The following is a 72,089-nucleotide window of genomic DNA, read 5'->3' as shown; positions in this document are numbered from 1 at the left end:
TTTCATATTGACAGATCCTCAGAGTTGATTTACCACTCACAAATACCAAAGTTTTACTTCTTTCGTTTGTTTTGGGGAAGCAATTCTGTTCTAGAAGGCCCCAGAAGACCAACCCTTATGCCTCAGTGCTAAGAACTAAATACAATGTCTGCTACTAAACCACTCCTGACAAGGGTCCAGGGGAAGAGAGAATGGAATTGTGATAGCTGAGACAAAACTTGATTAATTCCCTGGAGCTGGGTATCAGCCCTGGCCATGTTGGAGTTCTGTTAACAAGGAAAATAGGGATGGGTAGAGCTGCCTGCTGGGCATAACAATGTTTGCTACACAAGCCAATGAAAACTGTGGATGAAAACAGCAGACACTCACATCTAATTAGTTTATATGGTGGGAAAAAGTCTAAAGACACATTTACTTAGTTAAAAAAAAGAGATTTCCACTTGAATAGGGGTGGCCTTAAATAATTATTCTCTGTCAGATTTATGATAATCATTGTGCCTCCTCCCTTTTATTTTTATTGAAAATAGGTTTTTTTTTCATACATTATATAGTTTCCCTTCCCTAAACGCCTCCCAGAACTTCTCCACTTCCTCTCCCACCCAAATCCACACCCTTTCTTTCTCTCTCTGTCTTTAGAATACAAACAGGCATCAAAAACAACAATAAAATAAAATAAGATGAAGAACAAATGAAAGCAAAGGATCCAGGGAAAAGCCCAAGAAGTGCAGACAGATGCAGAGACACACATGTACACATACACACACAGAGAAATCCCATGAAGACACAAAACCACAGACTATAATGTATAGGTAAAGGATCTGGAAGCTTTTAAAAAAAGCCCTGACAGAGTATTATTAGATAAGGAATCTCCAAATGTGTCACCAGTTTGTTTTGTCTTATCCGTCTACCTCAGCTGTCTCATCCAAGCAATGGGAACATTTACTTACTTCATGGGGTTATTTTGAAAATTAAGTGTGTTATTTTTATGTTTTTTCAGATGTCACCTTTGCACACAGTTTGTCTGGAATTATGGGTATATATTTTAAATATATTAGTTGAGTCATGCCTTTTTTATTTTCAGGAAAAAGTCAATGTTTAAAGAAATGTTCCTATGGCATGCATCTGTTCTTTCATTCATATATAACTACATGGATAAAATTATTTAATAAATTGTAATAAGCAGCTACAGTGTGTTATTTTAAGATGGAACTTATTGAAAGTAGAATCATTTTCTTAAGAGTCAGGCAGAAATCACACTGTACTATCCAATGATGATAAGAGGGATGTAATATGTTCCATTACACTCGTGAAGAAAAACAAATTGACAAGTCCTTGGTCAACATCAACAAATACAGACAAATGAAATCCCCATCTAGTAAAATTGGTGGCTGCCGTAATACCATTTAACATTCATAGATTTATATTGGGGTATTACCTGAGTATCTCAATTCTTTCAAATATCCACTAGCACTTTACTATAAGAGACAAGCTTTTAAGGATTAAAGATTGAAAAGATCCTTTCCATGCAGGGACATAAGTCTTAGAAAAGCAAATATAAACTCCAAAAAACCTGACAAAATAAAAATAACCAGGGGCAATACAAATCAAGCTGCTAAGTAAACCTCTTCAAATAGTTCAAGGATAAGTTTCTGTAGGATGAGAAATTTCTTAGTGGGGATGAGTTAGTCTCTGAAGGTCAGATTTAATGATTGCAATGAAGTCTTGGATAAGGCACAAAGGATATTCAATGACTGAAGGCATTCTGTGTAATATCATGGGGATGGGGCTTGCCATTATTCCAATGATGTTGATGTGGACATTGCTATTAAATGTAGTTCCCTGATTAAAGTTGATTTGCCAAGCAAGTTAATGCTCATGGATAAAGGAAGTAACTCTGACTAAGTGTACTGGGACTGGATCCTACAGAGCATTCCAAGCTATGTAGGAATCTTCTCATTTACTTACAGATGAAATGATGCTAAAGAAGGTAATTGGAAAATGAATCAAGGCACGAGAAACAGTGAAGTTCTTGATAAGAAGTAGTTTTTAAATCAAATTTGTATAAACTGATGGGAACCTGAGCTGTAGCAAAGAGTAACTGTCTTGGTCAGGGTTTCTATTGCTGTGAAGAGACAGTATGACCATGGCAACACTTATAAGGAAAAACATTTAATTGGAGTGGCTCACTTATAGCTTCAGAGGTTTAGTCCATTATCATCAGGGTGGGGATCATGATGGCTTGCAGGCAGACAAAGTTCTGTCTACATCTTAATCAGAGGCAGCAGGAAGTGGACTCAGACACTGGGTGATATATTGAGCATAGAAAACCTCAGAGCCTAACCCCACAGTGACACTCTTCCTTGAACAGGGCCATACCTACTCTGACAAAGCTACACCTCCATAGTGCCACTTCTTATGGCTTATGGGGCCACTTCCATTTAAACCGCCACTCTAACCATGTATTAGGGCAGAAGGAATTAATTGGAAAATACTGAGTAGGATGTGCTGATGGTCCCTAGCACCGCCTCTGTGGATTTCTGCATCAGCCCCATTCTTTGCTCTCCACACTGGTGTTGACTGAGTCCACAGCTCATACTTATGTTGAAACTTTAATTCTACCTGCTGTAGTTTTTTAAAATGTAATAACTTGAAATGCTGTCTTTTTTTTTTTTTTTTTTTTTTTTTTTTTTTTTTTTTTTTTTTTTCGAGACAGGTTTCTCTGTGTAGCTTTGCGCCTTTCTGAACTCACTTGGTACCAGGCTGCTCGAACTACAGAGATCCACCTGCCTCTGCCTCCCGAGTGCTGGGATTAAAGGTGTGCGCCACCACCGCCCGGCTGAAATGCTGTCTTTTATTTTATGTAGAAAGTCGGGTACCTGTGGATTCAAATGGAGACATTGGCCATCTTTGCACTTCTGACTGAAGAGATTGAACAATATATATTTTACATACTTCAAATATAATCATCTTCTACTAGAAGAATATTTAGAAATTCTCTGACCTAACCAATGCCCACATTTTTTTTGGGGTAAAAGTGATAGATTATAAAACATGAACAAATGAATGGGATAGAAATGAAAAGAGACCTGAACAATTGAAACCCACAATTTTTTTTTCATTTTTTATTTATTTTTTTCCTTTTATTTTATTTTACAATACCATTCAGTTCTACATATCAGCCGCGGATTCCCTTGTTCTCCCCCCTCCTGTCCCCTCCCCTTCCCCCCAGCCTATCCCCCATTCCCACCTTCTCTAGGGCAAAGCTTCCCGAAGACTGAGATCGACCTGGTAGACTCAGTCCAGGCAGGTCCAGTCCACTCCTCCCAGACTGAGCCAAGCGTTCCTGCATAAGCCCCAGGTTTCAAACAGCCAGCTCATGCAATGAGCACAGGACCTGGTACCACTGCCTTGATGCCTCCCAAACAGATCAAGCCAATCAACTGTCTCACCTATTCAGAGGGCCTGATCCAGTTGGGGGCCCCTCCAAGAAAGACACGAGGATCGCCCAATGACGGAGAAATGGCTGAAACCCACAAATCTTAACGAGAAGCAAGAATACCAAAGGATATGTGGGGAATATCTTTACAATTAGAATAACTTAGAACACATATACTATAGCAATGAGGCTTGGTGTGTTCTCATAGCATGAAGTGTGTGTGGCTGGGAGGCTCTGGGATTCGAAGTGGAGATGAGTTCAGAGAAGTTGTGGGACCACTACTTGTACAGTCTTGTGGGATATTGGGAAGAGCTCCTGGATGGAGAGTTACTGCACGCTTTTCATCTTGGAAGGTGTATAAAGCAAAGTTCCATTGCTATGAAGAGATACCATGGCCAAGGCAACACTTATGGAAGAAACCATTCAACTTGGGGATTGTTTAAGTTCCAGAGATTTAGTCCATAATCATCAGGCTGGGAGCATGATGGCATGCATGCCACTGGAACAGTAGCTGAGAGCGACATCCTGATTCACAGAGAGTCGACATAGAGAGAGACACTAAGCCTGGCATGGACTCGAAACCTCAAAGCCTGCTCCCAGTGACACATCTCCTCCAACAAGGCCACACATCCCAATCCTTTTAATCCTTTCAGATAGTGCCACTCCTCGGTGACCAAGCTGTCAAATAGATGCACCTATGGGAGCCAATTTTATTTAAACCACAACAGAAAGGAGTCATTATTTAGCTCATATTTTAAGACTTACTTTTCACTCAGCTTCCATATGACAAATTGACTATGCAGAGACTGGAGTAGAAGCAAGAAGAACTGGACAAGCAATATTAAGTCAGAAAAATGGGTTAGTTATGTTATGATGAAAAGTGGTGAGGATTCATTGACTATGCTTTAAAGCTGGAATCAATTGAATATGAATGAAGGAAAAGTGAAAAGTAAAGAGAACTCTGGAAATTTGGCTGCAATAACTGGAAAAATGGACTTGTTACTAATGGAGATTGAGAAGCTCTGGGGAGATAGAGTATGTTTTCGATTTTACTCTTACACATGCTAAGTTTGAAAGGTCATTGCATCCGGGTGACAATTATGAGCAGCTAGGCAAATGCATGTGTCTGGAATCTGGAAGAGCAGCTACTCTAGATTGGCTACAAATTTGCGTTTGGTACTTAGGATTCTGGGATTACGTATAGGTCCAGGGAATGTGAGAGTAGATGGAAACTGAACTAAAGATGTAACGTCTCAAAATCACAGAAAAAGGAGATACCAAGAGTCTGCTGTTAGTTTGACAGGAGGAAACTTAAGATCCTGCAATGGCTCAAAGTCAAGGATATGGTCAGCTCTTGGCCAAAGAGTGGAATGAAAATGGTTATACAGAAGTAGTCTCTCAGCCTCTAAAATTGTTCTGGTAGATATTTCTTTTTTGCATTCCTCAATGTAAAATTCATTTGAAACCATGTTATAGGCCATGGGAGTAGGACCTGCTAAAAATTATGTCTTTGAAAATATTATACAGGGTTCCTGTAGAAATAATAAGAATCACAATGTACTATTTACTTATTCATACACTGTTACATAAAATTTCAAAAAAGAATTATAGACTTATCAGGGAAGAGATGCTTAATAGTGTTAGCTAAATGAAATGTCAGGAACAAAAGTGTGACAGAAAGTCAATTTCACTTAAAAGAGTTTTTATCAAACTTGGGTTTGGATCTAACCATAGTGAGAACAAATAGAATCAGGGGCAAGTATAAGAAACATTTCTCTGGATAACAATAAAAACTGTTTCTTTCTCTGAATCCACAGAGAAAATTGCCTCCTGGGTTTTCATGAAAGAGCTATGCTGATTGTGGTGGACAGTATAATCGATAACATCCTTTTGATATCTAGCAGGAGTTTCTCTAACTTACTTCTTGTTATTTCTCTCCTTTTGAGATCATAATATCATAGAGAAATGTCTTTGTCTTTAAATATTTCTGTGAAGAACAAAATCAGGTTCATTATTATTATCTATGTAGATCCAGGATAGCACAGAGTGTCTGAATTTTTCCCCATTTTCTTTCTTGTCCCCTATATTTCTACTTCACTTATCAATGTGTCTAAATAGTGGGTTTGTCTATATACGTTTTCATGGTAATGGAGACAATGAAGATATTTAGTAAAGCTAACTCTGGACTTTTGTGTATTGTTACAAGAAAAAGGAAAGGTTGACAACTCAGAATAGGATGTTTCTAGTAAGGGAGTGGTGGCCTCACGTGTGTGTGATATAGTGAAATCATACAAAGTCTCTTGAATTCAATGAGACCAGTTACATTACTCAAAACACACTTCCCACCGTCTTCTGGATCTTTACTAAGACCAGAACAATTCTGGTACCATGTTGAAGATGAAAATTAAACATGTTATCCATTCAGCCATTGAATTACATTTTGATATTCAGTGATGTTTTGAAAGACTGAGTCAAACTGACATCATACAACTGCATATAAATTTTGCGTTGCCTTGTGTCTTTGAACTACTCCTGGGTTAGAGAAAGCAAAGATACCCAGAAGGAATTAGCTATAGCTTGACTTTCAAAGGCAAATAATATTGCTGATAGTTAAAAAAACCAACTTGCAAAGTAACTATCATGTTTTTACTCTCTTAACTAGAGAGTGGTTTCAACTAAAACAACTTTACGAAGCAATAGGAATAAGAGAAGTCATCAAATTAAATCAGTCCAATAGGGTGATGTATCATTATTGAAAAGCCCACATTTAACTAGTGATAAAACTGCAAATTAGTTTGCAGACTATGGATTGTGTATTTCATGGTTCAGGTGTGCATATGCTTATGTATGTGTATATTTACATACTTATTTTTGTGTGTATATGCATATATATATGTAGTATATACCTGATGTATTCTGCAGGGAGTGGAGACTCACCTTCTGAGAAGTGTTGTCTATGTCTTTCTATGGAGAAGGAATGATGGATGATATGGATGGATGCATGTGGACAATAGAGGTCATTTCATCAGAATGAGTGAACAGTGTTTTATTACCTTTGCCTCATGTCTTTTCTTTTACACCATGGCTCCCACAATTCAACTTCTTCTCTTTTTCTGTAATCTACTTCTCTGGCTTTCCTCAATGGTACACTTTATCTCTCACTTAACTAGCTCCAAGATTCTAGTACAGATTTCAGTGAGTCAAGTTGATCAGGCATGATGGTTGTGAAAAAAAAAAATCAGGGGTGATTTTTTAAAGTGTGTAATATGGATGCTGGGAATACTCCTGCATAGTCATTGAGAACACATAGCTTTCCAGTTGCTTCCACTGAACTGACAGCTGGATCACGTTTATTTTTGTGGTGCAGTTCAACGATGTTTCAGCTCCCTCCCTATGCTGTACTTACGTAATTACTTTTTATTTTCTTTTTCAGATGAGGTTCTGCTATGCATCCCTGGTGGCTTGGAAATTGCTATTACAGTTCGGGTTTGGCATGAACTCTTGATCTTTCTCTTCAGCCTCATGAGTGCAGGGATTACAAACATGCACCATCATGCCTTGCTGCATTAATAAATGGGACCTCCTATTTTTGGACATATATATTCAAGGTTTTAAATTATTCTTTTTTTTTGCAGGGGGATCTAAACCTTCAATGAGATATTTAGCTTGGTTTCATTACAAATCTCATCTTTCCAACACTGTGAAATCTAAACACCTGATGAGAATGGATTGTACATTTTAATCACCAATGACAATAAGTGACTAAATATAAGTCCATTAAGTGCATAAAATAATTTAAAATATAAAGATAATTTCATAATGTGGCTTGCAGGTAAAATGAAATCAGTTATTTCAAGAAGATTCTGCAAATTCAATGTAGGTTTATACAAAGACTGTGTTTGCTGAGTATGAAAGGTCAGAGTCTGCTGTTGGACTGACAGAGAAACTGAACAATGTTACAACATGCCCAAATGCAAACTATAGGAGGTCCTTAAATGACCCAGGAAAAAGGGGTAAGCTTCAACAGCAAGGGTGTTATTTCTTCAGAGTCAGCCTTACATTCAAAAGAACATATAATTTTTGTTCATCTTATTATTGAAAGATGTGAAGAAAATATTAGAATGTGTCTTTGAAAAATGTTTGTATTAGATATATTCATTGCCTTTTAGATTTCAGCTATTTCATATAATATTTTATTTCTTGTAATAATTCTTAATATCTGTCATACTAATCTGAAATTGGATTCAATGAGGATTATTGATAGCTGGAAGGTCAGCCTCCAGGTACCCAGGGTATGCAAAAAAAAAAAAAGTCCAAAAGGCTACAAGGGCCTAGGAAAAATTCTTATCTATCTGAGGGCTAGACATTTTTCTATCCAAGGGAAAAATAAGGAAACACACATGCTTTCTGATGGTAACTTTTACTTCATCTTAAAAAATTTCTTTCTCTGAAAATCTCTCTGTCTCCACACAGCTATACCTCTTTACATACAGCTATTTTTTCTCTATTCTGTTACATTCCTTCACACACTTCTGCATTATTCATTCACTCCTGACTCATTCACTCTCTCACTCACTCATTCTCTCTTAAATCTCCCTATTCTAAATCTTTGGTTCCAGTTCTCTCTAGCTCCAGTTCTCTTTAGTTCCAAATCTCTCTGTCTCTACACAGCTATAGCTCTCACTCAGCTCTCTCTCTCTCTCTGTCTCTCTGTCTCTCTGTCTCTCTCTCTCTCTCTCTCTCTCTCTCACCTCTGCCCAGCTCTTTTCACAGTTCTTTTACATGGCTCCTCTGACAGCCAAACTCTGGACAATTATATGTTACATTTTCAGGGTCTGACCCATTCTCATAACACATGATATGCCATACAGTTTTTATCAGTCTAGGAGGGTTGCACTGACTGGCCAGTGAGTAACACTTGGACACGCACATAACTCTAAGTTGGTGAGAGTTTCCAGACATAAACAGTTGGCTGAACCTAGAGCCTATAACATGAACTGAGGCTGGGACTATGTGCAAAAAGTATATTATTACAGGGGGTTATGTCTACCAAAGTTGCTTCATGCCTGACCTCGTTTTACAACACTGGGATCTTTGGATTTGTGTATTTTCTTCAGGGGCAGCTTAGTCTATTTTGAATTCATTCTGAAATCTAAAATTAGCTGTCTTTGTGACTGAGAATACTGTTATGTTCCCGTGTCAGTTAAGAAAATATTCTGGCATTATTTCTATTCATCAGAATTACTTTACAAGTAGAAATCATCTTCCTGAACATCCACAGTTATATGTGTGCCCAAAGATTTAAAACACACTATCAATGGCCTGTGGAAAGAACCCCACAGCTGTTCTTTTTTAGGAAGACATAGTGGTGGAATCTGAGAAAGTTACAGACAGAAAACAACTAGTTTCCTCAGCCAGTGACTTTGTCTAGTGCGGCTCCCCAACAGGTTCACCTGGTGGGTCCACCTGTTGAATACTAGTTGCCGCCTGCTGTATACTCCCACGGCCTCCTGCAGAGCATCCATATGTGTAAAGTTATAAGGTGATTTTAATGTGTCTTCTCACTTAAAGAACTTTGTCATTTGAGAAATGCTTCTCTAAGGTTACATGACGAAATACTTCTAAGCCAGAAGCCATGAGAAACTAGTGTTCACAACATGGATGTGTATTTTTATATCTCTATTGATTCCACAGACATTTATGTAGTGTTTTCTCTTACAGGGAATCATGACACCTCCTCCAAAGCATTTCATCCTCTGCTAATGTTTATTATCTGACTTGCAGATGGAGCTGTGTATAATTCTCTGATGTGATTATCAGTCCATTACTCCAGTGGTGTGTTTGGAAGCACTACCTTAATGCATAGGAAAAGTGGCTGGGTTATATACTGTAATCTTTACAAAGTTCCATCTACATGCAAATAACTGGGCAATGTTAATACTCCTTTAATTCAGCACCAACTTTTAAAGAATATTTCACACCATGTAACAGTTCTTGAGGAATTGCATCATAGTCTTCACCTATTAATTCTTATTATCTAATTTTATCAGTGAAAAGAGTGCATGACAACACAGGTGAAGCTTTTATAATATAAATCTGAATTTTGTAAATATTTTATCTTTCATCAAATATTTGCAATTTCAGTGAATGTCATTGTTAAATGATGAAGTCATTCAATTACTCTACAGGAGAAACCAACTTTATTTATATGAAAATATTTTTTTCATTCTTATATATTCTGAAATAAGACCATATCTGAGTATATAGCTAATATATATTTTACTAAAACATCCCTGTGCTTATTAAGCTCCATGGCTTAGGATGCAATATTTAGAAACAGTGTGGGAAAATAATTTTGAAACTGTTTCTTCATGATAACATCCATTTTGGCATATTTTTAAATTGCTAAACACCTTTTATTTTAGAGTAGATTTAGGCTTCCAGCTAAACCGTGCAGAATGTATTAAGATTTCTCTTATACCATCCATCCCCACAAATGTAAATCTTCCTCTGTGATCAAAATCTCCATTAAGGTAGTACATTTCTTTATAACCAATGAGCTATATTGGCGCATCATTGTTATCCAAAGTCCATCGTGTACAGTAGAGTTTACCTTTGATTTTACACATTTTTATGAATTAACATGTGTGTGCATAATGAACGTACGTTTGTAGGTATCATACACAGTGGCTCTGTTTGCCTGAATTGCCCACGTATTCTGTCCTTCTGTGCCTTTTCACCCTAGGTAAATGCTGACCTTCCAATGGTCGCTATAGCTTTGTCTTTTCCAGGATGCCATCTTGTGGAAACCATATACCATAGAGCCACTTTTACACTTAATTTTTTTTCACTTAGTAATGTGCATTCAGGCTTCTTTTATGTCTTTTTAGGGATGGACAAACTCATTTCTTTTTTAGTGTTAAATCCTATTACTTATTCTGGATGTAACATATTTTATTTATTTATTTATTTATTTATTTATTTATTTATTTATTTATTTATTTTTTGTTTTATATAACGAACATATAAGCATCAATGAAAAGAAATCAGAAAAACTCTCTTATTTGTTACTGTGTCCTCGGGGCCCTAGTAGAGAACAGGTACTAAAATTTTTTTTTCCTGATTGAAATGGAAATTAAAGATGCTGCGAGGAGGTTAGCAGAAAGGGAGGGAAGGCGAAGTGGCCTCTCCTGCAGGTGTTCATTGATTTGGGAGCTGCCGGAAGAGGAAGAAGCTGCAGCGCAGTTGAGCTAACACCTGGACTGCAAAGAGCGCTCTACACTTCTGTCTTGTGAATGACATAAACCTTTGAAGGCCTGAGAGGATATTTCATCTGTGTCAAATTTTAGAATCCTTGGATACCATATAAATTCTGAGCACGTATCAGTAGCCCCCAACACCGATAAGGTTATATGCTTATTCATGCATTTATGTCAATATTGTCACAGACCTGGGAAGTCAACAGTCATTTACTGAACCCCTACAATGTTTGAGGCACTACCGAAGAAGAGCTGAAAGCAGAAAACTATGGTACCTGTGATTTATTGACCGAGTTCTCCTTAGGAAGCACCTTTGGTCAAGAACGTAGAACACAGAAGAAGAAAGAGGGACATTGCAAGAGTCTGGCATGGGATGGGAATGTTCTCTAGTGGAGTTTGGTTAGTGTTTGATGGTGTAAGTGGGAAACTTGAAGGATGAGTAACTCTGGAGTAGTAACTCCACAACAGGCAAGGTGGCTGTCTTGTTCTGTTCTCAAACCACTGAATCATTATCTAGGCTTTTACCCAGAGAGAATGTGCCCAGGAAAGGGCTACCTGTCATAGGAAATTTAGGGGAAAGGGTTGTCAGCGGGTTAAGTGATCTACTCTATGTCCAGTGTAGCATTAAAATGAGACTCCTTGGGCTAGTAATGGTCTTTGAAAATACTTAGACCAAAATGATTTGCCAAAATGCTGTTAAAAGAATAGAAATGATAGCAGCAGATCTGAACTTGGCCTCTTTTGACAAGGGCTGTATTTCCCGCAAGACAATAAAGTTATAAATGATTTAACTGGATAGAGATGGAATTTCTCTATTGATTTATATCAAAACTTATGGCACCTCATACTCTATCACTAGTTGCTTCAGCTCTGATTACAGCTCCTGTCAGGTCACTGCTCGTTGTGTGCCTGAGGTTGGAATGCCTGGAAGTGACAGTTCAAAGTGAGAACTCCTCTTAAATCAAAAGCAGGATCAAGTTCAATCTCTCTAACAATGGGCTCTTGAAATGCCCAGAACAGCAGGAGTTTCAGGAGTTAAATTTCTCAGGATATTTCCTTGTGGATGCTTCCTCTTAGTAAGGGGTGCAACGTGCTCATGAAATTCCCTGTGTAGTGCTTAAGTACATTGAAATAGCTTGTAGTACTTGGCGTCTCTAGGTAAAATGCAGCCAGAAAAAAAAATGTTCCTTCAGAAATCATTTCAATTTTAAGTCTCTAAATCTATTTCCTTTTAACGATCCAAAGATTTAAAAGTCCTTTTAGTATGTGCTGAAATGCACTGGCTGTCCCATAAGCAGTTAAAAGCAGCATAAATGTAATACCATTACGGAACATACATCACAAATGTCACAGTATGTTTGTATTGTACCAAGAGTAGATACCAGTTATATTTAAATGATTCATGAATGTTACCATAATATTGATTATCTAGACCTTAGGGAGAACTCCAGTCATCATGATCTAACTATATATCATTGCTTGTTATTTTGCCCCATCAAGCTGATTTTATTTCTTACAGCCATAAACAGAACTTGTCCAACCTTATAACCTGCTCAAAGCACTTATATTTCACAGAGGGTCCACGGCCTATATTATTTACAATTGTGTATGTGAATGCAGTGCCCAGGGAGACTAGGGGAAAGTTTAGGAGTTAGAGTTATAGGTGACTATGGGCTGCCTGATGTGGGTGCTGGGAAATGAACTCAGGACCCCTTAAAAATCACCAAGTATCCTTAACCAATGTGCCATCTCTCTAGCCCTTCTTTCTTTAAAGTAATTTATTCTTTGATAATTTCTTACAATGCATTTTGATCACATCTACACGGAAACCTTTCCAGCTTCTCCTGGACACCGTTTCACCACAGTGTGCCCCCCTCACCCCCCGCCAGTTCTTATAGTCTTTCTACCCACCTCTGATGTTGTTCTCTGAGCCCTGGAGGATTAGGTGTGATGTATGAGGACCGAACACTAAATAGACACTTATTTACTGCACTTGGAGCAGCGGAGTCTCTAATTAACCACCATCCACTGCAAAAAGAAGCTTCTGGGATAAGAGTTGAGGGCTAGAAGGCAGAGTCACACTAAGCCCTTTAGCAAAATAATACTAGTAGGTTCTTCTATAGGCTGATGGCCTCTCTAGGCAATGCCCCACCTCCAGGTTCACAGTACCAGGCATGTGTTTATGTCTGTGGGGTGGACCTTGAGTTGGACAGAAAGTCACTGGTTACTGTGGGGAGTGAAACTGACCAAGATATTTTCAGAGGCCCTGATGAAAGGAGAAAGAAACAGTTTGGCATCCTTCTTCAGAATCAGACTTGGCAAGGCCTGTGTGAGTCAGGATTGGGGCTTCTGGGGCCCGAACTCTTTCCCCACTGGGCTGTGGTTATCTGTGCTTAGACAGCTGTGTCTGATGCATCCCGCAGTCTCTTTGACAACATTGTCTAACGTAGCTCCCTGATGACCTTGCTTATGTTCCCCCTATAAAAAGCACACATGATATGCTGTTCTTCTCGCTTGGCATAAAAGGCATCAGCTTATGTGAGACCTTCTGGTCACTGCCATTGCTTCTGTCTTCTTTATTTCCTGTCCCCAGCCCTCCCACTTGACACCCTTACTCCTGAGGGTTCAGGTTGGGTCACCACAATAACATTCAGGCTACTGATGTACTAGTCTTTCGACTCCTTACTTCTTCTGCAGCCTCCCCTTTGCCCTGTCCCAACAGGCCATTCTTGACTGGTCTATTTTTATGGAATCTTTGTAGAAGATATTGGGCTTTCTATGTTTAATCCTTGAGTGCATGTATGCATGTGTGTATATTGCTGTGTGTGTGTGTGTGTGTGTGTGTGTGTGTGTGTGTGCGCGCACATTCATCACAGCACACATGTGGAGGTGATGGGAGAAACTCGTGTCAGTTATTGTCTACCATGTTGGAGACATGCTCTCTTGTTTGCATATGTGTACAACAGACTAGCTGGACCATGAGCTTCCTGAGATTCACTTATTTCCATCTTCTGTATCACTAAAGGTGCACTATAACACAGATGCATAGTACCACACCCAAACATATGTGTGTCCTGGGGAGACACTCCTAAGTCCCTCCTACCTGTGTGGCAAATGCTTTGCCCTCTGAATCATCTACCTAGCCCTGGGATACTGGGTATTTTTCTTTGGTTTGTTTCATTAGTGACTTAGGAGAGTGGAGAGTCACATACTGTCCTGGTTAGGTCTTATAGATAAGTATAAAATAAATTCATTATATATTTTAAAATAAAATATCTCTAATATATACCTTAAGTATAACCATTTTGTTAGTTACTTCTCTTTCTACAAAAGAAAACAGTATGGATAGTCTGTGGGAAATTCCTAGTATAAGGTTGATACTTGGTTTTCTATTTGTTATAATTCAAACCAAAAAGACAAAAGTTAGAATTCTAGAAAACTCGTAAATGCTAACATGACCTTTTATTATTTTTACTGGTATATAATCACATATGGCTGATTTTTGTTTGCTCTATCTCTCAATAACAAAATCCCATAAAAGTCAAAACTAACAACAATATAAAAATCAGACAGACAGAAATAAAATGTTCAAGCAAAATAAAACAAAAAATCCATATAAAAAAATAAAAACATGGAGTTAATTTGGTATTGGCAACTACTACTTACTGGGCATGAGGTCATCCATGGAGAGTATATGTCCAGTAATATTCCATTGGAGAAATCTGATTTCACCTTTGTCAGTAGGTGTCAATTGCAAATAGCTTCTTCGTTAGGAATGGGACACCCTGTGTCCTCCCCCTGCTCACAGTTCTGAGGCCCTGCCTGGCTTAAACCTGTGCCAGCCTTGTGTGTATTGCCAGTCTCAGAGAATGAATATGTGCACAGTCCAACTGTATCTAGAAGACATATTTTCTTGGAGTCATCTATCACTTCTTATTCTTACAATCTTCCCATCTCCTCTCCACATAAATCTCTGAGCCTTGGGGACAGAATTTTGATGAAGAAATCTTATTAAAGATCTCTCACTCTGTATATTGTCCATTGAAGATCTCTGCTAATTCCTATCCACTACAAGAAAAAGCTTCTCTGATGAAGGCTGAGCCATGCTTTGATTTATGGATATAGCAATACTGCATCAGGAATCATTTTATTGTTATGTTCTTTTAGCAGAATAATAGTAGTAGGTTTTCCGTTAGACCCATGGCCTATCTATTATCAGGAACTGGCCATGTTGGCAGTGTCAGGTATGGGTTCTGTTTCATGGACTGGGTCTTAAATCCAAACAAAAAGTGGTTAGTTACACCCATAAAATTTGTACCACTATTTCACCAGTATATCTTTCAGGCAAGTCTTTGTTGTAGGTTATAGGCTTGTATTGGTGATATCGATGATTGCCTTTCTACTCTGGTAGCATGGAGAGTACCTTCCAGAATCACGAATACTAGTCAGTAGGGGTGAAATGTCTAGCTGGCACCAGCTTGATGTCTCTGTGATTATATAAATAAGTGTTGTCTTCAGCAATAGGGCCTTACCATTGGGTTGTGGACCACAATCAATAGTCTTGGCAATGTGTGTGATGTTTAAGAGTTCCACTGGATCCCTTTGGCCAATGACTGAAGAAGATATAACCTATTCCTGCAACTGGAGCTTCTGTATAACATGTCTGGTTGTGGCATTGCCCTCCCCATTATTTGGTGGGTCAATTTAGATTTCATGTGTGTGTGTGTGTGTGTGTGTGTGTGTGTGTGTGTGTGTGTGTTTTCTTCAAAGCACCTTAATGTTAGTTGTTTCTTCCCATATTCTATCCATTATTCTTTTCTTTCATCCTCCTCCTCATTTAATCCTATGTGAGTTTCCCCTGAACTCAATGGCACAAGGAAGGACTTTTTGAATGGGACACCAGATAGCACAGGCATTACGTCCAACAGTTAGTAAATAAATGGGACCTCATGAAGCTCAAACGGTTCCATATGGCAAGGGACACTGTTATTTTGGCAAAGTGGCAGCCTATGGAATGGGAAAAGATCTTTACCAAATATACATCTGATAGAGCTTTTGTATTTAGAATATATAAAGTACTAAAAAGAACTTTAAATATCAATATAACAAATAGCTAAACTAAAAATGAGGTACAGGCTGGCTTTGAAATCGTGATCTTTCTGCCTCCGCCTCCTTCAGCATATCCTACCAGCATGTACCACTACCAAAGAGAGAGAAGAGGGATTCTATGAGCAAGGAACATCAAGATCATGATGGAAACCTAGAGAGACAACCAAATTAAATTAGTGGGAACGCAGGAAATTTAGACCAACACCTGTGGAGCCTCCATGGGACTGGACTAGGCCCTCTGCATAAGCAAGACAATTGTGCAGCTTGATCTGCCTAAGGGCCCCCTGACAGTGGGATCAAGATCCATCCCTGGTGCATGAGCAGGCGTTTTGGAGCCCACTACCTATGGTGGGACACCTTGTACAGCCTTGAGTCATGGGGAGGACCTTGGACCTGTCTCTACTGAATGGACCAGGCTATGCTGACTCCCCATGGGAGGCCTTACATTCTTGTAGGAGGGAATCGGGGGTAGGCTGGGGGTGGGAGGCTGGAGGGACAGGAGGAGGGAAGAGGGGAAAAATAAATAAAAAAATAAAAATGGGGTACAGAACTTAGTAGTAATAACTGAGAAACAAAGGAATGCATAGCAACCTTAGCCACTAGGGAAACACTGATTAAAACTACTTTGAGATTTTATCTTAACCCCTCGAGAATGGCCAAGATAAGTAAAACAAACAATAGTTCATGCTTGTGAGGGTGTGGGGTAAGGGAAATGAACTAGTCCATTGCTAGTGAGTGTGCAAATTTGTACAGTCACTATGGAAATCGGTGAGGTGGTTCCTCAAGAAGATGGGAATCAATCTACCTCAAGATTCAGCTATACCATCTTGGGCATATACCCGAAGGATGCTTCATCCTACTACATGGACGCTTTCTCATCCATGTTCAGTCCTGTTTTATTCATAATAGCTAGAAATTATGGAAGCAGCTAGATGTCCATCAACTGATGAGCGAGTAGTGAAAGTGTGGCACACAATGAAATATTATCCAGATGTTACAACATGAAATTTTGAGGTTTGCAGGTAAGAGTATGGAGCTAGAAAAAAATCATCCAGAGTGCAGGCCCCAAACGACAAATATTATGGGTTTTCTCTTAGATGTGAATGTTAGCTTTTATGCTTTTGATATGTGTTCTACAATCTGAATAACCACAGAAGATAGGTAATAAGGCACCAGGAGAGAGGAAGTGATCTCCTTTTAAACATTGTAGTTATTTTTTCATTGTATATGCGTGGATTTCAGAGGACAACTTGTGGGAGTCAGTTCTGTTTTTTTTTTTTTACCACGTGAGCTTCAGGATTCAAACTCAGGTCATCAGGCTTGGCAGCAAGTGCCTTTATGTGATGAGCCATCTCATTGGCCCTTCATTTTTTTCTTTTGTACCACACAATAAGTAGTCAGATTCATTGCTTGATCTTGTTTCTACCTGAGTACATCTTTATGTTATCTCATATCCTTGTTTGTATCCTTTCACTGTCTCAAAGATGCTGCCACAATTCTGTGTTCTGTAGAATGACTATTTGATGCAAGATGACCTCATTAATAACATGATCCAGTGGCTTGGAAAGGGGTATTCTATAAACAGGCCATCTTTTAATACATTCTCTGTGTATAGTATTGCTCTTTGGCAGGAGTCAGCTTTCCATATATTTATTTATTACGGGGCTTCTATTCTCAGTATCATGAGATGGGCAGGCATGGTGCTTTCTTCCATTCTGGTGGTACTGCTCATCCTGCTGGGGAACAGCTTTGCTATTGGTCTTCTGTGTGTTTCCTTTGGTTCCATTGGCCTCTGTGCATTTCATCTGTCAAAATATTTCAGAATGTCTCTCTATCCCCATATTCATTTCTAATATTTAGTATTTAAAAATTTTAGTTTTGGGGCATAAAACACAGACAGTATGTAAAAAAACAAAACAACAACAGTATCACTTTGTCCCTATGTTTAGTAACACTATGGTTTCTTCTCTGCTTAATTTTCTTTGGTCCTTTCAATAAAGAGTTCAGGGAAATAGGGAATAGATGCAAGCATCAATGCTGTTTTTTAGAATAACCCTGTCATTTTTAATATCTGTATCATACTATCATTTGGTTACACTTACTATTTGTATCTTTTGTATAGTTTAATTTAGTTTCTTTTAGTATAAACTATTTTTTGTAAGATTTTGACAAAACACTTGTATTTTTCTAAAAAATTGACTATTTTTCTTTGCTAAGTTTCTCTGTAATTGTCATTGTGAGCACCCAGCAATTGCTTGCTTCTAGGAATTTTCTTGAAACCTGTTTGACAAATGAGACTCACAGTCTGTTAGTATATCCTCAATCATCCCCCTAAAGACAAACCATGTATATTAAGACAAGGGGTCAGTTGTCTGGAAGTGCTATTCAAATGCAAAGTAGCTCACCAGGGTTCTGAGAAATGGAAGGCTCTGTCACAGGGTATGGTTTTGAAATACAGTGCACAAGTTCATTGACCCTCTTCTGCCCTCTCCAACTGGGAGCCCTTTTTGATTCCCAAGTTGTTGCTTTTGGTGGAGAAACATAATGTGTCAGTATTTTTAAAAAGCCTGGGGATAGGCCACGTATAAAAGGAGAAACATTGATCCTCACCTGCAGAGTTTGTGATCAAAAGGTAACACAGGCAAAACTATTTTCTTGATTCAGATATGTACAGTTTCAATGGTTCAACAAAAATTCAGTATTGTACAGAATAGATTGACCTTCCATGTCAACCAGCTTTGAAGTGAAAGCGTATAAAATGTGTATTCCCTGAATTCCTCAGTGTTACAACTGTAGAATGTAATAAATTACTTTTCTGAGGACTCTTTATTCTCCAGCGCTCCTCAGATACTCATAATGTTCCAATTGTAAAACTTTTCAGGGACTTGTACCATCTTTTCTCACATCTCCCAAGGCTTGTGGTGTCACGTGACATGGGCCACTCCTTCGTTTGATCTATTACCTTCTGTAGATGGTAGCATATGCTTCCTCTCCTTACCACCAGCATGACAAAAGGAGAGAAGTTGGAGGCTTTCCCACTGCTTTGCTTATGTTCACCAATAGTTTGTTGTTCATACTGTCACCAATTGTGCCACTGTTGTCCTAGTTCTGTGTGATAAGGATTCACAACACGCCCCCACAGTTGGGCATGGTTGCGCATGCCTGGTGTAACCTAGTCACCTCTGCCTAGTCATTTCCAGGTCAAAATGTCTCACGTGACCAAGACACCCATGGCTTTGCATGGTTATGTAAAGTGTGCAGCACAACCATGTGATCGACGCGCATGTGTGGAATAGCCACATTGGGCCTGTGTGCACAGGCCTGGCATAGCCCGACTCCATCTTTGTTCACGTGTCTTTCCATAGGCCTGTGCACCTCTGTCTCTTTACCTTATCTTAATAAAACTCTTGTTAGTGGATTCTGTCGTGTTTTGTGACTTTTCTCGCAGGGTAAGAGCACCAAAAATAACCAACCCTGTGTTCTATGGATTTAGTTCTTGAATTATTTGTGTTTAAATGCTGTAGCATTATCACAAATGGAGATCATGGGACCAAGAACTGTTCGTAGGAAAACCAAATAACTGAACTGTGCTACCTTAACAAAGTGATCAGGAGTGAGGTAGTGTGCAAAACCTTTGCTTAATTGATTTTCAGACCCCTTATCACAGCTGGGAAAGGTTGGATCTGAGAGCGATGATGGACATCCTGCAGACTCTAAGGTATATGTTGTCCTTGCATGTGTTGGGGGCTGCACATGTAAGTGCAACATAGAACTATGTTTCTTGGGTCTGTGTAGCCCAAATTCCTGTTTACAGCACCATTTGTCGCCCACACCTTGCTCTAGCTCTGTTGGTACACTGTGAGACTGTTCATCACAACATACGATACACATTGAGACCCTTGGTTGACATTCAGCCCTCACTCCTTTCCCTCCTTTTGAATATTTTTTTCTTCTTGGCTTCTTTTTTTTCTTCTTAGAACCTTATGGCACTGACATGGTAAAAAAGACTCCTTTGACTTTAGAAATCACAAAAGACACAAAAGAAATGGCACAACCAAAAGCATTAGGGAGAATGCTTTTCTCCTGGGTATTATTTTTATACTTCTGATCACATTTGAATGGTAACTCAGTAGGGACAGGCTCAGAGTGTGATCCTGGGGAAAATAAAACTGGCTACTAACATTCATTGTATGCTTATTACCCGCTATGAATTTTCCAATCTTTTTCCATTTACTAAACTATTTAATCTTAACAAGAATTTAGCCTTTTCTCCATATGTGCTCTAGGGTAAAGAAGTTATTGAACATCTAATCCACTTACTTCTTGGTAGGAGCAATTGTAAGAAGCCAGAACTCAATGACTTCTTTTGCTGAGAACCTTTTGCCAGCTCACTTCCTCCCCTTAATGTTTAGTGTCAACTAGAAAGGTGTGGTGGTTTGAAAGAAAATGTCCCCTAAAGGGAATGTCACTAGTGGGAGGTGTAGCCTTGGAGTAGATATGACCTTTTGGAGGAAGTGTGCCACTATGTGGGTTGATTTTGAAGTATCTTATGCTCAAAAGGTACACCCAATGAGACAGACCACTTTCTCTTGTCTGTGGGTCAAGATGTAAGAACCCTCAGCTGTTTCTCCAGCACCATGTCTGCTTGCACACCTCCGGGTCCCACCATGATGATAATGAACTTAACCTTTGAACTGTAAGCTACCAAAATTAAATGTCTTCCTTTATAAGAGATGCCATGGTCATGGTGTCTCTCCACAACAATAGAAACCCTAAGATAAGAGGTAAGGTATGCCGGGCGGTGGTGGCGCACGCCTTTAATCCTAGCACTCGGGAGTCAGAGCCAGGTGGATCTCTGTGAGTTCGAGGCCAGCCTGGGCTACAAGTGAGTTCCAGGAAAGGCACAAAGCTACACAGAGAAACCCTGTCTTGAAAAACCAAAAAAAAAAAGAAAAGAAAAAAAAATGAGGTAAGGTACAAGCTAAAGATTCAGAATCTTGGTCAATAATCTCTACCTTAGAAATGTTCCTATATGAAGACTTCCAATTGTGTTGATAGGTGTCTACAAGGACATATTTAGTTCTTATTTGATTAATGTTTGCTTTTTCACACACAACTGTGAAATAAAGCTCTTAATTTGATAGAAATTTTTAGTTCCTGGTGCAAAAAATGGTAAAAGATATTTTAATTAAAGTGTTGTAACTCAGAAGAAGTTGGATTCCTAATTAGTACCCTTCTTTGTTTAACACTATTGATTATTTTTTTTTTTTTTTTTTTTTTTTTTTTTTTTTTTTTTTTTTTTTACTTTCTCACTTTTATTTATAGCAAATATCCCCCGATCTCTTCTGTCAAAGTTCTTTGAGACATTCCATCAGCCTTAGCCATCGAGAATAGAGTCATCTATTCCCATCCTTCGAATGCCCACAGATAGCATAGATTTTAAACTGCCATTAAACGCCTGTGACCTGTCAACTCGCCACGTTCATCTGATGATGCGTGTCCTTGCACAATAATGCGGTTGCTCGCGAGCATTCCGCGCACGTACAGGTCCACGAACTCGCCGGCGTCGTTCTGCATGTCGAGGCCGTGCCTGCTCGCTAGGCCAGCGGGAGCGCAGAAAGACACTATTGGAATTATTGAAAAATAACTTTTCTTTTCCAAAGATTTCTTGAGTTTATGTACCAGTGGAGATTATTTAATGACCACCAAAGTCTCAAAAATCCAGACCCTATCTCTCTAAATATTTCTCCTAAAAAACTACTGTGACTAGTAGATGCTAGTCTAAAAGTAATTATACTTTTCTCCAGCATTTACCTCATGCATCCTCCTGGATTTAAGAAGCAGACTGGACATGGAGGGTTTCAAATATGTTTATTAATAAGTTTTAGTAACAGAAATTTATCTTTATATGTCATTAAATCACCTGGATTATTAACAAGTACCTCCTTCAATCATAGGTACTAGAATAACTGTATATATATACCCTTGTTATCTACAGTTCTGTGTGGCTGAAATCACATGGAAATTCAGCTTTTCCTTTTCAAAATGGGCTTTGTAGCCAGAAAAACGGGTCTGGTTATTACTTCAAAGATAGATTTTTTTTGAGTAAAATGTCACATACTGGAGTTTATTTTTGCTCAGAATTCTTTTTGTTTCTGGGTTATACGCTGACATTAAAGGACCATTTGTTACACTGATGCAGTTGAAGCTTTATTGGCATTAGCTAATGATAAGCTTTGTTTGTTGCCTGGAGTGTAGTCTAGTCTCGGTCTCTGTACCCCCATCCTTCTTTGCTTGCCTACATTTAGAGAAACAGCTTCATTACTCATTGGGCAGAGCAAGAAAAATGTGGCTTTGCCCTTCAGAAATGGCATCATTCCAAGCCTATGGAAATTTAAAAGGAGTTAATGCAAACACATGGGTCTTCTAATTTCAGGAAGTGTTTATTTGGCTTCTTTCCTGGAGATGCTAAACCATGAAGGTACAGCAAGGTCAAGAAGAGGGTAATGGGCAATTATAAGTGTGTTCATAGCAACACTATTCATTATAGTTCTAAGTTGGAAATGACCCAAATGTCCAGCAGAATGGATACATTTTATACATTCATACAGTGGACTATAGTTCAGGGACAGAAATGAAAAAAAAATGGCTGGAGCTGAACGAATATGTAGGATAAGAAGATCCATATGAAGGAAATGTTTGTAGTAAGGTGTAGAAAGTAGCTGAAGTCTGAGATATTGGTACCCACTCGCTGATTATGAAGATGTTGGTGGCTTTTGGCAGTGGATAACACAGTTTTAGGGACTTCTTTTGTTGATTTGTTCACATTTTGAAAATCCAGCAAGCTTATGCAACTTCTTTCCTTTGTTACACTCCAGAGAAAATTCTTCTTACAAGTAAAAGAAAAAGGCTGATCCACAATTTTCTAAGTTATGATTAGATAAGAGATGTACATTTGGATGTTCTGTTGTGTAGTGGGATGACTACAGATTGTTATCATGTACTGCATATGTCACAAAAGCTCCAAGGAAGGGCTTTGATGTTTTTCCACAAAGGAATCATCAATGTTTGAAGAGATAGATTGGTTACCTTTCTTTGAACATCACACACTGTAATACGTAATGAACTCTCATATATTCCCCCTATATGCCCAGTGAGTATTAACTCTGTAAACATAAATGAATCAACAAAGTTTTAAATTTTTGTAAAGAAAATAACAAAAGGAGGTAGATAGGATGTAGAGAAGGAAAAATAGAGAACAAGGAAAGAGGGAGAGAAGAAAGAATATCATGGTGGTTAAAAGCTGATGTGCCAATTCAGTACCCCCTCCCCCCGTTTGTATACACAGTTGTGTGCGTGTATGTGCATTGAAGACAACTTAGCCCAGAATGCTGTACATGCCAGGCATGCTACCTCTTAATTAAAGTCATATTCCAGCATTACTGTCTTAACAAATATCCTATTTAACTTCTGTTTCCAACTGAGGTATCCCATGACTAAGCTCGCTTTGTTTTTGTTAAACTTCTTAAGAGAAAAGTCAGATTGAGCCTACATGGGTTAAACCAGTAAGGAATACTAATTGAGAGTCCATCTACAGTAGGAATAGACTACTAGGTTACCAATGTTACCGGCCTAGTCAGCACACATTTTACATAATTCCTGCTTTTTATTACTAACTAAATTACTTTACCCAAGTTTAATGGCACATGTATGCACTGATAGCTTTGTGTGTAGGAAGTCAGAGAACACCTGCAGGAATACATTTAATTTTCTTCTCTTTTATTCTAACTTTCTTTTTCTGCTTCATGATCCCCTATGGGATATCACTTTATACTCAGATGTCATCTCTCTGGAATTCTCCTGGCTATGCCGATTTCCCAGATATTCCTTATTTTTTGATGACACAATTTTGAGAAATACCAGTCTGGTACTTTGTAGGATGCTCAATACTGAGTGGATATGTTTTCTCAGGCTAAAACTGGGGTTTTAATTATTAGAAGGAATACCACAGAAGTGGGGAGGGGGGAATTATCATTCATTCTGTGAAACCCTGGTGCATGCTGCTCATAGGACATTTATTTGCCTGTCAAAGCTTATTCTAGAAACTGGCTAACATAGTGTTTGTCAGATTTCTCCAGTCTAAAGCTAATCAATTCACATTCTCTTTTATTTTAATAGAGAATAATCTGCTAAGACTAATCAATTCATATTCTCTTTCATTTTAATAGAGAGTAATCTGCTAATTAAATGGATCTTCTCAGTAAAATAAAAATTTTAATGAATAAAATACAGAGCTGTCTTTCTTTTTAGAAAACAGAAGTCATAAAGCCATAAATACTATCATCAGTAAGGCCTTTAACATAATGAAGTGTTTTTTTTTTCCGTGTGTGTGTGTGTGTGTGTGTGTGTGTGTGTGTGTGTGTGTGTGTGTGTGTGTGTGTATACTATTTTCCATGGTGTTTCATTTTTGAAAGTCTTTCTCTGAGGCAATTAGATGAGAAATTGCTAGTTGTCAAATTACATGATATTTTTAGAATGTTTTGGCATATGCTTTATTTATTTGGGCAATTATTGATTTATAGACACTTTAAAAATTATTCAAAACAAAAACAAACAAACAACCAAACAACAACAATAACAAAAACCCATGACTAATATGAATAGATTGTTGAAAGTCTCAGTGCTACTAGCCTAAAGTCAGATTACTGCATGTAAATGCATTAACTCTACAACAATGTCATTAGCTCTACAGTGTTAGATTAGTTATATTTTAGGGTGATTCAGCTGATGGAAAATGAGGAGTGGTCTTGGAAAGACAGAGCAAGCTCATGTTCTACCTCCTGAGAGAAGGTACATATTCCTGGTAAAACTGGAAAACTTAGAAAAAATTTCAAGTGTTGGGAACTGCTGACGTGAAAAACCAAAGTAATGGTGTACCGACTCAGATAAAAATGGACCAGAAAGTTTCCAAAGTTCAGCCAAAAGGTTTTGAGTGAAGCTGTACAGGTCGCAACACTAGACAATGAAGTCTATCATTATTTTCATAGTATTGTATAGTATTTCATAGTATTTGATCTTTTAAACATTGTTTCCAATTCATCTTTATTAAACAGTGTTTCTAATTTATCTTTTAGTTTTAGCACAGGATTCTTGATAATGAATATTTTAATTTATTTAAAATAAAATTTACATTGCATTTTAAATCTACAATAATACTTACATAGTAAAATACTTAAAAATATATATCCATTCCTAACATTTACAAATAATTTCTTAAAAACAGATAACTGATTAATTAATACAACTGTTCAGAATAAAGCTAAATACTAAAGGCTAACATAATCCAAAGCATTCTAAATTAATTGACAAATAAATGGCTAGTGAAATAATCTTTCATTTCTGCTAATAACACACTATACTCATATTGCTTTATTATAACAAGGATTATAGTTAAGTTGACATTGCAGGGATTGATTCTCTAATTTTTATCAATAGATAAAGATCAATTTATTGCTTGGCAACAATCTTGCTTGCACAAGCAAAGTGTCCAGAGTTAAGCATGTCCTACTTGCGGTTACCCAATTATAAAACTTCCAGTTGAAAAAGTGTTAGCTAAATGAGCCCTTGTCAAAGTTTTGATTGTTGCTCATTTCAGCCAAGCAGACTGAGTCTGTGGCCAGAGATGCCCCAGGCTTCTTAATAGCTGAAGAAAATGGGAAGAAAGAATGCTGGGAGAAACGTTTAGAAATAAGAGCACTGTACTATAAGTAGAAAAGAATGAAGTTGGAAGAGGAATGCAAATACATGTATCTCATAGTAGAAAGTGTGATTGAGGATTGAAGTAAAGACACATGTAGAAGAAGGTCTGTTTGCTTTTTGTTTTCCAAGGAAAACTGTAAAATGATTCATTCCCGTGATCCTTGTTCACTTAGGGCCTTAGAAAGGAACTAAAGAAAAAAATCAAAAGGCACAAAGCCAGGTATTTGAAATAATCCTGATGTAGGATTTTACACGAATGTTTCACCTGTAGCTCTGAGGCAATGAGCATGGCATTCAGCTCTTCTATTTACCATATGTTCGTTTCTTGAAAACTAGTCTGAAGCCTGATAAAATTCCTCACTATGTTTTCACAGTCTGCTCACCATGCACAAATATTTATGTATTCCCATTTATGTACTCCCATTTATTCATTGTGGATTTCTGTAAATGAGCAAACAGGCTGACCGAACCTGAGAAACTCATTTAAGAGAACTAGGATGGAATAGGACTGCATTTAGGAAATAAATGAAATGTTGATTATTTTACTCAAAGGCAGAGTAGAAAGCTGGTTACATTTTCAATATCATAACTGATGGAGCAATGTATCCATTGTTGATTTCCCCCCCTCCAAATATGTGTTGAAGTTTTAACCTCAATTCCTATGAATATGTGACTATGACCTTCATTGGAAAAAGAACCTTAGTGGCTACAGCTGAGCCCATATGAGTCATACCTGATTGAAGTAAGGTCCTAAGTCCAGTGGCAAGGTCATGTGGAGACAGAGGCACGGAAGATATCACGTGAAGATAGTAAGAGAACAACACACCTGCAGAACAAGGGGCCCCAAAGATTTCAAAACCTGGAAACCAGGAGAAAGGAATTTTCCTGGTGCTAGAAATAGAACTAACCGTGCTCACGTCTTGATTCTGGGCTTCAGACTTCTAAATTCTGAGACATGACATTCCTATTGTCTAAAGCTGTATAGTTGTGGTACATAGTCATGACTGACTTAGGAAGCTAATACAGGCACCATTATCATTTAAACTTTTAAATTTACTGTCATAGATGAGCTTAGAAAGGCTATTAGGGGAGGGACAGCAGGCTTCTAGGCTACCTGTTTCCTGTTTCAGAGTCCTTCAGGTGGATGTTGGACTTTTGGGAATGTTTATTGGTTTCTGTTGGTAAGCATTCTTACAGAGTATGATGAGTAAGCAAAGGAAATATCTTCTAGGACTGGAGCCTAAGGGGAGACACACTGCTGTTACTCTGTTCCAGGTGATCTGTGAGTGGCTGGATAGACCATATTTTTTATTCTAGTCTCCCAGTTGTTTCTAATGAGAAGTGCGGTGGTTTTGGAAACGAGAGGAGTTAGGTGGCTGAATTTGCTCTCTCTGTGGTTGGCGTTGATAGAGCAGGAAGGAGACAATGCATTTGTCTCTCCTAACCCGAACTAGCAGGAAAAATGAACTGACTCTCACGTGCCTTGTCAGCACTAAGGGAGTAAAATAGTGGTTTCTTACTCTGTCAGGTGCTACTATATAGTCGTGGCACAAAATTGATATTTCTCGTGCTACCATAGAAGATATTGCTTTCAGCTGAAGGTACTGGTAAAATAGTCTGTTGGGCTGGGGGGAAGGCGGGGAGGAGGGGTGGTAGAGGGGAGAACAAGGGAATCCATGGCTGATATGTAAAATTAAATTAAATTATAAAATAATTTATAAAATAAAAAAAAAACAAGGCAGCAACATCACCAGAAATAGTACTTTAAAACAAGATCAAATTTGACACATTGCGCAATCAATTATCTACACTGATGTTCATTTTGATCCTTAGAAAAAGGTGCTAATTTTAACTTAGAGTGTTTGTTCTCCAGTGAAAGCGTACCAGAAATACTATTTTTAAATTTCTTAAATGATAGAAGTAAATACTTGGATTTACCTCTGAGATTCTGATTCAATGATGGCAGAGTCATGTTGGTTGAAGCCTGGATACATGTGATTTTAAACGCTGTACATGTGACGTTTAAAAGCTGTACACTTGATGTTCAGCCAAAGTTGAGAATCATGAATATTGCCTGAGTAACCATTATTAATAAGAATGGGGAGCCTCCTTTAGTTATTAATGTAGCATGACACTGGCATATAAAAAGAATACACTGAAAATGGGGAGATGGTTTATCCAGCAAAAGAGAAAGCTGTCAATCCAGATAAACCAAATTCCATTTCTGGAGCCCCCAATTTTTTTTTAAGAAATGCAATAGAACTTTTATTGTTATAAAAACTGAAATTAAGCCGGGCGGTGGGCAGCTTTAATCAGAACTTGGAGCAGAGGCGGATCTCTGTGAGTTCGAGCAGCCTGGCTACCAAGTGAGTTCAGGAAAGGCGCAAAGCTACACAGAAAACCTGTCTCGAAAAAAAAAAAAAACAAAAAAAAAAAACCAAAAAACAAAAAACAAAAAAACTGAAATTAAAATGATCAATCAAAAATATCAAATATCAATTTAGCAATGGGTAGATATCAATGGGTAAATATCAATTTTTTCAATTTTTTTTAAATTTTTTTTAATTAAGAAATTTTCAACTCATTCTACATACCACCCACAGAACCCATCTCTTCCCTCCTCCCACCCCCAAGTCCTCCCTCCCAAGCCACCCCACATCCCCACATTCCCCAAACTCTGGATACGGAAGATGGTTGCTTGGCTCGAACTGTTTGGGGGGCACCCAGACAGGGGGATTGGGAGTCTGTCCCTGGTACATGGGCAGGCTTTTAGGAGCCCAGTGCAGGTGGTGTGATGCCTTGCTCAGCCTTGGTGCAGTGGGGAGGGGCTTGGACCTGCCTAGGCTCAGTGTGCCGGGCTCTGCTGGAGCTCCCATTTTGAAAAGAAAGGATCAGTTCCCACAAGTTTTCCTCTAAGTACTACGTGCATGGGACACCACCCCCTAAATGTAAAATAAAATATAATAGTTTTTAAACAAGATTTTCATAACTACTTAATTCTACTTGCTCATGTTTAATGGCTACTTGGGTCCAGGTACCTTAATTTTTTTAACTTTATTTTATTTTTATTCATGTGAATGTGCGCATGTTTATGTTGGGGCGGACCGCCTGCAGAGGCCAGACTAGGAAAACAAAAATCCCTGGAGCTGCAGGGGCTGTGAGCTGCCTGACATGGATGCTGGGAACTAAATGTGGGTCTTCTGGGAGAGCAGCAAGAGCTCTTAATTGCTTAACTATCTCTTCAGCCAAGCTCATTCTTGTGCTGCAGAACTAGTCAGTCTTCAGTTGGACATGATGACTTGTGCCATTTCTTTTAAATGGCGAACTCATCACATTTCACATTTGGAAATGCAGCAAGTAATTGTGACAAACCTATCAGCTTAAATGTGGCCTAGGCACCTGGGTCTGGTCAGTCTTTGAGGACAACTGAACGTCATGTCTCATACATTAAAATATATTTATATCTCAAATTAAACGCTAGGCATTTATAACTAAATTGAACTGGTGTTCACATGGTGGCCTAATGCTATGCCTGCAGAAATAAGACAGCTAAAATCCTTAAAACTTTGAAGTATTTTGAGTCATCATTTTCCCCATGTCTCTCATATTTTTCATCACCAAAAAAAAAATAGAAAATTTTTAGATCTTGGACCAACAGGGTTTAATAGTAAAGCAATTATAGGAGCATTAAAACGTCTCTGGAATTGGGTCTAGTATATTTGCTCATATTTTCCCAATCCACTTGCTCGTCATTCTAATGTGAAAAACAGACCTCTGAGAGTCTGGTGCTGACTGCAGTACTAGAAGAAACAAAAAGCTTGAGAAACAGTTTTATTTTCAGCGCCGTGTGACTAAAGATAATCCGTCAGGCATTTGAACAGAGGGACTAATGCAACTTACCTGAAATGGCTATAAGCAAGAATTAACTTCGTGTAGCACAATGGCTGGGTTCAAATTATGAGTCCAACCAGGAGTCAGTGTGTGCACACATACATGGCCCCTGAGTGCACTACACAGACCTTCTGCTTAGCATATGTTGTTTCAAGAAGACAAGGAAACATTTATTTCACATCACTGGATGCCATTTATATCAGCATGTCTGCTGATTGCTCCAATGAACCCGATATTCTGGCCTTGAGAATCTTGAAAGCATCTTCTGGTGCACGCTGGGTGACTTTATGAGTATTTCTCTAAACACTGTCCCTCTCTGCTCCACGCTCTTAATCATGAAAAGTTGTACCATGAACAAAGAATGTACTACACAGTAATAAACTGATCCATTGAAAGGGCACTCTTTGCCTTGAGCATCTTTGCAGATCTGGATGTGAAGCTGGATGCTGAGGAAAATTCATCAAAGGACACATATTCAGCCCTTCAAGATAAGCATTCACACACAACACACACACACACACACACACACACACACACACACACACACACCCCTTGCTGTGATATAGTGCTTATTACTCAAGGTGATAAAATGTTTTATTATTGTGCTTTCCACTGACCACCTACGTCAATTCTGAATCTGATGTTCCCTCTGTCCTCCGTGTTATTGGATTCTGCAAAGTTATCAAATGCACCACTGCAGACCTGCTGAGAGCAAAAACTCAGAACTCTTCTGATGCTATCAACATATAAGCAATTTGTTTTCTTTTGCTGCAATAAAGGAGGATGTAACTTTCCTTTATTACTGAAAGCAGCACAGGAAACTTATGGCTGATTCTATCACTGCTCTTGGTGTGATGTGATAGTGTCGTGTCTAGTTAAAATTGTAGAGACTGGAGTTCCTACCTCTCCTCTCATAGCTGAGCAGGCCTGGGGAAGCATATAGACTCTGTCTACCTCACCTTTAAGCTGAAATGAGTAATACCTGTCTTGAGACTATGGGAGTTCAATCACTTATTGAGAGCTAATCACTGAGAACAGTCAACCAAATCAATAAATGTTAAGCATCACCATTTTGTGATGACATCAAATGCATAGTTCATGTTTTCTAAACAACAGCCTGTCTTTTAATCTTCTTTCCCAGGTTTTCAGGTAGTATCAATGGAATTTGATGGTACTCATTCCATGTCTTCTAAAAATTTTTATGTAAAAATATTAATTTCTGGTCACGAATACAGCAATTATGCTGTCATACTGAGGGCAATGTACTGGACTGCATAATGAAAAAAACACTAAGAAAGGAAAACATAGGAAGAATAAGGGAGTGTTTTCTTGATAAAAAAAATCCATTAAAATATATATGTTTGGTTTAACTCGAGGCCCACCCCATGAGCCCATGCCCTGCACTGCCTGGATGTCCAGGGAACCAGAGACCGGATAACTGAGAGACCTGGGATAGAATCGAACACAGCCGTCAAAAATAAACAAACAAGAGTTAAAAAAACAAATAAAATAAAAATAAAATCAATGAAATGATTCCTAGTGATGTTCTGCTATACTTAAAGCTCAGTGTGTTCAGAGCTCCCGCTGTGGTCAGAGAGGCTTCCTCCCCGCAACAGATGGGAGCAGGGGCAGAGACCCACAGCCAGACATTATTCAGAGAGAGAGTCTAAATCGGAGGTCTCCATTGGGTGCCTCCTGTCAGACATCAGGGAACCCCGAGGAACAGCAGGAGGGAAGACTGTAGGAGTCAGAGGGCATGGAGGATACCAGGAGAACCTGACCCACCGAATCAACCAAGCAGGGCTCCTCTGGGCTCACAGATTCTGAAGCCACAGGCGCAGAGCCTGCAGGGGTCTGCACCAGGTCCTTGGCATGCTTTGTCTGTTAGCTTGGTGTTTTTGTGGGACCCCTCACAGTGGGGTCAGCTGTGTCTCTGACTCCTTTGCCTGCTCTTGAGACTTTTTCTCTCCTACTGGGTTGCTTTGTCCAGCCTTGATAGAAGGGCTTTTGCCTTGTCTTTTTGTACCTTGTCTTGTCCTTTCTGGCTGTCATCTCTTAGAGACCTGCTCTTTCCTGAAGAGGAAATGGGAGTGAGTTAGGGGAGAGGGGAGGAGTGGGAAAGCCTGGAGGAGTGGAGAGAGGGGAAACTGTGGTTGAGATGTATTGTATGAGAGAAGAATCTATTTTTACTAAATAATAATAACAATAATAATAGATATGAGTCCACACTGTGGATAAAGCACACTTGGTAGAGTGCTTGCCAAATGTCCACAAACCCCAAATTCTCTCCTGAGTAGCATATACATTAGGCATGTTGACAAAGACCCTTGGTCCCAGAATTTTTGAGGAAGAGTCTGAAGAACAGGTAATTCAAAGTCATCCCAGGCTACATAGAAAGTTCCAGGCCAGCATGGGTTACATGGCACTCTCTCAAAGTAAAATACAGTATAAATTGAGATAAACTAAAATATGTTCAGTAAAAAGAGAATTGAAACAAAATATTAACGAGCGAGTAGCTGCTGGAGGTTAGAGTTGGAGAAAATAAAAGAGTCTGACCATGAGTTTCCAGACAGTCTTCTGAGTTTTGAAATTGTGAGAAGTGCAGTAGTAATCTAAATAATTTGTGACTATTACATCCATGATTTTCTTATTTATTAAAAGGATACACATGTATTTTGTACAGCACAAAAACTCAAAAGTTTATAAAGCAATAGTTGTATTTGCTCCATGGGTTTTCTACTATGAAATTAAGAAAAAAAATCTGTCAAGAACTTGAATTTCTTGGAATTGATGTTGTGTCAGCTAAAATTATTTTTTTGTCAAATGAAATTATTTTGTATTGGTTTATTGTTAGATCCATTATGCTTAGAAAATGCACACGCACATACGCGCGCGCGCGTGTGTGTGTGTGTGTGTGTGTGTGTGTGTGTAGTGTTTTAGTTGGGAGCTTAATAAAATGTTTTTGTAACTGTTTTTCCCCCATATCTAATCTTAACGTTTTGTTCTTTCACTTTTTTTTTTGCTTCCTGGCGCCTTTTGCTCCTTAGCTGTAGCCCCCAGGAAGGAGAAAGCTTTTGTCAGCAGCACTGTTGATTTTACTTTGCTTATTTCAAATTCCCTCTCATGAGATGTTCCAAGGGTGTCAGCTGAAGACTTGGTATCATCTATAAGATGTTCCTCACTGGCTAGGGAGGACCTGCCTTCAGCCATACTGGATTTAGCCAGCTGTCCTGGGAATCTGCACCTGCTCCACAAAGTGGTGATTTCTCACAATTTTTAGCTTTATAACAACCCAGGCAGTGTAAGGTAATAGTACAGAGTTTCCACTTATTGCTATATTCATTTCTTTATCTTTAAAACATCTGTGGCCATAGTAGAGAGTTAGAATTGTTGTTAGGGTTTAAGTGAGAGTGTTAGAGGCTTTTCCTACAAATATCTTTGGTCAGAATTTATTTCTGCATTTAACTTTTCAAAATGATGAAAATCAGTATTTGGATATAGAGTCAACTCAAATTTTGCTCCAAGTACTCAATTTCCCCCACAAATTCCCCAATGGCTTACCTGTTTTGGATTGATTTACGATTTTTCTTGTATCATGCACCTATTATTGTTTAGTAACAATAACTAATCCATCATCATGGGTAGTAAGTTTCTAGTGACTTAGTGTGTGTCTGAAACCACAGATATTACTAAAATCTATGAAAGATGAGTTGTTTCCTATACTTCATGATGATGGTAAACTGTAATTTATAAATTAGGTACAACAGAAGACTAAATAATTAATAGTGAAATGTAGTGGCTGTTAAAATATATAAAAGCTGTATGGATGTGATCACTCCCTAACTGCCCCTCTTACTGATTTCATATACAGGACAATTTGATTCTGGAGTGTAGCAGAGGAACATTTTGTTCTCCAGACCTTTCAAAGGTTGGCATTGTAATGTGTATAAAAAGTCAAATAATAGCTTTCTATAATTTTGCTCATTGTTAAATCTAATGGTACTAGTGTTTGGGAAAAGACATGCTTTTCCATCCAGTACAATATGTTAATGCAGCCTGTATGCTTTGTGGGATCAGGCAACAGCAACTCAAATAGTGTATTATGTCCCCCCAAAGTAAGATAACAATCTTTTAAAAAATATAAATAAACCGAAGACAAAGAATTCATTTTTATAGCTGCCGTTCAAAAGTATTTGCGGTACCATTAGCACAAACTTCCTCATAGAGCAGAGGACTGGCGACTCAGGGGATGGGGTCTGCCTGAGTGCACTGATTGTCTCTGGTATCTTTACTTAGGCATCTACAAACCCCTGAAAGCGTGCCGTTTGCAACCTTCATGTTGAGAAGACACGGCGTGCATGCTACTGACTTGCAGAAATGGATTTGCCGAGGTGGCTTTCATTATGTTCAAGGGAACACATTTTGATTTGGGAAACAGGGCTGAGAACGGAGCTGCCATTTGCTTGACTTTTCAGATTAAACATAGACTCCCGTGGTTACAGTCTTGGCTCTTCCCCAGCAGATGCACATTACAGCACATCCATTCCAGCACTCTTTGCTAAGGTCTCTTTGTAACTAAAAAACTATTTCAGCAATGCTGAAAATTCAAATGACTGCTCTATAAATGTAGGGCATTATCTGAAATTGTTACTAGTGCTACAAAATGGTATATGCACAGCATTGAACTTGTTCTTGCTTGCTGTTCCTGGGGTTGTAATGGCATTCTGAAACTCCATGTAAGGGATGACTATTGGAGGATAAAATCAATATCATTCCACTTTCACTCATCTTTAAAAGGAGGCTACTAAGGAATACAGCAAGAGTTATGAATTTAAACTATACAGTTTTTCATAGATTGACAATAAACTATTACTACTCCAGAAAAAAAATACATTAGTATCCAGCCAGTTAATGACAAAATAATGGCATATTTCATCAACTTTACTGATGATTCATTGTTGATTTCTGCTTAAGAAATATTTCTTGGATTTTGCTTGTATTTGTGTGTATGAAAGTTTATATGATACATGTTTTATTGAGTATAACATGAACGTAACGCATCACACCGTAATTTCAAGATGTATTTTTCCTACTTCCTCTGCAAGATTTTTTTTCTGTGCTACTTTATCATAAAAATTAGAGCTGATAAACAGAATAATTTATTGGTATCTGTGTATGTGCGTGCATTTGGAAGAATTTGTAAAATGCACAAGGTCTTAATTATATTGAAAATGTTACTTTTATGGAAAGTCAGTTGTCTGATGCTTCAGAATTCTTATGCTATCTTGGACATCTTGCAAGAATAAGAGTCTTCATAATTAATTGGGGTAAAAATGTGATAATTCTAACAACCCAAAGTACTGCATTTATATTTAGTCTGCAATGCTGTACTATATAAGAAAGGACAGGCCTATATGTGCATTTAGATATGCCATGCTATTTGACCTCCACTGGATGAATTTAATTTACTCATTCACTAATTTGGATACCTCTTCACATCATGGTCTTCTGTGAACTTCAGTTTTATTCTACTTGTCTAAATCTCTTTATGAATTATATTTTAATTTTATGTTTTCCTTTCCCACAATCCAATAATGAACATTGGACTTTTGCTTAGAGTTTTATGCAATTACTCTGTGGTTGTTTGAATGAGAATGACCCGCAGAAGCTCTTACATTTGAATACTTGGTGCTAGTTGGTAGAATGATTGGGGAAGGATTAGGTGGTGTGAATTTGTTGAAGTAGGTGTGGCCCTGGGGTGGGCTTTTAGGTCTCCAGAAAGGAATTGCCACTCTCCCTCTCTCATGTTTGTGGTTTGAGTCTGAGATCTCCGTTGTGTCTGCCTCCAACTCTCCTTTCTGCTCTCATAGACTCTGATCCTCTGCAACATAAGGCCCTATTAAACATGTTCTTCTACGTCACCTTGGTCATGGCATTTTATCACAATAGAAAAGTAACTAATTTTACTTTGTATATTATTTTCTCCCTGCCATATAACAAGTTCCTATAAATACTGTGCCTTAAAATAGCACCCATTTGTTATTTTGAAATTTCTGTAAGTCAAAAATGTGATTTGGGGACTCACAAGGTTGAAATTGAAGTGTTCATTGGGATGAGTTCTTATTTGGAGGCTTGGCTGGGGAAAATCCTCTTTTATAGTCACTCACATCAACAGAACGCACTCACTGCACCTTCACGATCATGGTCTTTATCATGTTAGGGGTTAATAGTACTAAAGCTGATTCTAGGTCACTGCTATGCAGCTGTTACCAATCCTTTATACAACATAACTGTCTATCTTCAAGGTCAACAAGAAAATATTTCACGTAGTGAGTCTCTTCAGAGGTGTCTTAGATTTCCTTTCAAAAGTCTTTCAAACAAAATGATGTACTTTTTTTGATTAACAGTAAGTCCAAAGATTATAGAGTGACCTTAATTATATCTGCAAATACCTTCACCATTTCCACAGGCTGTAGCCTAATTCAAGCTGTAAAATGTGATCATACTCACAGACCCCATTTATCATCACAGATAGGGTTGATTTAGCATATGTCACCAGGGCCATGAATCTTGGGGCTCTGGTAAAATTATGTCACAGAACTTCCTCACTCTCCTCTCTTCCCTCAGCACCTTGGTGTTCTTGGGTTCCAAAGGTCATGCTTTGATACTCCATTCTCCTTTTTATTCACATCCTAGGAAATCAGACAATTTTCTTTGACCCAAATACCCACTCTTCATTTCCTCCTTTATGTCAGATTTATATGTTCAACTGAATATGTATTCATGATTACTCAATTAAAGTCTTTTTTGAGGTCTAGAATGTGTTCCCCCCAAAACATTTAGGTTAAATTCCTGAATCAGGCTACTCTGGCCAGAGAATCAGAGAGTCTAACTGTAGATCTTCACCTATCCGTGCTCTCCTCTGAATCCAATCTCACAGTTTCAGACCCTGCTCTGTAGCAGAACACCTGCTGTGGCCTCCCTTTCATCTCTGACCAGCATCTCCAATGGATCATGTAGACCTTCTCCTCCAACCTTTCCCCTTACTCATCACAACACACAGCCACCACACTTTCCTAAGAACCAGAGAGAGGACCACAGAAAACAAGAAACAAATCACACACCCAACATAACAAACAAGGTGTCATCACCTAAAATTACAATCTTCCTAGTCCCAGATGCCTAGATGCAATATCAACAACAACAGAAACAACAGAAAACTTACAAACCCATGGAAGGCAAACAACACACTACTGAGTGAAAATGAATCAAGACAGAAGTTAAGAAAGAAATTAAAGACCTTCTAGAATTGAATGGAAATGAATACACAACATACTCAAACTTATGGGACACAATGAAGTGGTTCTAAGAGGAAAATTCATAGCACTAAGTATGTGCTTACAAAAACAAACAAACAAACAAACAATTGGAGAGATCTCATACTAGTAACTTAATAGCATATCCAAAAGTTCTAGAACCAAAAGAAGATATCCCACCCAAAAAGAGTTGATGACTAGAAATAATAAAATTCAGGGCTGAAATCATTAAAATAGAAATAAACAAAAATTATAAATAATTAACGAAACAAAGAATTGGTTATTTAAAGGGGATCAATAAGATTAATAAGCCCTGTGCAAATTAACTCAAAGGTGGAGAGAGTATTTAAATTAACAAAATGAGAAATGGAATGGAGGATATTACAACAGGCACTGAGGAAATCCAGAGAATCCTAATTACATATCTTAAAAATCTGTACTCTATCACATTGGAAAATCTAAAATAAATGGATAATTTTCTTGATACATTCTACTTACCAAAGTTAAATCAAGATCAGATGTGCAATTTAAACAAATCTACTACCTTTAATGAAATTGAAGCAGCAATTAAAAGTCTCCCAAGGAAAGAAAAGCCCAGGGCTAGACAGTTTTAGGGAAGAATTTTACTATGTTTTCAAAGGAGACTTTATGACAATACTCCTCAAATTACTTCAAAAAAATAGAAACAGAAGAAACATTGCCCAGTTCATTTTATGAGGTCCCTGTTACCCTGATATCAAACAATCTTAACAAAAAAGGAGGATTACAGACCAATTTCTCTTATGAACATAGATGCAGAATTTCTCAATAAAATACTAGCAAACTGAACCCCAAAGCACACCTAAGAGATCATTTACCATAGTCCAGTAGGCTTCATCCCAGAGGTGCAGGGATGGCTCAACATATGTAAACTGACAAATGTAACCCACCATATAAACAAACTGAAAGACAAAAACCACGTGATTATCCCATTAGATGCAGAAAAGGCCTTTGACAAATCCAACACGTCTTCATGGCAAAAGTCCTAGAGAGATTTGGGGTACAAGCGACACACCTAAACATAATAAAGGTAGCTTACAGCAAGCCCATAGCCAACACAACCTTAAATAAAGAGAACCTCAAAGCAATTCCACTAAAATCAAGAACAAGATGATACCATACCTATTCAATATAGTTCTTGAAGTCTCAGCTAGAGAAATAAGGCACCCTAAGGAGATCAAGTTGATATACACTGGAAGGGAAGAAGTCAAAGTATCTTCATTTGCAGATAGTATGATAGCATACACAACCCTGAAAGTCTCACCAGGAAAACACTTAGAGCTAGAAAACACTTTCAGCAAAGTGGCTAGATGCAAAATTAACTCACAAAAACAGTAGCCCTCCTCTATGCAAATGGACAGAGAAAGTAATCAGGGAAACAATTTCATAATAGCCTCAAATAATCTAAAACATCTTGGAGTAACTCTAACCAAACAAGTGAAAGTCTTGCATGATAAAAATTTCAAGAAATTGAAGAAAGAATTGGAAGATGATATCAGAAGATGGAAAGATCTCCCATACTCATGGATTGGTAGATTAACATAGTAAAAATGGCCATCCTACCAAAACAATCCCACAGATTCAACAAAATCCTCATCAAAATTATGACACAATTCTTCAAAACTCTTGAAAGGAAATTTTCAGCTTCATATGGAAACACTAAAATCCCAGGATAGCTAAAACAATCCTGAACAATAAAGACTGCTGGAGGTATCACCATCACCAATTTTAAGTTGTACTACAGAGCTTTTGTGATTAAAAACAGCTTGTTATTGGCACAAAAACAGACACATGGATCAATGGAATTGAACTGAAGACCCAGACATAAATCCACAAATGCATGGACACATGATTTTTGATAAAGAATCCAGAAACACACACTGGAAAAAAAGATAGCATCTTCAACAAATGGTTGTTGCTATTTGGACCAGTCTTCAGCAGCTCAGAAATCAACCGAGAGCCATGAAGTTGGCAGACTAATCATTCAATTTGACTTTTCTATCTCAGGGAGTAAAACTTAATTCTCTGGGGACAGAGTAAAAGAGAAGTGTGTGTGTGCGCGCGCGCGCGCGCGCGCACACACACACACACACACACACACACACACTCACACACACATTTTCAGTATCTTTCTGTCATCTCTCTCATCTCTTTTCTTACCTCTATCCAGATGTATTCCTTCCGTGCATTCTTAATTTTTTACTTACAAATTGTATACCCCAGCAAAATATTTCAAGCAGTGTAAAAATTACAATGTGGTTACATTTTAGCTTTTAAGTGAATGATTACAATGAATACAAATAAAAAACAGCACGTGTTTCATATGCCTGAGATGATTAAATATTTTACATATTATAGGTGAAAAACAAATTATCCCCAAGAACCCATATACATTCATATCCAAGCGACTTGTTATAGATTAACAAAGTGTAAGCAAGCAAGGTATTTTTCTTAACCAGTTCCTTTACTGGCAGGCTGCATTTTGCAGTTACTAAGAAAGGACCAATCATTTTATTATTTATCTCAAAAGGTAATCTTATAAAAATCTTAAAAGAATATCAAATCTAAACTTTTATAAAAAAAAAACAAAAACAAAAACAAGCAGCCAGCTCTACTTTAAATACTCAGGGTACATACCCACTAACCAGCAATTTTTTATATCAGGAAGCTGAAGGCAGAAATGAGTACAAAAAGTTAATCATCACCTTTGATCACCAATCCATCCTAACGAGAATGTTAGGTCAGCCAGCAATAGTCAGGCCTTCATTGTTTTTTTGTGCCATGACCTTATTGAGTCCCTCACTCAACTGTTAAAAGGTGCTTTTCTAAACTTTAAACAGTTCCCCAAGATTTTCTACCTCAAAGCCAATAACAAAAACATCTTAACCTAACCTTCAGTCATTGTTTAAAGCTTTGTTTTAGCTATGATGTACACCAAAACTGGTGAACACATCTCCCAACATTAGGATTAACTTGAGCTAGCCTAGTTTCTGTGACCCAATTATTTTCATTAATCATTAGCCTAAGCCATTAGTCTACATGGCACCTTGTAGTTGGATTTTCTTTTACTGTAGCCCTACATTGGAATGTCAAAATGTTATTGGTTGTTTTTTACTCTTTTGGGGCCTTCCACCCAGTTCCCAAATAAAACACACATGGAGGCTTATTATTGCTTATAGATACCCAGCCTTAGCTTGGCTTGTTTCTAGCCAGCTTTTCTTAAATTATCCCATCTACCTTTTGCCTCTGGGCTTTTTCCTTTACTTCCTTCTGTGTATCCTACTTTCACTCTTACTCCGTGACTTGCCATGTAGCTAGTTGGCTGGCCCCTGATGTCCTCCTCCCTCTCTTGCTCCTAGATCTTTTCCTCTCTCCTTTTCTCCTTCTATTTATTCTCTCTGCCTGCCAGCCTCACCCACCCTTTCTCCTGCCTAGCTTTTGGCTGTTCAGTTCTTTATTAGGCCAGTCAGGTGTTTTAGACAGGCAAAGTAACACAGCTCCACAGAGTTAAACAAATACAACGTAAAAGAATGCAACACATCTTTGCATCAGTAAACAAGTGTTCCACAACATAAACAAGTGCAACACATCTTAAAACAGTATTCCACAACAGCTCCCTAAGAGAAACTCAGAAGTCCTAGCTGGGTTACACTTCCTTGGTCCGTTTTTCTACTCTTTGCAGCTCCTGTTTATCAGGAGCAGGGGCAACACTAAACATCCTGCCTTTGCCTATATTAATTTTTCCATTCAACAAAACTCTATTATAATCCCTTACTGTACTTGTTAGAAATGTTCAGTCATAAAAATTCTATTTAAACCAACACTATTATTCTATAAAAATCATTGCTTCAGTTAAACAATACAGCTTAAGAGGAAATCATCTTCATAATAATACACAGGTGAAAATGACCAATAGAATGGGATATTTACATGAGATAATCACACTACATTAAAGGCAGTGGGGATTCCCCCACACCCATTCACACCATGCCAGATACCAGAGAAAAATGGCAGTGGCAAACATGTAAAGACACTGTAGTAGCAAGAGACATTCTGAAGCTGAAGCCCTTGAGGCCTTGCCTGCCTGAGATTCTCCCATCAGTGCCTTTGGTTTTCAATGAAAAGAATGACTACAGATCAACACTGTAGCGGAAATTAAAAAAAAAAATGACTTTTGTGAGTTCATTAATAAAATAAACCCTGCTGAAGAAAGACTATCTGAGCTTGAGGACACTCACTAGAAATGTGAAAAACTGAAAAGGAAAGAGGAAAGAAGGGTAGGCCCATAAACCACAGAGAAGTGTTTAGGGACAGAGGAAAAACTACAGAAGGTGTAATGTGCAATTACTTCTGACATGGAAACTACGGATTCATTGTAATCATCACAGTATATAGTTCCCTGTTCCTTCCGTAATCGAGTCTGGTTCTTTATGTTTGGTATGTGTCTTCTAACTGTGCTTTTGGCTTTCAGTATGCTTTGCGAATACTCTCATTTTTCTTCTTAGAGTGGAGTTTTTCAATGCGCACGTATTATATGTGTAAGCAAAACTCTCTGTGATATCCAGTGTGTGGCCTTTTATTCATATGTGAACTTCTATTTTCTTTCACCTAATTCAAAATTTAAAATGAGTATTTTTGCTATTCAATCTGTATGATGAAGCTATTTTTCATTCATTGTTTCACTGAAAATGTGGCTGTTTGAGTTTCTAGATTTATCAAGCATATCATATTAGAATATCACAACACATTGAAAACTGCTTTTCATAGCTTGGGATAAGAGAAAACCTTAGCATCCCCAAATTGGGCAGAAATCTTCATCATGGAAGCTAGGTTTGATACATCTATTTTTGATTCTTATTGACTGTTTTCATTTTATTTTAGTTCTCTGCAATTTCTTTGCTATTTTTCTATCTCAATGATATATTTAAATTATATAATTTAAATTTCTATAAACATATTTCTCTCTGTCTCTATATATAGTATATATATATATATATATATATATATATATATATACATGTATTTATAGAGGAATTATTTTCTCCTTTGTTCAGTCTAAAAATTTGTACTGAATATGCATTTTCTTATTTCGCTTTGCTTACAAATAGTTAAATTATATCTGAATTTCTTTCTCTTATTATATCTCTCTGATCATGTAAATCAGAATGTTACATGGTCTTAATAAAATTGTTCTGCATATCAATTTAATGAATAGTTTAGTGTATGAAGCATTGATTAATTTTATTACATGAATTACGATGCTTATTTTGCACAATGCATTTAACTTAAAAAAAACTTTGCATCTATGTTAGAACATCTGAAGTGCTGCTCAAAAAGCAACTTTTCTGAAAACTGCCACAGATTTCCTGGTATCATGACGGTTTTATGTGAATGGAAGAAAGATTGGCTGTAAGGCCCTAGCAAGTTTAAAGAAGCCATTTTAATACATGACTGTAAAAGTGTCACCTAATGTACTGTGTTGTGATGATGTTTATTTTGCCCTGTTTCTCTTTTCTTCTTTTCACTGAGTACAGTTTACGGCTGGAGTTATTTCTTTATGGAAATTTATGATGCACTTTCTAGTGTTTTGTTCTGTCAGGACACTGGGGTGCAATTCCGACAGTAATGTGATGGTGAATACTTTCCAGTCCTCATCCCAGCAACGTTATTTGAGGAGATCTGAGTTCCAAGCAAAGAGGCAACTACGCAGAGTTTTATGGAGGAAAAGCTTAAAACTCTAAGTATTATATAAGTAGAAAAATAGAATGAAATGCATCAGTACATTCATTTGTTAATAGGATATATATATCCCACAAAGTTTTCCTAGTGAGATCTGAGCTTGCTTTACCCAGGGCTGCATTAGAGGATTGCTTGACCATGTGCATGGTTACTAGGTGATTGGAAGGGTCTGCACTTGGCTGTGTTAGGGGAGGTCTTTTGCTCCACCCCTTGCGTTTCTATAAAAAGCCCTTTAGAAGAGACAAAAGGGGCCAGTGGACAATGATTCAGGCCTTCCCAAGGCTATCCTGTGTTTCTGTTTCTCTCCCCTCTTTCCTTCGATCTAAATATTTCTCACTTCTCTCTTCTCTCTTCTCGAGAGTTCCCTGGGGTAAAAGTGAAAAGGGGCCTCCCATAGAGAAATGAGTGTGTCCCCCACACCCAAGAACTCACAAGGATGTCCCCAGCTAATAACAGCAATGGTTGGGTGGGCAGGGTGACTAAACTAGCCTTCCCTTGTACTCAGATTGGGGTCTAACCTTTAACTGTTAAACTTCTGATAAACAGAGAATTAGAAAAAAAAAATGAAAGAATTAGGACCAAAGCAGCCATTCACATATATTGCTATGGTTCAGACAATGAACATTTTAACCAATGATAAAGAGAGTATAGTTTCCAAGGCTTTTGATTTATGACAGGATGGAGAATTCATATGGACTACTATCTTTCTTAGCTGAAAGTAACCTTGTAAGTGAAACACTGCACACACACACACACACACACACACACACACACACACACACAACACACACACACACACACACACACACACACACACACACACCACATCTCTACATTTACAAAGAGTTTGTCATTTACTGTGGGGACAAAGTTTAAGGAGGAGAGAAACTGGAAACTAGAGTTGATAAATACATACATATACACACACACATATAGTAGGGAAAATTTTGCTTATTTTTTTTTTTAGTTATAAAATGGATGGTTCACTGTCATTAGTGGCCACCATGATACAGGATAAAAGAAAAGCCCTCAAACAGCCAAAGTAGGAGCACCTCACAGAAAGAATCCTGGGTTTCTATGGTGAGTCCACATTAAATATTCACCTGAGTATTATCAATGTGTGTATTAGAAGAGCCTCAACCTTGGCAAGCAAACCATTTGAAATAATTAGAAAGATGAATGCCCAGCACGCACATAGGGTTGGAACGAGTACCTGTCCATAGCAATTAGACTGGAAAATCCACAATTCACATGGCGCTGAGAACGCTGCTGGGAAAATCTTGTCTCCGTATTGAGAAAGAGTTAACTCAACCTTGACTACAGCCATGATGCTGGTAGGAACCAATAATAGCAATGTCCATGCAGCCAAATGGTTTACAAATAACAAATTCCATGTCAGAATATTGTTAAAGAATGTTTACAAGAGATAAAAAAAGAATTCAGGAACTGAGATACCATTCAGAATATCTTACATTTATTTCAAGATTTCTGGGCATGAAAGATACACACAAACATGTACACAGACACACACAGACAGACAGAGAGACATACACACACACACTCACACACACACAGAGAGAGAGAGAGAGAGAGAGAGAGAGAGAGAGAGAGAGAGAGAGAGAAAGAGAGAGAGAGATATTAAAACCAGGACTAATTTAATAACATTATATCTCTATTCAAATATTACTAGGCATGAAAACAAACAGAAAATTAAGATCAGATATCAACAAGAACAACCAGTAAGTATTCTACTGGAACACAAACAATCACAAATGCAAATATTCATAATATTAAATATAGATGTACTCTGTGACCCAGCATTTTTCACTTCTAAGACTTTACCCACAAGACAGGAAACCACAATCCTAGAAAAAGCCATTTCCTACAACTTTCATAGCATATATTCTCATAATATCTCTGAACTTGGAAAAGATCAGGCATAGCATCAAGTAAAGCCAAGTGTAGATGTGAGGAGTTGATGATGTAGTGCAAAGTATCAGTGAAATATGATCCTCAAATAAATAGGATAAATAGCACATAGTCATAAACAGATGAATACATCAAAAATTATAGTGACTGGCAGAAGAAATGGCTAATTTGATTTGATTTTAAGGTTTTGATCAGACATATAGAGGGAAGCAGAGGACTGGTTCAATTAAGCATTAATGATTTAATGACTCCCTAAGATGAATGATATCTCCCACATTTTAATAGGTTATAGACTATGGGCCCACAAAGCAACTGTACATAAAAACATTCATATACAAGAACATGAATGAAATCATTATAGTGTGATTATATAATACTGAGGAATAGGAATAAATGTTAATGAATAATTGTGTTGAATTTTATCTGTTGGTTTCTCCATGATTCCGGTAACTTTGGTCTATTAGTCTCTTTTCTGAGACCTGCTTGGAGCATTAAGGACATGGTTCTTAACTGATATTTGCTTAAACCATTTTATCTTTTTGATAGATTTCTCAGCCACTACCTACGTTCATTTCATCCTTAATTGTGTCTAGCAGGTAGGTCTGAGTGATCTTTTGAAAGGAATAAATGTGACATCACTTCTTTTCCAGAGATCTATCCCTATGCATCATTGCATTGGAATGAATGAAGCTCTATTTTTCTGCAGGGTTTTTAAAGGTACTGACTTCTTTTTCCCTTTTGAGATGAGATGTATAATGCAGACAGAATAATTGAAGATTTAGTAAAAGGAAAAACTATCTGCCTTTCCAAAGCCCTGGAGGTAGATAATGAATGTACAATGCAGTATAGGAGACCCAGCTCCTACAGATTATATGTATTTTTTCTAAAGTATTTTCTCTGGACCTCGAATTAGGTTTGGTACACTGACTCCACTTATATGCAGTCACTTCAAAGCATGTTTGGTTTTTAGTTTTTCGCCCTCATTTACCTCTCTAAAAACGTGACTAAAAATACACCCTTTGAGACACTTGTGCTGAAGGTTTATGTAGGGACTACACTGTGCTTTCTTGCTGCCAGATAACCATGCTGATAAACTATGGGCTATTTAAAGAATTCACAAAGGCCACATGCTGTGATAAACATCGAAGTGGACTCAAGAAAGTGGAAGTTGCACAGCAATAAGTGTGCACTAAACCTAAAAACCATCTGGGCTCTACATCACCAAAGAAATGATGGCCAGTTCATCAGTTCCTGCAAAGAATATTAGCCTTGAAGTATATAATTCTAGCAAAAGAAACAAATGGACATAGTTTCTACTATGAAACTAGGTGAGGAAACAGTACTCTGAGAAATGTAGCCTTATGCATAATAGTGTCTTAAAATCTGGGATATAGCTTTCAGGACCAAGGAAAGTCACATTGAATTATATGTGACGATGTGAAAAAACAAACAAACAAACAAACAAACAAACAAAACCAAACAGCTGGACAGTCAGGAATTGAATAACATGATCTATTAAGGAAAAAGGCTCACGATGTTTGTTACATGTAGGTGGAAGTTGAAACTCATTTAACAAAATGCTAAGCAAATAAAGCTCAATGAAATCAGAATCAGCAAAATAAGTATTAGAGGTAGAAAACAATGCTTCAAAAGAGTGGGATATTCAAAAGTAATTGACCTAAACATTAGTTCTTTGAAGATTAATAAAATTCACAAACTTTTATATGAATAGAAAGCAAAGAAATAATAGGTCATTAATTTGTTTTGTTATATGGAAAACTATGATAAATTATAATAAACATGTATATATTTATATAAATATGAATGAGAAATAAATAAAAACTGAAAGTTACTAATAATAGAAATAAATAGAAAGACACAATCACATCATACAGATTTTCTACAATATTCTAAAATAGATATAGAAAGACAAATGACCTGGACTGTCTAAGATAATATTTAAGAGAAAGAAAGAATGGGAACAAATATTCTATTGGAAATTAAGGTTCGCTATAGATCTGAAATAAAAAAGAAAGCATCAAGTAGTCCTGGCAGTATTCAATCTAAATTTGTTGATGAATACTCTACAGATAGGACTTCACACTTAGAAACAAAGGCTTGAGTTATCAACATCGATATGAGTTATCAACACATATATTGGTCGAATTGAGACCCTTTGAGGCAAATGTGTGATACTGGGAAAGTGAAACTAACGTGGTAGTACACAATGCAATGTATTGGAAATATTAAATATCAGAAATATAGAATGTTCATTGAGAAATGTTGCAGGTATCAAGTGAGAAGGTGCAAGAGAGATGTCATGCGTTATATTTACTTTTCTTGAGGATTTGACAAAATACTGGACAAAGACAACCTGGAAGAAAGAATTTAGTTCGGATGGTGGTTTGAGGGCTATAGTCTATCCCAGTGGAGAAAGTGTGGCAGCCGTGGCATGCAGCAGGTACATTACATCCACCATCCAGAAACAAAGATAGATGAGTTCTGTACTCCGTTCACTTTTTCCTTTTTATTCAGTCTGTGACAGTCCATGGGATGACATCACTTATATTCAGCGTTAGACTACTTTCCATTTCAGTTAAGCTTCTCAGGCACACACTCACAGGAAACACTGAAGTGCATCACTTAGTTGATTTTAAAATCTAGTCAAGGTGACAATGAAGATGTATTGTAAGAGGCCATGAGTGCAGCATGATGGATGATACTATTCCAGGATGATGCTTAGCCCGGAGGATTCCATCTAAAGTCTCAGATACCCAACATGATGCTGCAAGATTCGGTATTTGCCCTGTTTCTTTCCATCCTACTTTTGCTTATCTTTTCCTTGCTATGTTCCTGTTTCTCCTATTTGGAACGGGGCTAGGTATTCTGTGCCATTTATGTTGGAATTATATAACTTGCTTTACATTTTTTTAAATGCATGGGCTCACAGTCAAGGGATTTCCTTAAAGCCAAGAAAAGATTTTGGGCTTTTGAAGATAATTGGAGACAGTGGGGACTTTCAAAGCTGGACAAGATGCATTTTGGTATGAACCTATGCCTGCCAAGGGCAAAATGTATGCCTGTCACAACTACTGTGAGTTCCTATGTGCAACTTCACTGTTGTACCCAGAAAACAGCTTCCTTTTTTGCAGCTGTTGGCCAGTGATTTCCCCACAGACATCCAAACATTACAGGCTCTTGCTTGCCCTTAATCCCATCATTTAAAGAAAAACATCCATATGTGACCCACCCAGTAAATCTTCACAGGGAAGAATCCCATTTCTGCAGCTCACAGCATGGACTGCTGAACATGATAGCTCCTGCCTGTAATCCTAGTTCTTTTGAAACCAGAGTGGCTAAACTTAGCTAAAGAGTAAAAGCATATTTTAAAAATAATCAATCAAACAAACAAACAAAAAACAGTGGCCATAGAGAAGCAGATTCTAGACCAGATTCTGTCGTTTAATATAGGTTAGTCAACTACTATAAGTATCAGCACCAATAAAATGATAATAAAATGCTACTACTGATAATAAAAATTTGATTGTAAGGAAAAAAATGAGTAAAAACCTTATGTATCTAAACATTACATATGAATTCATTTAATTTTCATAAAAATCCTATAGCATGAATCTGCCCATTTTAGATATAGAATAATGGTCAACAACTGCAAAAGAAGAACCTTTTCTGGATACAGAAGGGCAATTGCATGTATTAACTCACAGCAGTTGTGACAACATTCATAAAATGTGCATTAGATCAAATCAGACAAAATTCCATAGGTAGTTCCAAAGTCCCATGTTAGGCAAGGACCTACTGGCAATGATAGGTCCTGGGACAGAGTCTCCTTTATGGGACTCTTTATTCTCCCATGGAAGGACACACATCCATGAGTACAAGTTGGATGTAGTGATTGGAAAGTAAAAGTGGACACAAAGTTTGGTAGGTAGGGAAGAGTGTGTGGATCTAAGAGTGATTGAAGAGAGTGGATATGATAAAAAAAATTTGAACAAAGTTCTCAAAGAACCAGTGAAAAATGAAAGATGTAGGAGATTAGTTGTGAAACACCTAAGTATACTAGTGACAAAACTGTGATAGATTAAAAAAATGTGGAATCTGCCTTAATCAGTTTGCATCAGTATATTAAATGTACTGTAGTCTAAATGGTTAATAACAATTATAATATTTTGCCTGTACAGTGGCATTCTAGTGAGGGTCTGTCTTCTGGATTTGATATGTTTGAATCTTCACTTGGTAGAAAGAGAGCTAGAGATCTTTCTAAGGATCCATTTATATACATTTTGTCAGTCCTGCTAAAGAACTGACATAGAAACCCAACAGTAAATTCCAGAAAATTATGTCCCACTAATCACTAAAATTTTGGCATAAAAGTAATGATGAAAAGCAGTATAGCTTTTAATAAGTATAGCTGTTTGGGGCTGGCAGGGGGACCCTGCATTTTTGTGAGTATTCACATGAACTCTCACACTAAATTGCTGTGGGATGGTCTGTATGTCAAATGTGTTGCTCTGATTGGTCAATAAATAAAACACTGATTAGCCAGTGGCCAGGCAGGAAGCATAGGCATGACTAACAGAGAGGAGAATTGAGAGAACAGGAAGGCAGAGGGAGACACTGCCAGCCGTTGCCATGACAAGCAGCATGTGAAGATGCCAGTAAGCCACAGGACATGTGGCAAGGTATAGATTTATAAAAATGGGTTAATTTAAGATGTAAGAACTAGATAGCTAGAAGCCTGAGTCATTAGGCCAACAGTTTAAATAATATAAGCGTCTGTGTGTTTTGTCGGACTACCGGGGCTTAGTGGGACCTGGGGAGAAAACTCTCCAGCTACACTAAATAGGGAAGGGGCAGCAGCAGAGGTCAGGAAGCAGGGATAGTTCATGAGTGATCAAACTGTAGTCTGGTTGGTGTTTACCTTGTCTTTGGTCAGGTTGGCCATGTTGTGATACCAGGAGCTGCTTCCCTATGGCAAAGGGTGCAGATTCAATTCTAGTCTCAAGATGTTTATCCATCATATTTGTGGTTCCTACAGTCTTAATTGAGCACTATTATAATTTAAAGATGCAGATTCATGAAGGGTAGATGATGCAAAATTTCCCTTAAGAATGAGCTTTATTAAGAGACAAAGGCGTATTATCTTGGACATCAATGATTGGACCTCAAAGTGAGAGACCGATTAGGAAAGATAGAGCATCATACTATGGGCAGCAGGATGGGTCCTTGAAGAGAGAGAGGGTTTCCCTTTTGATCTACGTAGGAGTTGTATTAGGAGAGTTAGCTATCATGTAGCATGATAGGGACCCTAAAGTGAGAGACAGAGATCACAATTCTCTTTAAAACACAGATATGAAGAGAGTTACAGTATTGTGCCATAGGCAGCACAATGGGGTTCCAAAGGAAGAGACACATAGAATTATAGATTTGTGCTAGAGCTAGCACAACAGAGTTCTAAAAGGAGCGATGGGAACTTTAGTTCACAGAATATCAGGAGAGAGAGCACCACAGCTATGGGCAATCCTGACGGGGCCTTCCGATCCAGAGAACAGAGGTTTTCTATGGGGTGGGTACACTTCCTATCAGCTAATCTAACCTGGCCTGTAGGAGAGGCAAAGGCATGCCCTAGGTAGGACCTAAACTTATCTTAAAGGTGCAAGGGAAGCTGTAAGGCTACACCACGGCATGTTTATCAAATCCCAATCTCTCTCTCTCCCTCTCTGTCTGTCTGTCTCTGTCTCTCTGTCTGTCTGTCTGTCTCTCTCTGTCTCTCTGTCTCTCTCTCTCAGGGAGCAGCTACAGTGTCTATGAACAAACATTTAGAAGTGAATAACTCTGAGCCAAGGGGACAGAACTGCCAGGTTTTTTGCCTGTATTTAGTTAGCCACTGGGGATTTGCAGGCCCATATGAAGAGTAAGTGCTTTTAACAATAGCAGTGTCCGAGTCCTTATTAAAAAACACTTACTCTGTTAATGAACACTTTACTCTTTTGACCTAATCACAATGGCATGCATGCCTGCTTGCACACATGTGCACTCACATGTGCACACACACACACACACACACACATACACACACACACACACACACACACACTGTAATAGGCTTATGTCTGATTTGTTTCTGACGTGATTCACATTTATGCATTACATATTACATACTTAACCATTGCTTACACAAGGTGAATTATTTTCTTTGGTTCAAAGTCAGAGGAAAAAAGGTGGCTTGGTACTTTCTAATTATTATCTAAAAGACCCTGTCTTGAACCACAAAATTATCTTGCTCATTCTGCTTTCTCTGTAAAGAAAAAAAAGTGAGCTCATGTGAATTGTAACAGGAAGCAAATCAAGTCTGTCGATTCTTACCAGTATCAGCAGCTAGAATCTGTAAAAACAGTATTAAAGCTTTTTCCTCAAGGCAGCTCTGTTGCCTCCTTTTGTCAGACTGTATAAAATGATCATCTACTTATAAATTTACATCACCAGCAGACATGAGTTATTATTTATTTCATTTTGCTCTTTTAGTGAGACAATGTCTTTCTAGGTAGCCCTGGCTGTCCTAGAAGGTCTTAGTTGAGGCTGGCCTCAAACTCACAGATGTCCACTGAGTGCTAAGATTAAAAGAATACATCACCATTCTAGGCCAAGATTTGTTATTAAGCATTCAATCACAAAACAGGTATATTTTAAGAGCTCAGATTTAGCATTTGAATTTCAATATTCATATAGAGTTGGAGTTAAATAATTAAACTAGTAAAAGGAGTTCAACCTCCTTAAGTCAGCCTAAGAGGAGAAGCAGTTTGTAGGGGAAGTTAGAGCTGTTACTCTGTTTTGGAGCATCTATTTGAATTGTCATTGCCAAAGCAAAAGAAATAATGAAAGAAGTCAACGTATCCAATTATATCTTTAGAGCAATAAAAATCATTGCCACATGATTTATACCTTTTAATGAACGATGCTGTGAGAATTTATGATAGGCTTGTGTATATGGGGGTATGTGTGTGTTGGTGTACACATGGAGGAATTTGAACTCAGATCTTCAGGCTTACATAGTGAGCATTTTACCAACTGATCCATTTACCCAGCCGTTGTTATAGTTTTTCAATATACAAGGTCACATACATATGATAGAAACACAGAAAAAAATGGTAAGGGGGCAAAAAGTATATTTAATACAGATTTGCATGAAAAAATGAACAAAACCTTCTTACAGAATAGGCAGAGGTAAAAGAAAGAAGTTACAAGTTAGAAAAGGATAATTATTAATAATTATCGGAGGACTTTGAAAGCTTAATCAAACAGGTAGCTTTAATAATTGCCAAGCCTAGAAGAATATTATGAAGTAATAAATAAACCAAATAAATAAACCAAACAGTAAAATCATCCACTATTTTATTCACATTAGCAAGTACTCACTAAGCATTTATATTTTATACACCCTCTGAAGATGAGTGGGTTTCAGTAGAAGACTATTAGATCCAACAACACGCCCTAAAAATATTTAAATTAGAATAGGCAGAGACAAATCTGGAAAATTTCAAAATAAATAGGAAATCAAGCATTATGTTAGACAGTAATAAGGATAGTGGTACAAAATGAATCAGGGAAGTAAGGAAGGGGACTTCTAGCTAAAAGTCACAAGTCTCATTAGGATATGGCAGACAGTCCCAGTGAGGGAGTGATGGTTGATTAGATGCTTAGCTGACAGGAGGAGTCAATCATGTGACTCATGGCATAGGAAAGAAGACACAGAGAAAACAATGGCAATATAGAGAAAATTAAAGCAAATTGGCCAACCTATAATTATAACTACGATATTAAAGAATATACTATAAAAAAATTCTACTTATGTAGATGCATGTTTAAACATTTTTTTCAAAGTTAAGATGATTTTATTTATTTTTTTATAATTTGATTTAATATTACATATCAGCCACAGATTCCCCTGTCCTCCCTCCTCCTGCCCCTCCCTCCGCCCTCCCCCAGCCCACCCCTTCATTCCCATCTCCTCCAGGACAAGGACTCCCCTGGGGATTCAGCTCAGCCTGGTAGATTCTGTCCAGGCAGGTCCAGTCTCCTCCTCCAGGCTGATCAAAGTGTCCCTGCATAGGCCCCAGGTTCCAAACAGCCAGCCCATGCACTAAGGACAGGTCCCAGTCCCACTGCCTGGGTGCCTCCCTAAACATTTTTGAAACTAGTTAAAGATGGATTTCTAGGAAAAAAAGCTAAAATACACAATATAAACTCCAAGTGTACTAGAATTAAAATAATCAATGACTCTTGTCTTAATTAAGGTTTCTATTGCTGTGATAAAATACCATGACCAAAACCAAGTTGGGGTGGGAGTGTCTTATTTGGCTTATACTTCCTATATTATTATTCATCATTGAAAGAAGTCAGGACAGGAACTCAGATTCGGCTGGAACCTGGAAGCAGGAGCTGATGCAGAGGCCATGGAGGGGTGCTGCTTACGGGCTTGTTTCCCATGGCTTGCTTGCTCAGCCCACCTTCTTATAGAACCTTTCAGCTCAACAAAATGTTCTTCTTCTTGGCACAACTGTATTTAATGATGTTGGAAGCTCCATGGCTAATTCTAATAGGGAGTCAGAGAAAGGTGGTAACTTGGTGTAAAGGAGTGTGACCATTTCACTCGGCATTCTTCTGTGAATGAGCAATGAAGAGTAGAATCTAGCAAAATGAAGAAAGAGACTGAGAGGGGCATTGGGATCAGTCTATCTTTTGAAGATAACATAGCATTAAAAACTCTAGCTGTAATGTTGGTAGTGGATTCTAGGGATGTGTTATCAAATGTCTTTTGGGAAATAAACCATCAGAAATGTTGGAAGTGGTTGATTTATTCTGGTAAAAATGATGGTGGCATTCAGTAAGGTACAGCTGGTTTTAAAGATTGGACAGAAATGGACAGTCAGGCAAAAGCTTTGGAGATAGGAGTTAGAACTGTTTCTGCTTTGGGTGATCAGGTGAGTCAACAATGGCATTTGTTCAGAGAGGGAACTCTAAGAAAAGACATTCAGGAACATACGATAGATCCTTTCTTTTTCCAGACACAGGAAAGAAAATATTATCAAATAAAAGTACAATTGTCTTTTCAGTCACTAACCCATTACATGTCTTTTTAGGGGCAAATGTTTATGTTTGCATCCTGTCAGAAATTCTGAGCTATACAGCTTCACCAGTGTTGACATTGTCTTTGTTCATTCAATAGTACCCCAATAAATAATGAGAGGAAAGAGCTGAGAATTACCCAAGGCATTTTTAATGATGTTTTTTTCACTAGGAAAATAAGTTTCTAGGGTCTTGAGTGTTAGATAGTCTTTGTCTTTTCCATTTGTGGCAACAACAACAAGAAAATCACTCGAGTTATTCAGGTTTATGTGTTAATATCTTTCATGGGGAGCTGCCATACCTCACAGTTCAAGTGTTTTCATGATACCAACAAGTAATTGCAATTTATTATGCAGCAAAAAATGATTTAAGAAAAATAGCATACACTGTCTTTATATCTCTTTATAGGCGATTGCTTACATTATTCTGTTTTTAACTTTGCACTTGGATAAAATGCTTATGTATGTGTGTATAGGTATGTCATATGGCAAGCTATTGTTCACCTTGGAAAAAAGTACTAAAATTATTTTGTGAGGATTGGCAGTTGCATTAAAACTGTTGTACCATTATACCTCAAAAAAAAAAAATCTGTGTTGAATGGTGAGATGAAGCTATCAGTCATTGCTGTGGGACATGCGTAGGTATATAAAAGCAGAAGCAACCAAGCAAAACAAAACACCCAGTTAGGAAACAAATAATAAAGAAGTCAAAATTGAAGAAAGAGAAACTGTTCATTAGTTTAAGACTCAGTCTTTCCAGGAAGAATATTATTAATGATGCTTCTGTGCATACACTCTTTACTCTTTGAACACCAGATTTTACTTTTTTATTTTTACATGTATTTATTCTTCTCTTATATATTATATCCTGACAGCGGTTTCCTTCCCTCCACTCTGCCCAGTTCTCCCCACCACCTCCTTTTCCCCCTAGATCCACTCCTCCGTATTCTTTCAGAATAGAGTACACCTCCAGGGAAATCAACTGAACATAGCATAGCAAGTTACAATAAGGCTAGGCACAAACCCTCACATCACTGGATGAGGCAACCCAGTATGAGGAAAAGGGTCCCAAGAGCAGGTGAAAGAGTCCAAGATAACCCCACTCCCACTGTCCGGAGTCTCACAAGAACAACAAACTACATAAACATACCAAATACTCAGAGGACCTAGAGGACCTAGCTCAGGCCCATATAGGGTTGATGATTGTTGTTTCAGCCTCTGGGAGCCCCTTTGAGCGCTGCTTAGTTGTTTCTGTGGGTTTTGTTCTTGTTTCGACCTCAAACCCTCTGGTTCCTACAATCATTCCTCTCCCTCTTCTGTGAGACATGTACACAATGGAGTATTACTCAGCTGCTTTTTTTTTTTTTTTAAGACATCATGAAATTTGCAGGCAAATGGATGGAACTAGAACAAAATCATCCTGAGTGAGGTAACCCAGATTCAGAAAGACAAAGGTGGTATGTACTCACTCATAAGTGGATATTTGCTGCTAAGCAAAGATGATCATGCTACTATCAGCTGCCTCAGAGAGGCTAAGTAACATGGAGGATTCAAGGGAGGAGGGGTGTGACTCATGGATCTTCTCAAGAAGGGGAAATAGAATAGATTTTGCAGGTGGACTGGGGGTGTGTGAGGATGGGAGCAAGAGGGATGGGGGTGGCAGGGATGTAGGGAGAGAGTCCTGGGAGAGATGACTGGAATTGGGGAGGGCATTTCGGGGGTGATGTGGAAAACTGGTGCAATGGAAACTCCCTGGAGTCTATGTGGATGACTCCAGAGAAGACCCCTAATAACAGGGGATACAGAGGCTGAACTGACCATCTTAGTAGTGGGACTGGGATATCAACCCAGCCACAAAACCTTTGACCTGCAAGTTGTCCTCCCTCAAGATGTGCTGGGATGAAGGTGGTGCAGAACTTGTGGGAGGGACCAACCTGAGGTCCAGGTCACTAGAATGAGCCCACACCTTACACTTCCTCGGAGGGCCAGGAACTAGAAACTGCATAGTCCACAGACCTGGGACAAAAACAAACACAACTGGCAAAAAAAAAAAAAAAAAAAAGAAAGAAGGAAAGGAAAGAAGAAAGAAAGAAAGAAAGAGGAAGGAAGGAAGGAAGGAAGGAAGAACGAAAGAACAAAAGAAAGAAAGAAAGAAAAGAAAGAAAGAAAGAAAGAAAGAAAGAAAGAAAAAGTGTCAATGAAATGATTCCTAATGATATTCTGCTGTACTTATAGACTGGCACCTAATCCAATCGTCATCAGAGAGACTTCAGCAACTGATGGGAGCATTTGCAGAGGAGGTCCATAGCAAAACAAAAAACAAGTGTGAAATCTCACCTTCTGTGGAATGCAATGCCACCAGACACAGATCCTGCTCTTTGAAGTGCTTGCATGACCTTAAATGGTATCCTATAAATCTTGGCATTTCTGTGCCGAATTAGGCCACTTAAAGCCGAATAGATGGAGTCCTGGTGAATACTTGTGTCTTGCAATATGTGTATGTAACTGTTAAATTTAATTTTAAAGCAAAAAAAATGATGAATATTTTTCCATGCTGAGATTTAAAGGTAAGTTCCAGGCTTACAGTTTAACCTTATCTGTGGCTAAATGCTGAATAGGAAGCTAGGTGTTGCACAGGCTTAAAAACGTGATTCCTTACGCAGGAAGAAGATTAAAGTGTGAGCCAGGAGGCCAAAGTTTCTCCTTATCAAGGAGCAACTTCCAGCATTGCTCTGGGCAAGTGCTTTAATCTTCGCGATACACAATCTGAACACTATGAATAAAAATACATGCCCCCTTGCCCTTTTTAATGTTGGGATTTTTCAACACTGCCAGGAAATAGCTTTAGGAACTTTATCTAAGCTAGGTGACAAAGTACTGTAGCCAAAGCTATTTCTCAAAACCTTTTGAGAAGTGCGATTTCTTTTATTTTACTCTGGAAATTTAAAAGTGTATACCATACTGATACTACATTGGTTATTATGGAGGATGTTGTTATCAACCAATAATAACAAATTATTGGTTAATTGTGTTTCCTATGTTAAAAACTGGAACTTGTGAAGACTGTAAAGATTTCTGTAATACTATAGTTTTTCTATATTTATGAAAACCATGTCTTAATTTGTTGAAAAAGTTGAAAATACAAAAAAGACAGAACTGTATAAAAAATCTATAAAAAAGAGCATATAACTTTGAGTTTTATGATCTTGGGATGCTGCTAATAATTTTTCTTTTAACATAGCTAAAATTGTAGTTATGTGTACATATTTATTTATGTTAACACTTCTGAAGTATGATTTCCTGTATAACTTTACATCATAAATACATCTTGTTTCTTGTTATTTGTCTTAAAATTTAATTTTAGTCATTGCAACATATTTACCCCTTTCAGAAACAATTTAGTGTTTGTTAGCAGTTTTTCTTTTATTAGCTTTTTATAAATAATACTCTTGTAAATAATGACTTTTTAAATTTTTGCTTAAATCTTCTCTTTTCCCTGGGAGTTTGTGAATATTCTTAAACAATAATATTTATGATGAATCATCTCATGTCAGTAGAGAGATAAATTAACAGATTGTAAAAATTTGGAATATTCAGACGTATACTACTCCTTCCAGTTCAAGAAATACACACAACTTTATAAAAACCATTAAGTGCTCTTACCTTCTTGTTTTAGGATTCCTAATGTGTACTACTTGCTGTGAATTAATTCAGTACAAAATAATATGCTACACTAGGCATGAAAAAAATCCAAGGCCAGTTAAAAGGGAGCCTCGGGTGCTGTGATGGTTGAGAGCACAAAGCAAGCTCCTGTCTGTAATGTCAGAAGTAGACAAGTTAAAGGATTAGAGGTCCCATAGTGGGAAGAGGGGGGCTCAGCTATGTGCATCATGGCTCAAGCTTGTATGGGGCATAATCTCTAATTCTGAAAGGATTTAGAGAAAAGATTCTTACAGTAAGTTAGTAATTCTCAAATCTAGGAAATAATTGACTTAAAAATTAATTAAAATATAATTACACTTCTAAAGTCTCCTCTATTCTCCTTTCTCCTCCCACGTCTCCCCTCTCTTCTACCACACAAATTTACGGCCTCCTCTTCTTTAACTGTTGTTATTATATATACATATAAATGGATAGGTACATATTTGTAAATACATAAATAAAACTTGCTGAGTCTGTTCAGTATTGCCTGTGTGTATAATCCTAGAACTAACCATTTGGTATTGGATAACTCATCAGGGACTCATCCCATAGGGAAGACCATTTTCCCTCTCTCAGCAGGTGTTAATTGCCTATAGGTCTTCCTCTGAGGGTGGGGTCCCAACAGACTTCCCCCATCTATGTTGGAATGTCAATAGTTATTAGAAATGTTCGAGTCTTGTTTAGGCAGCCATATTGTTGAGATTTCACATGCGTAGTTTCTCTGTCATAGCTAGAAGACAGTCTCTCAGCTGACTTTTTGGTCCTCTGGCTCTTACGTTCTTTCTGACCCCTCTTTCTGGATGTTCCCAGAGCCTCAGGTTCAGTGTTGGGGCCAAACATCTCACACTCAAATGTTCTCTCACTTTGACTACATGTGGGTTTCTGTAATGGTCTCCTCCTGCAAAAAGAAGTGTCTTTAAGGAAGTGAAAGACCTATCTACACTTACCCATGAGCATAAGGCCAAGCACTTAGGATTCAGTTAGGAATTATACTTGTTTGAGAAAGTGGCAGTGGTAGATTCTCCACTCAAATCCACAGCCTCAATAGCTATGTTTACTTGGATAGGTTTACAGTGCTAGCAAGATTTCCCTCCTGTTAATTGAGCTTTGAGACCAACTAGACAGCTGTTGGGTATTGCCAAGAAATTCAAACTTTATAGAAAGAATCATAAGCTGAACATCTGGCTAGGAGACTCTGAAGGCTGTGGTTTGAGAATATCTTCTGTGTTAGTTTGAATATTATTGACCCCCATAATCTCCTAGGGAGTGGAACTATTAGAAGATGTGGTCTTGTTGGAATAGGTGTGGTCTTGTTGGATGAAGTGTGTCACTGTAGTGGTAGGCTTTGAGGCCTTTTCTGCTTCAGCTTTACTCAATGTGACAGTCAGTTGACTTCCTGTTGCCTGCAAGATGTAGGACTCTCAGTTACTTCTCTAATATCATGTCTGCCTGCCTGCTACCATGCTCCCTGCCATAATGATAATTGACTGAATCTTTGAAATTGTAAGCCACATCAATTAGATGTTTTCCTTTATAAGAGTTGCTGTGGTCATGATGTATCTTCACAGTAGTAGAAATCCTAAGACATCGCCCAAAGGCTATGTGTTGGAAGCTTCAACCCTAGTTTGCTAGTATTAAAATATGGAATCTATGAGGCAGGGGTCCAGTGGGAGGATTAGATCTTTGCTCCTCCTCTAGCCATCTCAAGATAGTAAGAGAAGCAGTGGTACACATTCCATTATCTCCAGCATAGCATAGATCTCCCAGCACAGCACTGCTGAGCCATATGTGGATGAACACTTGGTTGGGGTCTGGTATGGCTTCATGTAATTCTCATGGGATCCTACTTTGTGAAAGAGTAAGGCTGATACTTCCTTCTTTTTGGTGCTTTGGATAAAACTCAGGATCTTGAACATGATACGTGAGTGACTAGCTACTGAGCTACATAGCCAGCCCCTCTCTGGCTTGCTATGTTGCCAGGTGACCTTTCTCTCTTGTATGTGTTCTTGATGTTCTGCTTCTACCTGCCAAGAAATCCCCACTAGAGCAGAGCCAATGCTAGCGTCATGCCCAAGAGCCTCCAGAACTATATATAACACAAGCCTGACTTCCTTATAAAGTGGGAAAACTCAGACAGTTTGTTCTAATAATGAAAAAAATGCACTAATACAGGGAAGATGCACATTGATAGTAGAATATGAGTAAATGTTTTAGAATTTGTGGCACATTGATTTTATATGTCTGTTGTCAGGAGAAAATCTATTGTATAGGTTGGAGATTGGATGTGTTATTTCTCTTAGTAGAGTTTTAACTTGTGTTAATAGACTGGAATTAAAACCTTACACACACACATACACACACACACACACACACACACACACACACACACACACACACAAATTAGAAAACCAAGAAGATAAAAGGTTATCCATACTATCTTGTGTTCATACAATATTAACTGCTAACATTTTGATATATCTTTACCTCAGTGTGCCTTTCATTATTTCCCTAAGACTTAGTGGTGCTGCTATAAGAAAAGTGGGGGGCAAAAAATTAGACCTAAGATTCTCTGAGTCCATAGCCAAGGCAGGTGAGCAGCCTCACAGTGGCAGTGCTGCTGTCCTCAAGGACTCCAGAGAGCTTGAGTGGGCAGGTGAGATGTGCAAGGAACTACATTTCCTGCTTTGGGGTTATTCTTGTGGTGATGTAGAAACTGAGACCAGGGCAATAAGGAACAAAGCTGTGGATCAAGATAACAAAAGCGAGGGAATGAATTTACTCTCTATGGATAGGGAAGGCCTAGGACTTAGGAAAAAATGCTCTTTGGCCAGGGACTGGTTTACAGAGGGTCAGGTGAGACTCTGGTAGCCAGTTCCTAGACTATGTTAGCATGGCGTTATGGGGCTGATTCTAAGTAGTCTTCCAGAGTTATGAATGCATTTCCTCATTTGTCCTCTCCCTAGTTTAGTAGACTTTGGGGCAGATACCGCAGGGTAGACAGTACATTTCCACTCTGAAGATACAAAGAAAGGTGGAATTAAGTCAAGGGAGAAGCTGATTCTGAATTAATAGACACATAACACATTCACTTCTAGCTTACAGAGTAAATGAAGTCGCACACTGACATTAAAGAGACAAGCAAGAGTGTGGTGAACTCATCCCTGAGTGGTCCCTACCTTCAGTAATCTTGAAGTAGCCATTCCATGACTGATCACTCAGCAGGATATTCCTGTTCAAGGATGAATTACCCAACTAGGCAGATATTTATAGAATTTCTCTATACTGACACTCACATTGGACCTTTATGTTCTATATACAAGTATCAGATAACAGAATTTTAGTGTCAACTGATGTAGATGCAGTTAATTTTGATGATTAAAATCATTAGTATTTTTAAATAGTTTTATCACATAAAGCAATGTCATTGCAGTCTTTCTTTTAGTAGCTACATTTTAAATCAAAATAATACATTTTATGGGTTAAGAAGTATAGGGAATTACTTTAAAAAATTAGCTAAAAACCTGTAGCCGATTCCAGAAAACATTGTTGAGCCGTCAGCAATTTTCAGTTGTCAGCAATTTAGCCTGATCTATTCATAGTGGTTTCTACTATTGATATTTTGGAATTTTTTATTTTTGTTTTAAATTATGGGTATGTATGCATTTGAGTGAGAGAATGTGTACCTGTGAGTGTACGTGACTGTGAAGGCCAGAAGGGGACACAGAGTGTAGAGGTGATGAGGAGCCACTTGTCATAGATGCTGCGAACCAAACTTGGGTTCTCTACAAAAGCAGGAAGTGTTTTTAACCACTGAGCCTTTGTCTGCAGCCCACTTAGTGTCAATTATTGGCCCACTCATTTCATGGTATGATGTAACTAACTATGGATTGTAACAAAGCATTTAAAAGCAAAATAATTTAAGAAGTTTCCTGTTATTGTTTGTAACCCCATCCCTACTTACTTTGAGTTACTTAATCATAATATTTGTTACTATCAACTCCATTGTTATCCAAAAGATCAGATCTATTCTGATAGAATTCTGCCATCATTGCCTTCAATGTCGTCTTTAGAGTATCTCTATGTGGCTAATGACATGTATTTTCTTTCCCAGTTTAGGATTATTGTTAGTGAACCTATACTCAACACACTACCCTATTGTTCAATTGCAGGTAAAGGTCTATACTCAAGCACAGATACATTAGGCTCCTGTGTCTGTGCTCACACAAGGGTAAATAAAGATACCAACTAGCAGAAACAAAACTGTTTTATAAACAGCTAAGTGAAATCTTGTTTCACTTACATAAGAATGCATTTTGTTTCTGGTAGATATGACTCAAAAATGTTGCTATTATTCATTTCAGCATCGTAATATTAGACTTGGTAATGCTTACTATGAAAATAATCAGATCTCAAATATTTGTTTCTATTTATTTTCAAACAGGATGTAAGAATTACAAATTTAGAATTTTTCATATTAGAATTAATTTTATTTTATAAGACCTTATTTATTAATTTCATAGGAAAATTAAATAATGATGGGGCAGATGAAAAAACAGAAATTGAACTATATTGTATATGTCATTCTATGAACCTCTTAAGAGTTTTCTTTGTGTTTAAAAATTGAAATACTGAGCCGAGTGGCGGTGGCATTTAATCCCAGCACTTGGGAGGCAGAGCCAGGGGTATCTCTGTGATTTTGAGGCCAGCCTGGTCTACAGAGCAAGATACAGAATAGGCACCATAACTACACAGAGAAACCTTGTCTTGAAAAAAAAAAAAACAACAAAAAAAATTGAAATACTGTGATTAGCTTCAAGGTTTGCTGTATCTGTTTTACACTCAAACTAGTGCTCATATTAAATAGTTTATGGAATTTAAAAAGCAGCATTTAAGAAATAGAAACATTTTTTCCATCAGCCACTAATTTGTTTAGCACCACTGAATTATTCAAGAAGGAAACAGTGAAAATTTACTACTTTCCTGAATTTGGCTTGTGTAGATGTTGTAAGTTAATTTAAATTAGTTGCTGATTAATCATTTACATAAAATGTTAGCAGACCAAAATAAATACCAAAGGCTAGTAATTTACTTGTTAGGTACATTGGCTAGGGCTGTATGGAGGAATAAATCCAATAGAATGGATTCACATTAAAAGGAGCATTATTAGATTAGCTTACACAATGAAGGCCAGGTTGTCCAAAAATGGCACTCTTCACTCTGGAAAAGCTGAGAACCTGCTTCATTCATGAATTTGGACACCTTAGCAATCTGGCAATTGGAAGGCTGGAAAAGCTATTTCCTAGAGTCAGTGAAAGACGACAGGAGGAGCCGAAACAGCATCAACTGGGTAAATGCACTCAGAAGCAAGAGGCAGATGTGAGTAGGTAAAATAGAACAGCTTTGCCCTTGCAGCTCCTTATATTTGGGTTGCAGCTGGAAGGCGCTTCCCACAGGTGGGTCTTTCCCATTCAGGTGATCATTCCAGTGAACTCTTCACAGACTTTGCCAGAGGATTGTCTCTCAAATGCAATAAAACTGACAACTCTCGTAGTGGGTAAAAATCTACAGAATAAATGCTCATATATTTTTGGTCCTTTGGAAATTTATAAGAACTTGCAGTCATTGGCAGCTCTCCTGAGAAATCAACACCTAGTTTGAAATCATTTTCAGTATCACAAAGACTGAAAAGTAGAGCTCTGTGTCAGGAATGCCATTGATCCAATAAAGTTAACAAAGAAAGAGTTGACACAAGGTCTTCACCTCCCTTGTAATACAGAATGCAATCAACAGTAGGCATGTTTCATTTCTAAAACTATGTTGACATTGCTTTTGTTTTATGGACAAGAAACTGCATAGGATTGATCTAGTCTGGGTGTTAAAAATGCTCAGTGTCTTAGAAATCTGAGAATCTGGATGGTTTCTAATTGAGGATGCAGAAGATGTTTTGAAAATTATGTCGACCCGACTCAGATACCCAAGTCTTGTACAACAAACAGCATTGGCAGAGAGAACATCAAACAGGCTTCAGATAGACTATGACTTGAGAGAAAAAGGAGAGATCCCTGTATATGAGTTACATTTTCCATGTCTGTATTTCCTTGTCATTACATTATTTTATTTTGAGAAATGAGTGCATTAATTTCACAATTAGATAGAAAATTATTTAATTTAAATGCTCAGAGAGAGTTATAAACAATTATATAAGACAGGGTTTATTAAACTTTTTCTTCCTGTGACTCCTTTTTGACCAAGAAACTTACCTGTAACCCCTGGTTTATAGCTACATAAAATAAATATGTAAGTCAAATGTTTGTTAATGAATAATAAGATCTCATTCCTTAGGGAAAGAGAGAAATTCCCAAAGTGGGGCCTAACATTGGATCTTACATTATATGGTCCACATAACATAGGTCAAATAACATAATATTAACTGTAATTCAAACGTCAACAAATGTAAAGGAATGTACAAAGTATATTGCTATACAATAAATGGACCAAGGAAGATTCAAAAAGCAGATACACATTTAGAATAATTACAAAATATTTTTATTGAGTAACAGGCATACTGCAATTTATGAATCAAAAAGAAACTCCAAGGGAACACTTGAAAATATTTGAATGGAAAATTGAAAATTTATCTATCTATCTATCTATCTATCTATCTATCTATCTATCTATCTATCTATTCATCCATCCATCCATCCACCCATCCCTCCATCCCTTATGTGTTTTTGTTATATTTGTGAGGTACAAGTGAACCAATATTAAAAAGAAATAGTGTTTAACATTATTCTAGAAAAAAGAAATGTCTTAAGTTAATGATCCAAGCTTTCCACATATTAAACCCGATTAAAAGGAAATGAAGCCCCTCAAATTAGTTGACAAGTGAAGATAATGATCAGAAATCAATTCAATTGAGTAGCAGAGAAAAACAGCTAATCTCTAAAACAGTGTTGATCAAGACAAAAGAAAATATACAAAGTGTTAAGTGAAGAATTTAATAGAACATAGTTCTGTGAACACGACAAGCATTATGGGATTCCTAGTAGATACATAAGCTTTTGACAAAATTTAATAATCATTCATATCAAACACAAGAAGCACATCATATTGAAAGATGAAAACCACACACTCTACCTCCAAGCTTGAAGAAAAGGTTATTATCACTCATGTCTGACATTATATGACAAGTTCCTGGCACACAGATATGAAGTAAGTGGGTCAAATGACTGATATCCACTTTCAATATAATTGCCTTTGGAAAAATATTGCAAAGAATTAACACTATAAAGTTACAATGCAAAGAATTGACTTCTATTTTCAAGTGTGGTTAAAAAAAAAAAAAAGGCAGGAAATTGAAACAAAAACAGCATCAATTATGTCAAGAGCTCAGCCCTGAGTTATTTAAGTATAAACATACAACATACTAGCCAGACATTTATGTCAAATAATACAAAGTAGGAATGAAAGAACAAACAAAATGGAAATGGAGAAATTCCACTCCCATGCACTGAAAGACTTCATATACTGTTACATGGTCAAATACCGCAAATTCAAATTGATCTGAAGTGTCAGGGAAATAAAAAATAACATATTTGTTATATAAATTAAAAGTTATTCTAATGCTTATATAGAATAGCAAATGAATAATAACAGCTCCAAACTTTCTTAAAGAAAACAAAGTTTCTTACATGTTATCTTATTTAGAGGCTTTCTCTACAGTGTTGGGAATAAAGTGGTAATCTTGACTAAAGTCATAATGTAGAGTGAAACCAAAAGAAAATCCAGAAATAGACCCTGAAATAATTAATCTTAATTATCTATGTGACTGAGAGATCTCTGAGAGAATAGTGAAGGGTTACGCCTCCACAACTGGCTATTCATTACCTGTTTTAAGTAACAAGTATTTTAATCTGTTCATTTTAATTTCAGATATTACAACTATATATATGTATATATATGTATGGTCTGCTCCAAATAGGAATTCCCTGTAAATTCTTAGATTTTTAAATGTTTAATAAAACCAATTCTAATTAAAGATTTTTTTTTAAATTTATTATGTATACAGTGAGTGTTTTGCTGCAGGCCAGAAGAGGGCGCCAAATCTCATTACAGATGGTTTGAGCATCATTGTTCTGGAATTGAACTCAGGACCTCTGGAAGAGCAGCCAGTGCTCTTAACCTCTGAGCCATCTCTCCAGACCCACCAATTCTAATTATAAATATGTCTTTCAAAGCATTTTAAGGTAAATATTCTCTTCCAAATAATAGTTATTGTTTTATGTACTAAAAGACTCTTGTTTATTTATCTTTTCCTTTTTATTCAATAGAGATCTTTTTCTCACATTCTGTATCCTGATTACCGTTTCCCTCTCTCTACCTCTCCCAGTTCCTCTCCACATCCCTTCCCATCTGAGTCCAATGCCTTTCTCTCTCTCATAATAAAATATAACAAAATGAAATATAAGATAAAACCAAAACGATCAGATGAGAGTTGGACAAGACAAATGAAGGAGAAGGGCACAGAACTTACAACAGTCAGAGACCCTTTGGTTCACACACTCATGGGACACTGTTTGCCCTAAAGGGACCAGAGCCTCCGAGTTCTGCATAGTCTGATGTGATTCTATACTTTGCTCATGGTTTCATTTTCATTGTCATTATACAAAAATATATTCAGTAACCAGTATTTTTGTGATAGACTTTTTAGATATGAGAACAAAGTTTAGTTAAAACAACATATGCTTGTTTCTAGGGAATCAAACTTAGACATGTTAAAAGCTGGGGAGTATCTGAGAAAATGCAATGTTATTAAAGTGCCCATGTGTCTGTGATATCCCCAGGGAGAGTTCTCTCCACTGAAAGGTAGCTTTCACCAGGACACTCCTAAAGCCATTTAATGGCTTCCTTTTGGTCAAAGGAACTTTACTGGAAATAAAACCTATTGCATAAGGAAGAACAGTAGCAAAATTCATGATCAAAGATGCTCAAGGAGCTAAAGTGGAAATAGGAAAACAAATATGAAGAATGTATCAAGATTTATTAGAAACTGGATTTGTGTGTGTGCTGGGGTTAAATGAATAGCCTTGTGCATTCAAGGTAAACCTTAAAAGTGAGCTACATCCCCAGACCAGTAATTGAAAATGTTTGAGTTGATCTTAACATAGGAGAGAAGATAATTCCTTCTGTTGGGATGCACTGTCATTCACATGCCCGTTTGAGGAGGTGGTTTACAAACCGGCAGAACACTCCTCAATGGCAAACAATAGGGAGTAGTTTAGAAGAAACTGATAATCAATATTTAGAGAGAATTGTGAAGATTACTCCAGAATGTTGAAATAGCTAATTTTAAATATAATCTAATACTCCCCTTTTAAAACAGGATAAAATACTAACAAATGATTAGATTAATTTAGAACAAAAGACTTTTAATATTTTTCTTTTCTCTATTTATATATTCCTATCTCATACGATACATCCTGGCTGCAGCCTCTTCTCCCCCACTTCTCCCAGTCCCCCTACATCCTTCCTTCTCCCCCAGATTACTGCTTGTCCACTCATCATTGGTTAAGAGCAGGCCTCCCAGGGATGTCAACTGAACAGCATACCAAGATGCAATAAGACTAGGCACAAACCCTCATATTCAGGCTGGATGAGACAACCCACTAGGAGGAAAAGAGCCCTAAGAGCAGACAAAAGACAGCCCACTCTCACTGTTAGGAGTCCCACAAAAACTCCAAACTAAACAACCATAGCATGCATTCAGAGGGTCTAGTGCAGACCCATGCAGGCTCTGTGGTTGCTTCTTCAGTCTCTATGAGCCCCTTTGAGCCCTGCTTAGCTGATTCTGTGGGCCATCTTCTCCTGGTGTCCTCAGTCCAAATAGTAAAGATACAGTCTAGTTATGAATAGATAAAAAGAATGATTAAATGTCAGCACCTATCTTCATCAATTTAGACAGGTTATTTTGCCTCAGTAGCACGTATAATAAACAACAACCTTCCGACCCTCAAGAGTATTTAGCGAGATAAAATAATTCAGCAGTAGGAAAATGTTTAGAACATATGCAGAATAACTCACTCTTAGCATTGTTTGGTTGGGTTTAAACTGATACTTCATATTTTCAAGTATATAATACATGGATTAAATCTCATTTCTTAATTATATTTAGAAGAAATGTAAATCATCTGTTGGAGCAATAAATGATGGAAGATTCAACAATATTTTTAGGGTGGTATCCTTGAATACAGAAGGTGGAGTTCCTTGTTTGCAAACATGGATATTTCTACAATATAATAATATATGTTCTAGGGCCTCTCTAGCTGGTGATGCTTTTAAGGACCCATTATTTTGTACATTCCCGAGTCTAAGGGAGTCCATTTCCCATTTTCCCACTAACTGGGTATTTACTGGAATTTTCTGATAGTCACAATATAAAAACAAAACAAAACAAAAAAGTGTCTTCAGAGAATAATAAATAAGATAGCATCCCTGTAGATGAATTTCTAAATGGTCTTATTAAATAAAAAACATGGAGCCAGAAATTTGGGTTAAAGCCTTAGAGAAATCAGTGAAATACAGAAAGCCTCCAGCTAACCTCACCTCACCAACTTGGCAGCTTCCAAGGAGAATGACTTCCTGTCTGCCCATGCTTATATGCCTTGCTTTTCTGCCCTCTCATTGGCTCTTAGTCCAGCTACCTCACTTCCTCTTCCTACACAGCTTTATCACTGTCTGTCTGTATAGACCTCCAGGTCTGTATGTTTGGTACCGGGATTAAAGGCGTGTGTCACCACGCTTGGCTCTGTTCCCTAGTGTGGCCTTGAACACACAGAGGCCCTGCCTGCTAAGGGATTAAGGGCATGTGCTGCCTGACTTCTTTGTTTACTTAAAATGACTAGCCTTTCCCCCCTGATCTCCAGGTAAGCTTTATTTATTAACACACAAATAAAATAATATCACCAAACATCCCCTTCAACAAAACAAACAGAAGAGAACAAAAAAATTTCTGAGGAATATTTGTGATGGAAAAAATACCATTTTACTCAGTAAAGCAATGGTCTACTGGTCAAAAGACCCCAAATTATTGGGAATTTGACCTTCTACTAGTCATACAATATTTTTTTTTTTGCTAAGCAACAGAACCATTCTCAAAAGAGTTGCAAAACACTACTTCAAGTGACTGCCTCTTTTATTAAATTTCAGTGACATGAGATTTTACATGATGAAAACTGATACTGCAATACAAATCTGTGATCCAATTATAAAAACACATCTTCCTTTTTAAGGGCATTCAGTTTAGCCAAGTATCTTTCCACTCTTGGAAATGCATGTTTGCCACGAGGCTATGATTACAGTAATGGAACAACTATGAACATAAACTAACAAGCTTTTCCTCTGTTTGTTTTTTTCCTATTCTGGTTTGTTTTTTATTTTATCTTTATTCTTTAGATACCTGTCTATTTTCTAGTGAGAGCTAGAAAGTGTATGGATCCAGACAGGAGGAGAGGTAGGGAGGACCTGATAGAAATTAGGGCAGGAGAACCATAATCAGAATATATGGTATGAAAAGAATACATTTTCAATAGGAGGAAAATAGAAACAAAAAATATAATTTAAAAATAACACAATTTGGGAAAATTAAGTAGACTCAGGGCACCATAATAAAATAAGATTTTTTTCTATTTTAATGCTATAATTACATATATGTATATATACATATATGTATACATACATATGTGTGTGTACATGTATATGTGAGTATGTGAATTTGTGCATGTGAGTGCAGTACATGCAGAAACCAGAAGAGGGAGTTGGATCCTCTGAAGCTGGAGTTATAGGTAGGTATGAGCAGCCCAACATGGGTGCTCTGGTCCTCTGCAAAAGCAGTGTATATTCTTGACGGCTGAGCTATCACTCTAGCCCCAAGAAGAATTCTTAATCAGTAAAATCCAAGAATTTCAAAAGGACTCAAATAAATATGAGTTGCTAGCTGTGTGTTCTTTTATAAGTTACTTATTTTTATGTTTCTTTGATTTCTCAACTATACAGTGTAGATAGTACTAATTGTCACTTCACAGTTCTGCTGTGAGGACCACAAAAACCTATAAACAAAAGTACATGGAATGATTTCCTCATTTTATGTGATTTCACTTAGAAGACAACTATAATATGAATTTTAACATTATTTGGTGTATTTTTGTACCTTAAAATATTATGTTTTCTTTAAATCAACTTTAAATCCATAATGATTTTTACTTATTTTTACACTTTCTTTCTTTTTTCTTGAGAAGTATTTTTCTTCTTTTTCTTTTTTTTCCCATTTTATATACCAACTACAGATCCCCCTTTCTTTCTGCCTTCCTCCACCAGCCCATCCCCATTCCCTCCTATGACAAGGCAAGGCCTCCCACAGGGAGTCAGCAGAGCTTGGTACATTCAGTTAAAGCAGGTCCAAGCCCCTCCCCCTGCATCAAGGCTGTGCAAGGTGTATGACCATAGCTAGTGGGCTCTAAAAAGCTCCTTGCTGATAAGCTACCTGATTTTTCCTCCTCAGTTTCTACATCTGCAAAATTTGGTGAGTTTGGCTGCAAAGTTGTTATTCATCATTGAATCTTGTCTCAGAAATAATCGTCATGGGTATCTCATGGTGGCTTTCCATTTCTCCTGTTTCTTCCTTAGTTACCCATCTGAATTATCTCACAAGGCAGCAATATATTTTTCTATTTGTTTATAGAAAAATTATTTTACAATGATTGTGGGCTCATGGTATCTTTCCTTGCTTGTGGCTAAATACAATGTGCTACCTTCTAAATGCTGGAATTGCCCCACGTGTGGCTATTAGGAGGCTATCTGTGTCACTGTGACACGTCTCTAATCCTTTTTGTTTCTTTTAGAAAACATTTAGGAATGTTTCTGGTACACAAAGATGTTCCGATACCACACACACACACACACACACACACACACACACACACACACACACATGCACACACACATACATACATATATACATACATACACACACACACACACACACACACACACACACAAACAAACAAACAAACACACATAAATATATTCCTTACTGTTCTGGAGGCTGAGAATTTCAAGTCCAATGTACCTTCAAGATGAGAATCTACAGATTTTGTTTCTTCTTTCTTCTTACCAGAAGGTGACTTTGGTGTTATGTTCTCCAACAGGGAAAAATACCATGACATCACATGGTTGATGGAGAAAGGCAAGAGGCCAACCTCTGTTCATGAAACTTGTGTATAATGATTCAATTCATTTTGCAGATGGGGATGGGGCCTTCATGACCTATCTGCTCCCCAAACCCAATTTTTCAAAACTGTTGCATTGGGAATTGATTTTACAGTACAAATGTGTTCATTTAGGTGATTTCACACATAAATTTTCACACATAAAATATATTTGGATCATATCCAATCCTTACTGCCCTCTTCCAACTTCTGCACCCTAACCCACATCATAATCCAGGCTTCTTCTTTGCCTCATCTCTGTAATTCTTCTTTTTAGTCCATTATATACTTTTGAATATTCTCAGTTGAAAATCAGCTATGTCTATTTCAAAGAAGCACTGATTCTTTTATGAGTTCATTATATTTGAAAAATAATTCATTACCATCTGGATGTCAGAGCTATTCAAATCTGAAGCTTCTATGCAGATTTGTGATAGTTACACTATGGCCTTATCCTACTTGTCAACTAATCATTCATGTGCAATTTCTCAGCATATGAGGTAATGTTCCCAGTCGTTGACACTTTAGATTATTCACTGCTAATCAGGTGTGGTGGCACATGCCTTTAAACTCAGCATTCTGGAGGCAGAGGTAGGTGGATCTCTGTGAGTCTAAAGCCAGCCTGATCTACATAGTAAGTTCCAGGACAGGATGCAGAGAGGTTCAGGTTCTCTCATACACACAGAGAAAAAATTAACTATGCACTGCTTTTAGTGTATCTTTGAGTTGGATGATAATTTGGTAACAACCTGTTGGTTGATGATTTTGTTGAATATTGGATTCTTTCAAAGTCTCTAAAGCAAGTGCAGAAACATTTTCTTGGAAACAAATTATTTGGCATTTGGCCAATTCTGCTCAAACTAATAGATTGATTAATGATCTGGGAGACATTCTGGGCTTCACCTCCTCAAAAATAACAATGAAATATTAATGAAGAATTTCTGGGCACTGTGAGTAACAATGGGAAGAAACCAATGGACATATGGTTAAGCTCAAGCATGGCCTCATTTTCAGCTCTTTCTGATGAGACAAAAAAATCCTTGAGTATATGACCTGGAACCTGACAGTTCTCTGGCCTCAGTGAGCATTGAAGAGAGAGAGAGAGAGAGAGAGAGAGATCTTAACTGTAGCCACATGGGGTTCTAGTAAAAACAGAAACATAGGAATATCTAAAAGAGAAAGAAAAAAATGAACAGAAAGAACATGCTCCTAGAAGTGTTGTATTCCCCAATATATGTCTCTATTAAAAATTCTGCCTATTTAAATAGTTAAATGCAACCACTGCCCTACAGAAGCATCTGCACATTGATTAATGAGCCAATCAGAGAAGATGCCGATTGTCACCTACCAATCTTAGAAGAGTGAGTGTAATCTCACTTGGATCTACCCTACTTCTTTCTTAGAACAGGAAAAATGGACAGAGGTTAAGAAAGACATAGAACTATCTGCTAGTAAGCTACCTTGACAAAGACACATTTTCTTAATGTCTGGATAGAGAGAAAAAC

The sequence above is a fragment of the Peromyscus leucopus genome, chromosome 17 (assembly GCF_004664715.2).
Source record: "Peromyscus leucopus breed LL Stock chromosome 17, UCI_PerLeu_2.1, whole genome shotgun sequence".
NCBI classification, from domain to species: Eukaryota; Metazoa; Chordata; class Mammalia; order Rodentia; family Cricetidae; genus Peromyscus; species Peromyscus leucopus.
Note: the sequence above shows the minus strand (reverse complement) of the source record.